The sequence below is a fragment of the Physeter macrocephalus genome, chromosome 20 (genome assembly GCF_002837175.3).
Source record: "Physeter macrocephalus isolate SW-GA chromosome 20, ASM283717v5, whole genome shotgun sequence".
Classification (NCBI taxonomy): Eukaryota; Metazoa; Chordata; class Mammalia; order Artiodactyla; family Physeteridae; genus Physeter; species Physeter macrocephalus.
Window position 1 is genome coordinate 69,370,313 of NC_041233.1, and position 72,089 is coordinate 69,442,401.

Genomic DNA, 72,089 nt, shown 5'->3' on the forward strand with positions numbered 1-72,089 from the left:
AATTTTAGAATAATTGGGATTTTTGGTCCTTTGTAATGTACGCCAATTGTAATGCTAAAAGTCTAACACTTAAAGAGTACTGATACTGTTCATCAAAAGGTAACTATTCTTGGGCTTCCCTGGCGGCGCAGTGGTTGAGAATCTGCCTGCTAATGCAGGGGACACATGTTCGAGCCCTGGTCTGGGAGGATCCCACATGCCGCAGAGCAGCTAGGCCCGTGAGCCACAACTGCTGAGCCTGCGCGTCTGGAGCCTGTGCTCCGCAACAAGAGAAGCCGCGATAGTAAGAGGCCCGCGCACCGCGATGAAGAGTGGCCCCCGCTTGCCACAACTAGAGAAAGCCCTCGCACAGAAACGAAGACCCAACACAGCAAAAATAAATAAATTAATTAATAAACTCCTACCCCCAACATCTAAAAAAACAGTAACTATTCTTGGGCTTCCCTGGTGACTCTGTGGTTAAGAATCCGCCTGACAATGCAGGGGAAATGGGTTCGAGCCCTGGTCCAGGAAGATCCCACATGCCGCGGCGCAACTAAGCCCGTGTGCCCCAACTACTGAGCCTGTGCCCTAGTGTGAGCCACAACTACTGAAGCCCACGCACCTAGAGGCCATGCTCCGCAACAAGAGAAGTCACCGCAATGAGAAGCCTGCGCACCGCAACGAAGAGTTGCCCCCGCTCGCCGCAACTAGAGAAAGCCCGTGCACAGCAACGAAGACCCAACGCAGCCAAAAAAAAAAAAAGGTAACTATCCTTTAATTTTTTTTTTTTTTTTTTTTTTTTTGGTATGCGGGCCTCTCGCTGTTGTGGCCTCTCCCGTTGCGGAGCACAGGCTCGGGACGCGCAGGCTCAGCGGCCATGGCTCACGGGCCCAGCCGCTCCGCGGCATGTGGGATCTTCCCGGACTGGGGCACGAACCCATGTCCCCTGCATCAGCAGGCAGACTCTCAACCGCTGCGCCACCAGGGAAGCCCACTATCCTTTAATTTTTCTAGAGCTGTAGAAATAGAAATCTGTGTCTGTGTTAATGCTTGATGATTCATTGTCTGATCGCAGGCTTGTCTTTTGCCCTTTAGAAAGAAAATGCTATTTAAGTAATGAGTGAGGTATCATGGAATTTCCTAAGTGTTCACTACTCAGGACAACAGTTGTAAATCACTGTGTTTTGTAAAACAGAAGTGTGACAGACATAAACCTTTATCTATCCAATAGCCGTTTTCCCCACTGCCTACCTCCTTTCTTCCTTGGTAGGGGAGCCCTGATCTTGTTCAGGTAATTACCTTCCCACACGCTCAGCCCCAGGAGGGAATCGCTGATTCATCACTTTAAACCAATTGTTGTAATTCCATTACTCTTGCTAATGATTGGTTTAAGCATGGACACATGACACCCCATGAGTCAGTTGGGCGGTTTCTACCCTGAAGGGACACAAATGAGAATTTACCCTTCCAATGTTTGGATGTTGTAATGTGAAGGCATGATGCAGCCATCTTTTGAAGAAAAAGAAAGATACTGTTGATATATTATGAATGGCATAGCAGAAAGATGGAAGGTACCTGGGCCTTGACAACATCCTTGAGCTTCTCAACCACCCTGACTTAGTTTGTAAAATTTACTGTTTAAGCCACTTATTGTTAGATATTTTGTTATTTGTAGCCACAAGCATAACTGTTAAATGACATAAGAGACTATGCTGTGGAAGAGAGACTGCTAGCTGCCTGTACGGTATCTGTTGTCCATTTTTTTCTTTTTCTTTTCTTTTTTTTTTTTTTTTTTTTTTTTTTCGGTATGCAGGCTTCTCACCGTCGTGGCCTCTCGCGTTGCGGAGCACAGGCTCCGGAGGCGCAGGCTCAGCGGCCATGGCTCACAGGCCCAGCTGCTCCGCGGCATGCGGGATCCTCCCGGACCGGCGCACGAACCCGTGTCCCCTGCATCGGCAGGCGGACTCTCAACCACCGCGCCACCAGGGAAGCCCCTCATTTTTTTTCTTATTAAAAGACCCCTGATTATTCTTAGTAACAACTGCACACATTTTCCAGCTTCTCTTGAGGGCTTAACTGAGAAGTCAAAAAAAATTGATGGGTGTGTCTTTTGGGCTTGCTCCCTAAACGGCACTAATTTGGCTAAAACGCTCTCTCTTTTCCCTTCCCTCTTTCTTCTCGTTACTTGCCTGGAATATAGATGTAAATCGTGGTACTCCAACGGCCATATTTGACTGTGAGTAGACTTTAAGGATGGAAGCCACTCACAAAGATGATAGAGCAGAAAGAAAGAAGGAGCTTCAGTCTCTGATTGACCATGGAACCCCCATGCTGGCCGTGGACTATCTACCCCTTGACTTTCTCTTGTTTAAACCACTATTATTTGGCATTACTGATGCATGCAACCAAACCTAATTCTGACTGTTGCAGCTGCCGAACGGCATTAAGTCATACTTTTTGGAAGAAATTAAGTTAGGAGCAGAAGCCTTATTTCTTAGGAGACAGATTCTTTTCAAATTTAAATATTGTCATTGAGTTATTCTGAAAGAGCAAGGAGCTACTCAAATTGTATTTAATAATTCTATTTTGTATTTTTTACACAATCATCCTAAACAATTATCTTTTGAAGCTGATTGAGAAAGCAAGGGATAGAAATCATTATAATTTGTTACTATCTTTCCGTGAATGCCAAGAAAGGAGTCCAAAATTGGGTGTCTGAATTCATTCATTCTGCACATATTTATTGAGAACATAGATATTAGAGGCAGTATATGTTAGGTGCTGTGTGTGTGTGCATGTGTGTGTGAGGAGTGGGGGGGGAATATCAGATATAGATCGTACATTGATCAAACAAAATGACTGTTTCCTGGCAGGAAACAATATGAAAAAAGATAAAGCCAATTTCATAAAAAGCAAAAATAGAAAAATACAAATAATTGCCTAAAGAATAGAAGGAAATAAGCTAAAATATTAAGTTTATATCTTTTGAATATCACTTTTTTCTCCTTTATATATTTTTCATGTTTCCTATAAAGAATATGCAGCTTTTAGTCAGAAAAAAAACTTTATTAAAAAATTTTATTGTTAAAAAAAAGATGTAGTTGTTACAGGCAAGGAATTTGGAGGCAAAGCCCTCCACTCATTATGTCCTGGGAATTCTTGGCTTTCTGCGGTTCACTTCCACAGCTGCTTAAAATTCTTCAGTTGATCATAGTGACTAGCTGCAGGTTTTCAACCTAATAAAGGGAAGGTCCAATGGAAGGCCAGTATTTCTTAATCAGGAATGCTTATGAGCTTTTACAAAATAAAAATTCCTGGCTCCCATTCCTAGTGATTCTGATTCTGATTCACTAAGCCTGGAGTAGAACCAAACCACGTGAAACTTTATTTCCCATGTGATTCTGATGGGCACTCTGGGTTGAGAACTATTGCTTTAGGTTGTTATCTGTTATTTGAACCTTAGTATAAATGAGAATCCAAAGAAAAGTTTGATAGGGAATGAGGGGGCATAAAAGGATAGTAGCGCCTAAAACTGAGCGGATGTGAGGCAGTCAGCATTGGGGAGAGTGCAAAAGCCTGCAACCTCACCATTCTCCCAGGACCCTGCATGCAGAGAATATAAAGGAACAAAATGTATGAAAATATACCCTCTATGGTATTTCAGCTTATTGGAACAATGAAACAGCCAGGCTCAGAGAGGTAGGATGCAATAAAGAGAAAGAGAGAAACAGTTTGGATCTTCTGATGAACAATATGAAATCATCTCGACTGTGTCTCAGTTTTGAAAGCTTAAATCAGGACCAAAGGTCAGGAGAGGGTCACTGGAGACACATCGAGAGGGAGGGTGTGATCTGAGTATCTCCAGATATCACTAAAAATTGGGAGATGATGTTTAACACAGGACACTGCTTCCTTAAGCTATTTAGGGGACCTAGCTGGGGTTCACCACAGTTTCAATACAGAGCCACATTCTGCTCCAAGATTTTCGTAAATGACTCTTGCCATGACTGGTGTGTATGCATGCCAGGATGGGTCCTGATCTTCATCTTTATTTATCACTGACAAAGGATGAAAACTATAGAAATAATTTCTCTCTCATATCTTGCCAGAACAAAAGAAGATCCATCATCGGCCCTAAATAACCAGTTGTTTATATTGATAATTTTTTGAAAGGTCTTAAAGCTCTATATTCCATTGTGTTACAGTAATTTCTTCCTCAACTCTTAATTAAAGTATTACTACTTGAAAAATGAGCATATCTTTATTGCAAATAGAATGATTATAAATCTTATAAATTTAAACCAGGAATGAATGCCTCCCCTGAGTTAGGAGGAAATCAAAGGACTGTAAAATATATTTCATTCATTTTTCCCTGAGTGGTCTGGTTCTTCCAATGTCAGGATCTGCCTGCTATCTTTTCATAATAGGCTGAACTATGCAGATATTCAAGATGAGATATTACATTGTACATTACTAATTATACTCATAGACCCTGATGCTCACAAATGTTTAATGCATTGAAGGGAAAAAGGCCTTTATTAAAGACCTTGCTGTTTATCAGCTTCTAGAGCTTATCATTTTGGATTTAGTTTGGAAGGATTTATCCAATTGAAGAATGATTTAAAAAAAAAATAAATTTAAAGGAAACTAAAGAACTTTGTAAACTCAATATAATGAAACTTAGAATTCCTTGTAGGAATGGAGACTGATTCCTTAGTGCCCTGGAAGGCCTACATATTTTCATCCCTAGATGAAATCCATACTCATCCCTAGAAATAAAAGAGAATTATTTCAGAAAAAAGCAGCCATTATCAATTCTATCAGAGAAGTAATTACCATACTAAATATTCTCACAGCATAGAGCATTGCAGTATTACTGATAGGTGAATATTTTACTTTAGCCTCAGTAAAAACTAAAATCTTTCTCTTACCAGAAGTACCAAGTTAAGTACTGAATCAGAGAAAAGCTTGTCTTGTATGTACAAGAAAAAGAACATTGTGTTATTTGAAATGTGTTATTGAAAATGGTGACTCTTTCTTTGGAGGAACAAAATGTAGTTTCTCCAAAGGCAACTCTTCCCTACAAAAGAAGAGCGAAGAAAATGCTGTAGTCTTAAAATGAATCATTGAACACTAATACCCAGTTGCAGGTTTTATTACTGTAATCGCGAAAGGCCAAAGGCCAATATCATTCCTATCACAGCTGAGGCCAGTTACAACCTTTTAGAAAAGACCACGTTCCAAGAACACACACCAAAATAATTGACGTCATCTGCAAAAAGAAGTAGTACTCTGCAGCTTCCATCAGCAGTGCTGAAATGGTGGCAGGTTATAAATAACCTCAGCCTACACTGCCACTTCTGTCTGTGAAGCAAACTCTGCTCCACTAGATCAACCTTCTGAATAATGATACCCAATTTCACTTACACATTAAAAACCACTGAGACTCTTTATTTGTTCATAAAAAACTGCTAAATATGTCTTTTTGGAGCCATGGACAATTTCTAATTTTCAAGATGATATCGAGTTATGTAATTGTCCCCCCACCCCCAATTAAATAGGTGTGTCCCAAGGTCATCCAACCTCATGCTCTGTATGCCTAGCAGAATGCTGGGTACCTTGCTCAATAAATACCACTGACTGATGGATTGTTCCATGACTGCATGTGGATTAGCCCAAGTGAGTGTCCAATGCCAGATTAAAAATAGTGACCCTACTTTGAACCCTTATTGGCAGCTAACCAAGGAATTTACGTCTCATCCATTCCAATTTCTGCAAATTATAAGGAAGCACTTTCTGAAGCTCACTAAAGGAAGAAAATCTTTGATTTACCACTACTAGCATTCCCTTCCTCCTTTGCTTTCTTGTTTCTTCCCTTCCTTCTTTCCCTTGAGCTCACTTTCCTTTCCTTTCCCTTTCTATTCACACCCAGAAGCATTTATTGCTGGCTACCGAGCTAGGAGCTGTGCTTTTTCCTCCAACCTGCTTCAAAGGAGCTCCCGGTTTCGTGAGCAACCATTTATAATAATGATAGCTTCGTTTATTGCACATTTGCTTCCTTCCAGATGCATTTTATCCATTGTTTTATTTAATCTTTACAACAATCTCTAGAGGAAGTCATTTGCCCACCCCATTTTACAGATAGAAAAGAAGCTTAGAACGGTTAATTAATTTGCCAAAGGTCACACAGCTAGTAAATGATAGATTTGGGATTCAAACCCAGACCTATTTGGGTCCAAAACCAATCTTTATTCCATAATAATATTCTGTTCCTAGAAAGGAAAAGATAAGCTCCACGTTGGAAGATATTTACCACTGCACTGAAGAGCGGTTTCTACTCTTCTGAGGTTTCTCTGAAAATGCTTACATCTCATCTGATTATAATTCATAAAGGCTCACACTTAACACACATAAGGATATTTAAAGCACAAAGGCTATGATTTAGGTCAGTGATACTTCAAGCCTGATTTACAGACCAGTGCAAGCAGGTGATGTAAATATTATCAGTCTGTGATGAGCTAAATACAGAAACTGAAACTAAGCATTTAGGAACTTTTATAGCAATTTGACAGAGTAATTATATAATATAATAATACACAATAACATATTATAATAAAAAATAATAAACCACATGGCATTATATTTCGGGGATTTTTTAAATTTAATTTTTCTAGTAGTTCATTTTTATTATATTTTGCAAAAATATCAGGCCACATGAATTGGACATTTAAAAAAACTAGTCCACAAATAGTTTGAGAAGCACTGGTTTAGGTCATTCTGAATATGTAAAATTTAAGTCATGTTAGCTGGCTATCAATATGATTTTTCTGGAAACACCACTAGGACACCCAGAAATAGATATTTTCTCCTTCCTGCACCGATAGACTGCTAACTGATTACTGGATCTGTTTCTGGGGGATATGGGAGCACTGGGCCACTCGAGGGAGCATATCTGCTCTGAGCTTCTCTGGCTTGGTGCCTGAACAAAGGGAGTTTCAGGAGGTGCTTGATGAATGTTAAATGGAACAATTAGTGACCAGTGACCCATGAGGTAAAGTTTCTTCTGAGTTTTAATTCATAGTGCTTGGTGAAAAAAGAATTAAGTGTGGATATATCAGTGAACCTTCCAGTAATTTTGATCACAGGACTTAGTGACAGATGTTGAAGATGCTTTTAAATGGTGCGATTTATAGACTGTGTTGATCGAGAGTGGTGCTCTTTACCCTACCTCGCTGGAGCGTTTCAGTGAATAATACAAGGCTGTGAGATAAGCTCAGGGCTCTTCTGTGGGCGGAAGATAGACATATAATTTGGTACTTGGAAGAAACATCCTGGACAATTTATGTACCCAGGAATCAGAATTGGCTTATTCATGACTTCCAAGGGAAGACATGCATTTAGGGAACTGGTTATTGCAACTGGTGATAAAATGCTGCTGGTGGCAGAAAATGTTATTTTACGAAAGCTTTTAAAAGGTATCTTTCCCCACACCCTGAATGATAATATGTTTAAGATTTCAACTGCATGTGTCATTTCCTTATTTTCAGAGCTGTGTCCTGGCCATGAAAACATCTTCTGCTTATAGTGACACCTTAACTGAAGTTGATAGGGTTGATTTTTTGCTGGTTGGTGACAAGCATGAATCCTTCATGGAAAAATCTAAGGAATCGAGCTCTGTGGCTGGCTCTGCCCCCAGAGACCTGCTGTGAGAGTGCAAGACTGCTCTTTTATCTGTGACTGCAGAAGCTAACAGGATGACTGGGAGGCCAGGGGAAAACATGCTCTAGGGATTTCTCCTTTCAGACCCTAAAACGGGAGGAAGATTAATGGCTGGCAAAGTCACACTGCAGATTATAATTCTCTTCAAGCAGGTTATAAAGGTGCACCGACAAACTCTGTGAGGTGGGGGAGATGAGAGAAGGGGGAGGCTCACAGCTGCTTGCAAAGCCATTTATCAGGAAAGAAAGTATCTCTCAGTAAAATGATACCATGTCTAAAAATTCTTGCCTGGCATCCCTATCTGTTATTCGTTGGAGTGTGAACGAAATATGCCTTCACAGGGACTTCCCTGGTGGTCCAGTGGTTAAGACTCCGCACTACCAAAGCAGGGGGTCCAGGTTCGATCCCTGGTGAGGGAACTAGATCCCACATGCATGCCGCAACTAAGAGTTTGCGTGCCACAACAAGGGGGACTGCGAGCCGCAACTAAGGAGCCCGCCTGCCGCAACTAAGATGCAGCACAACCAAATAAATAAGTAAACTAAAAAAAAGTCTTAAAAGAATATATTCCTTTATAGTAATAAGAAAATAGAATTTATGCACATGAAATACATAAATATTAGATACATATTTTAATAAAACAAGCTGGCTGGTTCTAAACTCTGAAATGAATGAAGATTAAAATTTCATATATGGGGTTGCTCATCTATTTGATGAATTACACAGACTGGCAGCTTTATGAATACCATAAGTGCCCCAGCTTTCTGATATAATATGGAATATTTATTTTCTAAGATAGATAGCAGGATCTCAATATTATTCTAAAAACTATATATATTAGAGAGAGAGAAAGAGAAAGATAGAGAGAGATGTTCCCCTGGAAGAGTTATTTATTTATTATCAAAGATAAATTTGTTGGGTGTAATGGGATTCAGGACATGCTACTCCAAAGTATGCCCCCTTGGTGTATTGAATATCTTAAGCTGAAGGAACTGGAGAAAACAGCAGAAGCAGGAAGGTCACTCTGACCTTCCTGCCTTGTTTTTCTTCCCTGAAAGCAGGAGATAAAACCTCCCAGGTGAAAGGTACCCTCCCTGTATCGGGAGGAAGGAAGACTTTCTTACGGCTAGAGCCTAGAATTTGGGGCCTAGAAATCTGTACAAAACAAACCTGGTTAAACTAACCCTTACTAGTTACCTCTTCACCATTTGCCACCCCAAGCCCAAATCCCTTTGTCTTGTCAATTCTTCATAAATTCATTGCTTCTTTGTCTAAAATGTACAGAAGCTTCCTGCTCTGGTCACTTCTTCAGGTCTTCACTCTCTTGTGAAGGCTCCCACATACATGTAAAAATTTAATAAAATTTGTACGCTTTTCTCCTGTTAATCTGTCTTTGTCAGTTTAATTTCCAGACCCATCCAGGGAACCTAAGAGAGTGAAGAAAAACTTTTTCCTCCCCTACAGGTGAGATATAACCTTTAGCAAGATAGGCTAAAATAAGTCCGTTCGACCATTACCTGAGATGTCAGGGTTAATTCACAAACCATATATAAACCTGAAGCTCCCATCCTATAGTTTAAGAAACAGATCAAGGCCCAGCAACATTGAGTTTGAGTATGATCTTCACTAAACTGAGAGAAAATTGTTTTCTTCCCTTTTGTTACTGACCCTCCAGAGTCAGCCTCCAGCAACGGTCCTGCTGGCCGGTGTCGTTCCGCTCAGAACAAGACCAAGTAGTATCAGAAGCAAAGGAAAGTTTTATTCTTTGATCAAAAAGTGGAGAGGTGCAAAAGCCCTAGTTCCAGAGCACACCCTCTCCGGGACAGGCCACGGGTGGGGCTGCGTTATGGGGATGTCACCTGTGGAGTGAGGGACAGGGCTCTTGTTGGTAGGTGCAGGTGTGTTGCTTAGGGCTCCGGATTGCACGCCAGGGGCAGCATCTCTGCACACCGGATGCTGTTGTCATGGTGAATTGAGGTGTCGGGTGCACTGTTGCTGCACACGGCCCACCAAATCACGTGCCACATGCAGCAGTTCTGTGCTGAGAAGGCTGATTCCATGTGTTATAGGTGCAAGGCCTCTGCACGTGGCCCCTGTAGGCAAGTGAAACTAAACTAGGCACAAAAGAAGAGGTTAGACCTTATCGTATAACCTAGATTCCCTCTGATTCTCCACCCCAGTGGGCTTTGCCAGTGACACTTTCAGAAACTCCGTGAAGTGGACATTAATCTTATTTCTGGGGAAAATGACCAGAGGTATTCATGGTGAATTAGTGTTTACTCAAAGTGGGAGAGTAGAATAGGAAATAGAGAAAAGGCAAAAAAATTATGCTCATTATGGACTTAGATGCATGTCGGAACTTATTTTTGAGAGCCCTATTATAAAGTCTGTAGGGTAATGTCAGTGAAAAATTAATCAGTCGATCTTGGAAAGAAAAGGAAAAAAATTTTTTAGAAGTGCAAATTTTTCCAGTTTTGTTGAGAAATAGTCGACTTACATCACTGTATAAGTTTAAGGCATACAGCATGATGGTTTGATTTATACATACTGTGAAATGGTTACCACATAGTTTCAGCTGCCATATATCCTCCCATATAGATACAATAACAAAAGAAGAAAAGAATAAAGAAAAAAATTTTCTCCTTGTGATGAGAGCTCTTAGGATTTACTTTCTTTTATTTATTTTTATTGAAGTATAGTTGATTTACAATGTTGTGTTAGTTTCAGTTGTACAGCTAAGTGATTCATATATATATATATATATATGAATATATATATACTTTTTCAGATTCTTTTCCCATATAGGTTATTACAAAATATTAAGTATACTTCCCTGTGTTTCGCAGTAGGTCCTTGTTGGTTGTCTATTTTATATGCAATAGTGTATATATGTTACTCCCAAATTCCTAATTTATCCCTCCCCCCCACCTTTTCCCTTTGGTAACCCTAAGTTTGTTTTCTATGTCTGTGAGTCTGTTTCTGTTCTGAAAATAAGTTCATGAAATGGAATATTTTATTTGAGCCAAATTGAGGACTATAACCCGGGAACAGCCTCTCAGAAAGTTCTGAGAACGTTTCCACCGGTTAGGGGCCAAGGCACAGTTATGTAAGTTTTCGAGACAGAGGGCTGTACATTAAATGATGTATTATTGACTGTTTACACAGTCTAGTGAGTAGTGGGTCATGGGTCATCGTGGGCCCTTACAAGATGAAGAAGGAATGTTATCTTTTAAGGAGTTCCCTTGTTGATGCTAGGAAAATATTTCTCTCTATGGTTGAGCAGGCATTTTTGCTGATTGGAAGGTTGGTCAATACATGATGCAGATACACAATGTACAATAGTGGGAAAAGAGGTCAAAAGGAAGAGAAAATTTTTTCATGTTTAAATTTTTCTTGTCTTGTCATAAAATATGAATTTTATTTCACAATAATAAATGTATAATATACTATATGTTATCCAATGTTAAGTAGTAAAAAGTAATTTTGGAATTTCATACTCAAGCTTTGCTTTTTCCAAAATAGCTTTTCATACTTAAGGCTAACCACAAGAATCGGAAAGTTTTGGAGCCAAGGTATATCTACATAATCAAGAAACTTATGCAGATGTGCCTTGGCTCCAAAATATGAGAACATACTTTTATTTTCTAACTTAGCCAAAACATTCAGATGTCTTTTAAATTGTGGAATAGATAGCAAATCACAGATTAGAATGAACACATCCAAACATTCTCCAGGCCAAAAAAGAAAAATCAATCGTACATTTAAAAACCTGTAAAATATTCAAAAGGAAGATCATAATTTTCTAAATTCAATTAAGTAGTAATAGAAAAGGTTGAAGTCTTCAGGAGTTCTGAGATAACTAATGACCAGGCAAAGCTTTCTTCTTCTGCTAGCCTCTAGGCATAGTCCATGCTAAGTAAGAAGCTTTTCCTTCAACCTGGTAATGGGAAACATCCATCATCTCTGTCTCTGAGTCCAGGCTTAAACCCTTCCTCAAGTGGAGAACATTATTAAACGTTTAAAGAAAACGGAAGTCGCAGAACGACATTTCCCCAGCTTATGATAGTATAGATTAATCAATGAAGACAATTTGTACATTATCTTTGGAATGTGAATATAGAACGGTTTTAAATATTCCAAATCCTCAGAGCCTACTTAAAAACAGATACTGATAACACTTTCTCCAGGCTGTTTATAAATGACTTGATTTGCAGCAGTGGTCAATATGAAAGTTATTTCACATGCCTATCACAGAGCATGTGCATAATAAATATTTGTTGTACAAATGAATGCTAAATAAAATAAAAACAATCAGATCTACTGTGTCGCTTTGGCAGCATTAAAGACAACATTTGACCAATCACAGAGTAATCTGTTCTTTTGTATTTGTAATTTACCTAATATATATAATCACGTATATTTAGTTTGTATTAAACTATCAATATTTATATTATTCATGCCCTTTAATACAAATTTAATGTTTATAATTGTGTATATTGATTTAATTTGGGAGTTTATTAAATGTCCTTAATGTATCTCGATAACATTGTGTACATTGTAGGGAATCAGTTGTGCTCTTTGAATAAACATTCTGAGAGCTCAGGAGTAATTACAGTCATCTCTTTATAGACCAAAAAACACAAAACGTCAAGCACTCTTATTTTATGCATTGTAAAACGTCTGTATCGTTCCAGGTCTTTCTGCATTGTATCTCCTCTTTTCCATCTCTTTGCCCCTTAAAACTTTTCACATTTGTTTAACCTGAGCTACTATATTGGGCAAGGGAGGGCATACTGCTCCTGTTTGCTTATTACCGTGAAAATGTGCTTTTTTTAATAGAGAGGTCATGTGAGCCAGCTAATGCATTGGCATGTGAACTAGCTTTTACTGCCAAATGAGTCAGCTGAGATGGGAACATTAATTTATTTGAATGGGTATGAGTTGACAATGCCGTAAAGAGATATTGGTACAGCTTAATGGAACAAACTGTCACGAAAGTGTAGGTTGGGTATGGTGTAATTCGGCAAGCATCTGAATGTTTCCATGTTCACAAGTATCTGCCTTTCCTGATCTGAAATGTCTCTTGTCTCTTGGATTCCTCCACTAAAATGGAAATACCCCTAGAGAAATGACACGTAAAATTATTGTCAGGTGTTAATATTAGATGGAAATTGCTGATATTCAAACATTTTGACCTACACAAGCAGTAGTTTTATTTGATTCAACATCATACCTTCATAGGGATAGTTTATCAGATTGTCTTGTTATTTTTTTTAATTAATTTATTTATTTTTGGCTGCAATGGGTCTTCGTTGCTGCGCGCAGGCTTTCTCTAGTTGTGGTGAGTGGGGGCTACTCTTGGTTGTGGTGCACGGGCTTCTCATTGCAGTGGCTCTCTTGTTGCGGAGCACGGGCTCTAGGCACGTGGGCTTCAGTAGTTGTGGCGCACAGGCTCAGTTGCACCCTGTCAGATTGCCTTGTTATTGAACTGAGGGAAGAGAGGGCAAGAGATCTTTGCGATAGGGAAAGATTTGGAGTATGAAATACTACCTAGAGTCAGCCATGTTATCAGAACCCAATAACACCTCCCTCATTCCAGACATAATAATTCTGTTATTGCTTCCAAGATTATATTAGTTGTTCTGGTGGCCATTTTCTATTCATATAAAGTTTATAATGCACTCACGTAAGGCTAGATATAGACTGAAATTCCTCCAATTTTTTCATTTAGGTTGATTCTAAATCATGTTTTCTATGACTTGTCCTTGAAAATTGGTTTTTAGCATCTATATTCTAGGACTTAATGTTCATCTCTTTAAAAGTTCATTTGAATTCAGCTTATCTATCTAGTCTATCCATTCTGATTAGTAGTCACTGAGAAGCGGTTACATTCTGGATTTTGGAGTCAGGCAAAACTGAATTCTAAATCTAACTGCCACTCATTAGTTGTTGGACCTTCAGCAATTTGCTTGATCTTTCTGAGCCTCAATTTCCTCATCTTTACATGCAATATTACTTCTCAGGGTTGTTTGATGAGTTACATGTGGGTCAGTTATAGTGCCAATTCTGCACATTCCAAAGTAAAGACTAGCCTTTGGCTACTGGGAGGTAACCTCTGAGCCCCTGGTATATCCTGCCTGATAAGGATGCTTCAGTGTGCCTGAGGCCTCGGGCTACACTGAATTAGTCTGCCCTCTGGAAGGCTGGAGACTGAGTAGTTAAGTGTCAGTCATACAGGCACTGTATGTCTGCATAGTTGATCCCCAATAAAAACCCTGGAACCGGGCTTCCCTGGTGGCGCAGTGGTTGCGCGTCCGCCTGCCGATGCAGGGGAACCGGGTTCGCGCCCCGGTCTGGGAGGATCCCACATGCCGCGGAGCGGCTGGGCCCGTGAGCCATGGCCGCTGAGCCTGCGCATCCGGAGCCTGTGCTCCGCAACGGGAGAGGCCACAACAGAGGGAGGCCCGCGTACCACCAAAAAAAAAACAAACAAAAAAAAACAAACCCTGGAACCAAGGCTCAGGTGAGCTTCCCTGATGGGCAACACTTGACACAGGTTGTCACATTTCATTGATGGGAGAATTAAGAGCTGTCCTTGAGACTGCACTAAGAGAGGATAGCTGAAAGCTTACACCTGGTTTCTCCTGGGGCCTTCATCCCATGTGCCTTTTCCTTTTGCTTATTTTAATCTGTATCTTTTTGCTATAATAAACCAAAACCATGAGTTATTATAGCTGTTCTGAATTCTGTTAGTCCTTCTAGCAAGTCCAGTCTAAGTTTGGTCTTGGGGACCCCTGAAACATCCACTTTATGTGAGCTATATACCCTCAATGAAATTATCTAACCTCACTTAGTTTCATTTTCCTCATCTGTAAACTAATAATAATAATAATAATACCTACCTTGCAGTGAAGTTCTGGCACCCAGCCTACACTTTATTTTCTCCACAAGCATAACTTGAGAGTTACTATAGAAATTCCAGGAAAATATAAAGTGCCAGAACATAACATATATATTCAACAAAAGTTGGTTCCCTTGAGTAATCTTGTTTGCAAGTTCTCATATCTTCACTCTCCCCCCACCCCTAGATGTAACTTCTGGACTAGGAGATCTAACTTCAACTAGTGCAGAGATGTCCTTTTCCCATCGTTTTGCCCCTCATGGACATCCTCCTCCTCCTATCAATTGTTTACTCTTTTCATTTTCATCCAAAAATCATTCTCCTTGATGGAGAAGACAGGAAAAGTAGAAGCTTGGCTTGACCTTTATCAGTTATTTGCCTCAAGCAGTAAATCTATCTCTTTCTTGGTCTTCTTTAACAGTTCCATTTTATTTTCTTGTCTCTGGTATTTTTTTCCTGTTCCAAATAAGACTTTTCTGGCCTTACTCTTACATACTTGTGATACTTTTTAGTATTTATCTTTTATTATCTGCAATTCCTCTAAAAAAATTCTTTGCCTAATTAAAAAAATATTTTATTGCTACCTGTTTTTCCTAATTACAAAAGAAATGTATGGTCAAAATTAAAACTTTAAAATATTTATTTCTTACAAAGTAAAACTTTCTTAGACGTTCACCTGTAAAGAAACCACAATATATTTCCTTTATATACTTCAGCTCAGAGTGCCTTGTGCAACCAACTACTGGTTTCTTTAATTATCTTACCATTTTCCTCCCTATTAGGATAATTCTCAATGGCATAAACAGAAGATTTTTTTTGAGAGTTTTCCAGCTCTTTCAAATTTCATACAATGAAACATACCCATCTTTTCTCTAAACTTTAAAAATCTATGCTTTTATCAAGTCCATGGTATAGATTTGGGCTTTCTCTTCTTGGGTATCAGGAGCACATTTTTTAAAAAATTATTTATTTATTTATTTATTTATTTATTTTGGCTGTGTTGGGTCTTCGTTTCTGTGCGAGGGCTTTCTCCAGTTGCGGCGAGCAGGGGCCACTCTTCATCGTCGTGCGCGGGCCTCTCACTGTCGCAGCCTCTCTTGTTGTGGAGCACAAGCTCCAGACGTGCAGGCTCAGTAGTTGTGGCTCACAGGCCTAGGTGCTCCGCGGCATGTGGGATCTTCCCAGACCAGGGCTCGAACCCGTGTCCCCTGCATTGGCAGGCAGATTCTCAACCACTGCGCCACCGGGAAAGCCCAGGACCACATTTTAAAATGACAGTGTCGGGCTATATGGTCTATAAGTCCGCATCAAGCACTATTTTTTAAAATAAATTTATTAATTTATTAATTACTTTTGGCTGCGTTGGGTCTTTGTTGCTGTGTGCAGGCCTTCTCATCGTGGTGGCTTCTCTTGTTGCAGAGCCCGAGCTCTAGGTGCCCGGACTTCAGTAGTTGTGGCTCGCAGGCTCTAGAGCGCAGGCTCAGTAGTTGTGGTGCATGGGCTTAGTTGCTCCGTGGCATGTGGGATCTTCCCAGACCAGGGCTCAAACCTGTGTCCCCTGCATTGGCAGGCAGATTCTCAACCACTGCGCCACCGGGAAAGCCCAGGACCACATTTTAAAATGACAGTGTCGGGCTATATGGTCTATAAGTCCGCATCAAGCACTATTTTTTAAAATAAATTTATTAATTACTTTTGGCTGCGTTGGGTCTTTGTTGCTGTGTGCAGGCTTCTCATTGGGGTGGCTTCTCTTGTTGCGGAGCCCGAGCTCTAGGTGCCCGGACTTCAGTAGTTGTGGCTCGCAGGCTCTAGAGCACAGGCTCAGTAGTTGTGGTGCATGGGCTTAGTTGCTCCGTGGCATGTGGGATCTTCCCAGACCAGGGCTCGAACCTGTGTCCCCTGCATTGGCAGGCGGATTCTTAACTACTGCGCCACCAGGGAAGTCCTCATCAAGCACTATTTTCTATGATTCTGTCATCTATAGAAAGTTGCACAGATGAGCAACAGTTGGAGAAGCCTTTGTAAAGAGCAGCTCTCCCAGGCACACATACCTATAGCAAGGACCAGAGAAGTGCCCCAGTGATACAACCATGGGGGAGCCAGTGACAGATATGGAATAAAACCTGAAAGTTTTATCAATTTTTGATTCCCATTAATTAACAATCTTTGGAGGCACATGGGTAGTTGAGGACAGCATGGAAGCTAGTCTAGAAAGCTGAAGTTTTACATAGCAGTAGGTAGTCTTATTTTTTCTTTGCTTCAGTTCCATACATATAAAATGGAGATACAAACATTTGAGGCCACATGAGATAAGCTACACTGGGCATATACATATTTTATGTGTCCAGCACTCTACTTTTCCGCGAACTGGCGCTAATTCCCCTCTATCTACATGGTTTCTGCTGGAGCTGCCATGTTTATTCATTCCTTTATTCAACTACTATTTATTGAGTGCTATATCTGACACTATTCCATGTCCTGGAGATATAGCAGCGACTAAAGCATACAAAAATTCCTCACAGAGCTTACATTCTGATGGAGGAAATAAGACATTAAACAAAATAAGTAAATATTTGGTATGTCAGATGAAACATGCTATGGAGAAAAATCAAGCAGGAAAATAATCAAGGAAAGTGCTGTGATTGAGGAATGAAATTAGTGAAGTGCTATGTTCATTAGGTGGCCAGGAGTGGCTTCATCCAGGATATTTTTGGAATTGGATCAAAACAAGATGGTCTAAACCAAGAATGTGGAGTAAGGAGTAGAAAAAAAAGCCTGTTAGAAGCAAATGAGAAGAACGAAAAAGACACAAGAGAGTAGCATGAAAGGAGGATGTGGGGAGAGAGGGATAAAAAGAGAGAACTTCCCAGGTTCTGCATAATATTCGAGTACACTTCTGATAAACCCTTTTTAAAAAGAATCCTGCTGATAAATTCTAAGCTGATATGAATCAGTTTCGGTCACTCCCAACCAAAGAATCCTAACTCACACATGTATTAAAATAACTTATAAATGCAAGCCTTGCCCAATGTGGGAGATGTTGATTACCTCAGAAAATCAGAACTTGATGCTTCTGATGCCAATAATACAGATTTGATAGCAGAGTTGAATTAATTTTGCTGTTCCCTAGCATCCAGGAAATAAAATGTAAAAGAAATACTTATTTCTTTGTTTTCTATTAATCAAATGAGATCTGATTCTGCACTGGGCTTGTGGAAAATTCAAATGAAAGCGTTATTTTTTCGCCCCTAGTTATGCCCTCCCTCCAGTCCCCCCATCAGAGTCACAGCAGAATTAGGGAAGCTTACTAATGTCTAGACAACTGGAGAGAGGCTCCCTAATTTCCAAGTCATCACTGTTCAAGCCTGCTTTAAACTTTCTCTGCCAAGGGAAGAGCACAGAAATCTTACCGAGGCTAAAGGACGCTTTGCTTCCTAGGGTGTAGCCATCCCCTCTGAAGCCGAGCCCCCTTCCTGGAGAAGGGAAAATCCTGAAGCAGGCTCAGGTATTCACTAATCATGGGACCTGTCAATCTTTCAGTTTCTCTCTCCTGATTCTCAAAACAATTCTCTTCTCTTCTGGCCTCCAAGGCATCCTGTACATAATGTTTTCAGTTAGCTTAGGTTTCTATAACAGACCACAAGAGTAAGTAAACTGCTCCTAGGAATTTCAGCTTTCCACCCTACAAAAACTCTCCCTCCCTTTCTCACTCCTCCACAGATGCTGGGTTTTTTGTTTTTTTGGTTTTTTTTTTCTTTCTTTTTGTGGTATATTATACGTCACATAAAATTTCCCATTTTAACCATTTTAAAGTGTACAGTTATGTGGCATTAAGTACATTTACGTTGTTGTGCACCCCAAAGATTTAATGAGTCCAGTGATCTGACTGAGGCAGGGAAGGGTGGAAATATAGGAAGAAATAATTATTGTATTTAAAACGTTTTTTCACTCTTCTTGAATGAATGGGGCAAGTTCAAATGGGATCCCATAATTGGTGATTGTGAGTAGCTAAGAGGCATCATTAGGGTAATAGATATTAATGTGAAAAAGGATGATGAGGTGAAAGGGTGGCTGTACGGAAATTTGTAGGAACAATGAAGACAAACTTTATCTGTCTCACAACACTTGTAATACCATTTAATATATCTGAAGCAGAAGTAAAATGAAGAATTCTTCTCCACTTTGCCTGTGCCAGGATCAGAAGTGTTCCTGAATTTTGTTGGGGAGTGAATAACTTCTAGATAGGTCTCAAATCTAAAGTAAAGTTTAATTTTATGAACTGCAATAATGCCTAAGCAATGTGTTACTAAAGGATGCAATCCACAGAAGAGTTAGTATTAAATATCTTAGAATTCTTAAGAATTACATGTGAGTTGTGGGGTTTGGGGGGTGGAAAGGAGTGCATGAAGGGCATCAAAATAAGCCTACGTGATTTAGCACTGGCTTGGCCTATAGGTTTCTTTCAGGAATTTGAAGAACTCGTATCCGTATCCATTTATCTGTTCCCAAATATTTAAGTGCCTGCTATGTGTGAGGCACTGGAATACAGCAGTAAACAAGGTAAACATGTTCTTTGCTCTAATAGAGATTACATTCAGGTGTATTTTAATTCTGAACCATGAATCCAAGAGCACAATAAATTGAATAAAGCAGTGAACCACGTGAGCCGTGGTACTTCACAAGCTGCAGCGGAAGTCAGCATTTTAAGTTTTCTATTCTTGGTTGCTGACTTCTGCTTAATTCTTGAAGGGGGCGGGGCGAGAGATGTGAAGAGATTTCTCGCCGAAAATATACACAGACTTGGTGTTTGGGTTCGGCAACCCCAAATTACACCTGCGGCACCGAACTAGCCCCACCTAAGAAGCAGGCAGTATTACACGAGAAAAACTACTCCATCAGAGCCCTCGGAAGACTCAGCGACTCTCGGCCCGCACGGGAAAGCCACGGACTACAATTCCCACAAGCCCTTGCGATCCCACCCCGCCCGGGCAGCTTCGAAGCAAGGGAAAAGACTAGGGGTTGTCGGGCGCACTCCTTGTTGCGTCATTAGCGTGCGACTCCACGAAACAAAACAGGTCTGGGCTACAGAAGTATGGCAGCTGCTGAGGCGGCGGTGGTATCGTCGTCATCCTTGAAACCAGACACAGCCCCAGTCCCCGAAAGTGCAGGAATGGCTGCAGCCACGGCCGCCACATCCTCAGCGATGGCTGCAGCCGCGGCGGTTGCGGCCAGGACCGGATCCGAAGCCAGGGTCTCCAAGCCCGCGTTGGCTACTAAGCTGCTGTCCCTGAGCGGCGTGTTCGCCGTGCACAAGCCCAAAGGGCCCACTTCAGCCGAGCTGCTGAATCGGCTGAAGGAGAAGCTGCTGGCAGGTACTGCAGCCGGGTGGGGACCAGGCCGAGGCGAGGCGGTCGCCGTGAGAGCGGAAGCCGCACAGAGCACACTGGGCTTTTCGCGCTCTCGTGGCTCAAGAGATAAGAGGAAGGGAAAGGGAGAACGGCCACGGTGTAAGCTCTGGACAGAAATCTGGGGCATCTCCAGCTTGGACTTGTCCTGACGTGAACTCCTGTAGCCTAGTTGGCAGTTGTCGTTCTCAAGGGGAAAAAAAACAAAAACAAAAAGCAAAACCCACACATCCACAAATAAACCTCTGCTCTTGGGCCTGCAAGACGAGTTTTCTACAATCTGATCCCTCAGAAGCCTTTTGTTTGGCTCACGTAGATGAACTCTACCCAACGGAATCACTGGCTCTCTACACCCCAAAGTTGCATTCTTAAAAATATGTTGGAAGTGCGGGTGTTACTTAGTTAACCAAGACTCAACACAGTGGTTTTCATATAGTGGGCATAAGAATTATTAGAGTCCCTTGTACAAATGCAGATTCCTAAATCCTTGCCCCCGCTCAGAGACTCTGATTCTGAGGATATGGGGTATTTTTAGGAAACTGCATGTTTAAACTGTTGCTCCGGGTGATTCTGGTGTAAGTAGTCAATGGACCACATTTTGACGAACACTAAATATAACTTGGTCATTTCTTAGAGCTTTCTTTTTGTTTGCTTGTTTGTTTCCTCATATACACTGGGAGAATATTAGAAAAACCTGAAGGATCTCTTAGTTCATCAGTCCAGTAGATCATTTCAGACAGTCCAGTAGATCATTTCAGACAATGGAATCAAGGAACCTTGGATTTTTTTGGACTCTTGCAATAAGCCAGACCTGTGCTAGCCTATGGAGAGGTGAGGGTGAAAGACACTGTGTCTTGCTAAGCTCATAGCAGTAATTTCTGCAAACTTTGGTGATAAAACTATTTAACTGGGTTTTCAAGGCCCTCCAGAGTTTGTCCCTGGCTTATTTTTCCATGAAATCAGTACAGGAAATTTCTTCTTTGTTTAGTGTCCCCTGGCAAATGTTACCGCCTCCCCCGCCCTTTTTACTGCAAAAGCAAATATTCTGGTAGGAATTTGTTAATTAAAACTGACACAATACAGATTCAAATGTTTATTGGCAAAGGTACATTCCTGAAGATGTTTAATGTTTAATACCTGTGTTATATCTGCTTATTCTATTGTTATACTTTCATTATGCTTTGTTACCTGTAAGGATAGGTCATGTACGGGATGCTGAAGGAAGGAGTTACATCAAGGGCAAGCTTTGTGGTGTCACCATGGAGTTGTTTCCTTCATAGAATTGCTTTCATTTGGCCTGATTTGTTAGCTAAGATAAGGCTTTTTTGATCCTCAAGGTAATGATTATCATTCTTTCTTTCAGACAAGTTTCTGATAGGATTAAAGCCATATCCTGGCCTTCTGGTTAATCTGCCTATCAAGAACTGAAATTCCTCTTAAACCTTAGTTAAAATTGATTGTTTCAAGGCTGTTGCTGGACCATCTTCTGGAAGCCACTCACTCAGAAGTAGACATTCTCATTACTCTCCATTTCTATATTGCTTGTGATTGGCCTATTCTATATTTATGTTAGCCAGACCAGGGCTTCCCAAATGCCATTCTAACTGGCTGTCAGAATTGTCTGGGAAGGTTCTCTTAAAGATACAGATTCCAGGGCAAGACATTCTAATGCCAGCCAGGTTTGACAACCGCTGATTTAGGCCACGGTCAATCGTCATGCTCTCTACTAACATTCCTTGCCTTTCCTTACATTGATTCATGTCGTACTAAAATCTCTGCTCTTCCGTCTTTTTGAATCCTTCAAGGACTAAAACATATCAGAATTTTATAGCTAGAAAAGATCTTAATAAATATTCATCCATGAATGGTACCAGTGGGGTGAACCAAATTCCAATATAGTAGAGGCAGTGTGTCTTCAAACTTGAAAGAGGTAAATTTGGGCACAAAGGGAAGACAGTAAATTTTAGGGCCTCCACACTCCAAGGACCGTCAAGTTAAAAATACAAAGAGTTCCCCAAAATATTTCTATGAATACAGTACAAGAGATCCATAATGGGTTGCAAGTGGAAGTGAAGGGTTTGAAGCCTAGGCCTGGCCTTACAGATTTATGTTAAAGCATATGGTCATGTCCTTCCAAGCAGGGTGATGTAATCAGAGAGTGACAATAGGGCTGTGTTCCAGACTGAGTTCTGACTCAGTAAGGTGGTAATTACAACCCAACTTATCCTTTGGGCCATTTAACCTGGCTTCTTCACTGTTACTCTTCCTTCCCTCCTTTCCCATCTCTGTCCTCTCTTTTCATTTTCTTTTACTCTATTTTCCATCTTCTCTGTGTCAGTGGTAATAAGGAAGGTTTGATGGGTTTGGAGGGGTACAGATCAATAGAGCTCTTCCTTCTGTTCTCTCCTTTCTCATTTGAATCCTAGTAGCCAATATTCTCAATATAATGTTATATGCCATGATGATGAGGAGGATGATAATAACAGCATATTGTTATAGTGCTTTGAGTTTCCAAAGCACATTCAGATAGCATTATTTCATTTTGTTTTTTACAATAGGAATACGAGATAGGCCAGGTTGGCTTTTTTTTTTTTCTTTCTTTTTTAATATCTAAATGCTTTGGAGTATAAGTGGCAACTTAAACTTGTTACCCTCTTCCCACATAACCTTCTGTTGAGATTAGCTTCTTTAAGGAATTGAGAGTTTTGATTAGGAGAGGAGGACAGACCTACAGATAGTTTGGGAACTTAGTGTTCTCAGAAGTAACCCTGTATGAGATGTACTCCCAACATTTAGGTAGCTAGAGAGACCAGCAAAGAACACCAGGGAACAAAAGAGATTTTAGAAATGAAATTGAGGACTTTAAAAACTAGCTGCCTATGTAAAAGCTATCTTCTTTTCATCATTCTCTATCTACCAGCCCACTACTACCAGGAATTTACTAGATCTTTGCGGGTTCGTGTGGATATTTACCCACTTTAAAAAAAGATTTTTTTTTTCCCTTGGAAAATGAATTCTAGTTTCTAGACAACTAATTTGGGAATACTATTTCTTTGTAATTTAGGGAGCGTCTGTACATTTTAAAGTCTGTTCTTTGTTAGTAATATCATCATAATCTTAATATATTAAGTGCGTACAGTAGTTTTTATTTGTTTTGAGTACTCCATCCACACTGCCTCATCCCGTATTTATGGAGATTCTACTTCATTTGTTTCAGTAATCACCTTTTTTTCATCCCAATTACTCTTATAGAAGCTGGAATGCCTTCTCCAGAATGGACCAAGAGGAAAAAGCAGACTTTGAAAATTGGGCATGGCGGGACTCTAGACAGTGCAGCCCGAGGAGTCCTGGGTAAGAGACACGAATGGAAGTTTGACGTAACTGCCACTTAGAAAGAAGTATTGATTAAGAACAGATTAAATTAACTAAGGCCATGCCATTTTCAGTCTACTTTGGAATATTTCAGGTCTACCGGATTTATAGTGCCATCTTCTCAAGAAGCCCTTGTATCATTTGGCACAAGGTATAGAAGGCTGTTAGAAATAGCCACTTTTATGTCTGGATGGACTTTGAGAAAGGGTTTATATCTGTGCAGAAAAGAGTTAACACAGCAGGCCTGAAATCACGATCTTTAGAAAGGCCTGCTTGCATCTGGGGACTTGGACTTGGTTGTGTTCCCACCCTTCGCCATCCGATAAGGATGGGTTTACTGTGCCTTGACTATTTGTGTGAACAGTGTGGTTTATGCTAAACGCCTGCTTTCCATCTTGGAATCTGGGATTTTGTCCCGCCATGCAGGCAGAGGGTGTCTGGGTGACCATTCCTCTCATCCCCTCCAATGAAAACTTTGGGTGCTGAGTTTCTAATGGGCTCCCTTGAGCAGGAACATTGTACACATGTTATTCCTTGTTGGATTGTTGGAGGAAGGAGTGTGCTCAAGTGTCCCCCCTCATAAGAGGGAGAGAGAATAAGGAACCTGAGCATGGATTTTCTCCAGTGTCTTTACCCTTAGCATACAGCTCTGTAACCTTAGGATGTCACTGTAGGTAAATCTTAGCCATGGATGAATCTTCCAGGGTGGGATAGTCTTGGGGACTCCTGACAAGGTATATGGCTCTTTGTTCTGCCTATATCGAATCTAACTCTGACATTAGCTCTCTTGAGAAGGCGAACCTTATAGTTCTTCAGAGGAAGTCACTTTGTCTTGGGGACATTAGTTAAGTGTCTTATTGCATGTGGAGGAAAATTGATAGAATTGATTGAGGGGAGAAGAGTCATTTATCCATTTTTCTTCCATCCTTTTTTTTTTTTGCATCTAGTAGAGGTTCTGAAGTCTATCTTTATAGACTGTTAAAGTGTTTATCCACAGGACAGGGTATGTTCTTAGAAACTTTTTTGTAACTGTATCCACAGTCACAGAAATACATATGTTGGGATTCTCCCTATCTCCCCCTTCCCCACATACTAGAACAAAACTTATGGAACAATACTTACCTTTTTACATGCCCTGGTGTTTTATATTTTATTGTATTCCATTTTTTAAAATGTTGATCATAATCCAGTAAATTGACTTCATGCTGCCCTAATGGATTGTGACTCATGCTTTAAAAAATACTGTGCTACATGATCCAATCCATTTTATTAGAGCTAAAATTAGATACAAATAAAAACAAACCTGATCTAAGCTAGCCAAAGGAAATGAATGCTTACTTAGAAGAAAAGGATAAAATTGGTGAATAAAATTGTATTTTTCAAGAAAATCAGGGGCTTCCCTGGTGGCGCAGTGGTTGAGAGTCCGCCTGCCGATGCAGGGGACATGGGTTCGTGCCCTGGTCCGGGAAGATCCCACATGCCGCGGAATGGCTGGGCCCGTGAGCCATGGCCGCTGAGCCTGCGTGTCCGGAGCCTGTGCTCCGCAACGGGAGAGGCCACAACAGTGAGAGGCCCACGTACCGCAAAAAAAAAAAAAAAAAAAAAAAAAGAAAAAGAAAATCGGAAGCAGTTTATGATTTTGCATTTTCTGAAATTACAGATTTTATTTGATGCATGTTGACCAAAACATCTTTACCTGAGGTTAAAATAGAAAAAAAACACATGGAAATTCATTTTCCCGAATTAGAGAACTTGAATAGGCAAATTCTGACCCCTTAATTACTGTTTTTTACCATAACTAATAATAATCATTTATTGAGCACTTATTGTATGTGCGGTCCGTCCCATAGTTAGTGGCAAGGTCAGGAGCTGAACCTGGACCTGCTCAGTTTTAAAGTCTCTTTCCTAACCTGGGATGGCAAATACCTGGCACTCCTGCCTTTGTTCCCTGCTCCCCATGTCCATAGCAGAAATTACCAATCCATCACAGCATTCTTTGCCATTGGTTCTAGAAGTGGCTTCAGGATTCTTATCAGTTCAGCTCTATTTATTATAACCTTCTGTTTTCTAAGGCACAGCACCATAAATCCAAGAAGAAAGAGGATAAAATGTGCTGCTCTGATAGGCAGAATAATGGCCCCCCTAAAGATGTCCATGTCCTAATCTCCAGAACCTATGAGTATGTTAGGTTACGTAACGAGGGGGCATTAAAGTTGCACATGGAATTAATGTTGTTCATTAGTTGACTTTAAGAGATATCCTGGAGTATCCTAGTGGATCCAGCGTAATCAGAAGGGTCTTTAAAAGTGGAAGAGGAGGCAGAGGAGTGTCAAAAAAGATGTGGCAATGGAAGCAGAGTTTGTAGTGATGAGATTGCTGGCCTTGATGAGGAAAGGGGTCATGAACCAAGGAAGGTGAACAGCTTCTAGAAGCTGGAAAAGGCAAGAAAGCTCCTCTAAGAAGGCTCCAGAGAAAGATTCTCCCCTAGGGCCTCCAGAAAAGAATGCAGTTGTGCTGACACCTTGATTTTTACCGTAATAAAACCCACCTCAGACTCCTGACCTCTAGAACGGTAGGATAATAAGTTTGTTTTGTTTTAAACCACTATGTTGGTAATTTATTACAGAAGCCATAGGAAACTAATATACCCATCTATTATAAATCACTTAAAATGGAAACTGAGTTTTTATACACCATTTTAGAAGTTATTTTTTAACTTTAGAGGTTAGAAAATTACAGTGAAAAAATTTAGCAAATACAAAAAAAATAAAGTTGAAAATAAAACTTATACATTTTCTACCTTCCAGCAATAATCACTGTTAACGTTTTTGTTATATTTCTTCCTAGCTTTTTGTCTATGCAGAATTTTTAAGTTGAGCTGTTTTACTGTATGTATGTACATTGTATCCTTTTTTTACTTAACATCATAACATAGCATTTTTTCATGTTAATTAAAAATATTTGTAAACATGATTTTTTCTTTTTTTAGACTTTATTGAGGAATACTTGACCAATATAATTGTGTATGTTTAAAGTGTTGAAATCATATCAAGTATCTTCTCCAACCACAATGGTATGAAACTAGAAATCAATTACAGGAGGAAAACGATATTAAATAACACACTTCTGAATAATCAGTGGGTCAAGGAAGAAATCAAAAGGGAAATCAAAAAATATCTTGAGACAAATGAAATGCAAATACAACATATTAAAACTTATGGGATGCGGCAAAAGCAGTTCTAAGAGGGAAATAAACATTATTTTTAATGGCAACATCATGTGATATCATATTGATTTAACCATTTCCTTATTTGAGGTCATTGGAGGTTATTACCAGTTTTGTTAGTAGGACTGATTTTGTAAGGATCATCTTTATGAATAAAACTTCCTCTTTGTTTTGGATTATTAAGATAGATTCCTGGAAGTGGAAAGATACTGGTCTTTTAAAGTGATTGCAAGGGTCTTGGAGAGTTAGATAAATGGCAGTAGAAACTTCCAACTGCAAAATGCGTTGGAATTACATGTGTAATAGACTTGCCGGCCCTAAAGTGACTCTCATCATAAATAAGTTCAATGATTTGAGAATAGAGTATTAGGACATTTGTATAGGTTTGGAGATAGTGGCTTTATTTTTTTATAGAGAAACATCTGAGCACAGAAAATTTGGGAGATAGAGTAGTAATTGTGAGACAGTACTTGGAAAATCCTGGTTTTCATTCATTCTTCTAATTCTGCACACTTTTTCAAACTGTTGTGTATTTGCTTATGCTTTTCCTCTCAGATAAACTGCTCATCTCTGTCTTCTTTAGTTGTAGAAATCCTACTAACCTTTCCTGATTTGGTTAAAATGCCGTCTCCTACATGTGAAGCCTGCTCACTTGCTTTTTTAAATTGCCAATGTAAAACTTCACTGTATTCTTTGTTTTTGTTAACTCACTGAGGGCTAAAACCAAGTCTTGTTTATTTCTGTACCTACACAATAAAATTTTGAATGGTTGAGTGGGAAGAAGCTGAATAAAAATTCTGTCCCATAAACTGTCCCTTGAATGAAAAGCTGCTGGTTGGCTAGGTCTCAACTCCAGTTAATTTTTCTATATACCACTTCTGTATTAGTCTTCCTAAAATTCTGCTTTCACTAATCACCTAACTTCAATGGGCCTTGGTCTTCTTGGATATAAAATGAGAGCGTTAAGCTGGGTAACTCCAAGATGGCTTCTTGTTTCATTCTGGATCACTGAACTAGCAGAGAAATCATCATCAATCCAGCATTTAAACCATGATAGAATCAAACACATCAGACTGCTCTTAAGACACCCTGCACTCTGGTTGAGAAACCCACTGTGCTCATCCTTGTATCTGAGAATTTGTCAGTTTGTTCCTTCTTTAGAACATGCTTCTCTCTTGTCTGCATCTTCAAATCCTGTACATCCTTTAAGCCCTAAATCACGCTAAATGCTTGAATGAAGCATTCTTTGGCCTCTGTAGCCCTTTCGAGTGCTCCTTCCTTTGACCTCCTACAGCAGTTATTCTCTCTGTGTTCATTTTGACACAATCATACACTGTTGTATTGTTATTTAGAGTTATTCGCTCATTAATTCAGGCAACATTTTTTTGAGCACTTGCCGTTTCCCTTATCTGTATTGTATTTTTCCCACGAGATTATAAGCTCTTTCAAAGTCAGGAAATGTGCTGTTCCATTAAAAGTGTTCTTCTTGGGATTGAGTGCCTGGTAGCTCCTTGCAAAATATTGATTGGGGATTCTTGAATGGAATAAAATTGAATTGAATCTTTTATTATTGTACAAAGTTTTTGCCACAGCAGCAGCTGCTATTATTTGAAGAGTGCTGTGCTCAACAGAGGCTCCTGAAGGCAGACAGTTTTTATGTTGGTCCTTGAACCAATATGCCTGTTAGAGAAGCCGAGAGGGGTGGGGGTTTGGGATGGACTTTATGAAGGAGTTGGGATGTGAGCTGTGTTTCAAAGGATGGACTTTGAATACTTTACTAAGGAGTTGGTACTGTAGGCATTGGGGCCCTATTGAGGATTGTTTGGGGGCTTTGTGCAGTATAGGTTTTCAGAAATGGTATGAATTAGAAGAGGAAGGGATAAGATGTAGAATAGCTAGGTTTACAGTATATAGGCAGATTTAGGCTGCTGGCAGTGGGAAGAATGCCTAGAGGAGTAAGGTGGCAGAGAGGATGAGAGGAAGGGGGTCTGCTGTTAGTCTGGTTTGAACTTTAACGCCACCATTTACTAGTCGTGAGATGCTGGGCAAAGTTCTTAGTCTCTCTATGCCTCAGTTTCCTCACCTATCAAATAGGGATAATTGTATTATCTTTCAGGGTTGTTATAAGGATTAAATGAGCTAATGAATGGAAAACATCTAGAGTAGAATTTGATTCATAGTAAACTCAGTGAATCTGCTATAAATATTCATGATAATTCTTTTAGCCTGCCAGTCGTTTCTCCCTGTTGCTTATAATTCTGAATTGTGGTGGTTATATTGTGTTCTTTTACAAAATTGTATCCATTAATGAGAAGTACTTCAATTCTTACAAAAATTTGCTTGCTATTAGGTGAAGGAATGATTATTCAGTTCTCACAAAAATTTGCGTGCTATTAGGTGAAGAAATGATGATGTCCTCTCATCCTCGGTTGGTGAAATGTGTTGTCATAAGGATAATGTTTGAAATTGAGGAGACATGTGAGCCGTTGTACTTTGTGTACGGCCTACATGAACATACACTCTCCAGGCTCTCATTTTACCCTGTATTCTTTTTGGTGTTGGGTTGATTTGTTGTTTTTGTTTTCTTGATTGTATACTGCTGGGGCACTAATCATCTTTAAATGGTTCATTAGTTATGATGATGGCTTTTGCTTTGTTTAATAATGAACTCTGTCAAATATTTTATCATACCAAGATTAATTGTACCATGTATTTTCACTGATGCCCAGATAAAATTCCAGTGAGTCCTTTGAGGTTTTTCCAAAACTTTTTGTTATCTAATTGTCTGGATTGAGGTTTCTATTATGTTTCACACTTCGGAAAAGGAAAAAAATTCTCCCACCCCCACTTCAGAATTTCTTACTTGCAGGACAAGTTCAACCGATTGGAGTAATAGGAGCCCTCACATTATGCTAAATAAATGGTTTTCCAACTTTACATTACATCTGCCAGGAAATTATGACCAATGTATGTCATAAAACATTTTTAAAACCTAGTTTTTACAATAGAGTGTCATGATATTTCTTTCTTTGATTTGTAGTGGTTGGAATTGGAAGGGGAACAAAACTGTTGACCAGTATGTTGTCAGGGTCCAAGGTAAGAATACTGGAATGGTTCTGTTTTTCTTCAGTGTTTTCTTAATGACCTATGTGTTGGATTTTATCAATTAAAAAATAAGCTGTATAAATTGCATGAATGAGTGTCAACACTGAGTATTAACACAATGTCTATAATCATGATATCTGAGATTCAGAATATTGAGACTGTAAATTCATGATTGAAAAACAAATTTGACTCATAGAAGCAAAACTTCTGTGATGCCCATAATTTAAACATATATGTATTTAGGGTTTTTTGGGTTTTTTTGTGTTGTATAATCGTATTTCTTAAATGAAAGGGAACTTACAGATCATCAATTCTACTAGAAGATTTTTTTAAACCTTGCAATTTTTGTAGAAGCAATACCATTTTGTAAACCATGCAATTTCCAACAAAAGATATGCTTTGTTCAATGGTTATGAAGTGTTTACTAAATAAAAGAATGGGGCCTCTTTAAGATGATGTTACATCATTCCTTGACTAAATCCGAAAGCATCGTTCGAGGTATTTGCTAGGAGAGGGTGGAGGGGTTAAGCAGAGGCAGGAGAGGCTCTAAACCTGTTGAGTGAGAACCCTCATCGAAATAGCAGGGGAGCCCTAAGACAAGTCTAGATGTCAGTGTTTGACCTCTCCGGGCCTCTCAGTTTTTCCTTAGGAAAAATGGTTTTGATTCTCTCAAGGGTCTCTTCTAGCTTTAAAAGAGATAATAATATCTGTATTCTAATTAGCAACTAGGTGCTGGTTATGATAGCTGGGGCTAGGCGCCAGTGAAAATGCCTGTGGAAGGAAGATTAATTTGCCACTAGTTAGGGAAGAATTTCAGCAATTTCCTGGACTAAACTTTTTATTTGTTTTAAAACCCTTGCTCCAAGCAGGATATAAATAGTTTGGATAAAGTGGTTTTGTCTAAATTGTTTCTTAAAAAAAAAAAAAAAAAAAAATGTGGTCAAAGACCATTTAAAAAACTTCCCATTTCATTGCAGACTGATTGATGACTTTTATAAAATACAATTAAAATGTTATGGCAATGTCAAATTGCTAAAGAAGTTTCTAAGCACCTTCATTTTCTGAACTTATCTCATGGTGGATACTGGCCCTTGGGCCATACTCTGAGTGCCAGGGGTCTAAGTAAGCTTTTCTTAAAATAAAAAGCCCTGGAGAGCCTGTTGCCTTTGACATCCTATTTTAGTTATTAACTGGCATAAAAAGCTGTGTCTTTCAGTTGGGAAGGATCTTAATACCTTAGATAAATGGAAAAATTTCCATGCAGCTTGCTCTGCAGTCTTCAAAATATTGGTGTTGAAAAATCACAGAATATAAAAATTGTGTTAGAGTGGAGGAGTTTGACAGTTTTACAGTAAATTTGAACATTGTACTTAAATACTGACCCATGGAGTTTAGAATCTGTTTCTGTTACAGGATTTGCCAGTTGCTTGATATATGTTTCTTAATTCTAAAGTATGAACAATGGTTACCTTGATACAGGATTATGGATGATTGTATTTTCTTGTTTCACATTATTTGGTATTCTCCAAAATCTTTACAATGAAAAGTCACTTTTCTAATAATAGCAAAAAGATATATTTACATTAAGGAATGTGTTTGTTTTCTTTTTCCCCCCAAGATAAAATACGTGAAGTTCACTGGAATATTCATTATCCAGCCCTCCCCTCCAAAACCACAAGTACATGTAACACACTATATGTTGTTGAAAGGTTTTACATGTAAATTCCAGGCATATTTCCAGAAATATGATGACTGGAAATATAAATACATCATTGGCTCTGGCTTAAGTTTATTTATCACAAACCATTTTGGTATTCAGCTAGGAAAGCTGAATATCATACAGTGAAATCACTGATCCTCAGGTGCCTGTAAAGTAAATAGAAAATCCCAGGTGCATCTTATTATAGAGACCTAGTTCTTGGGTGTTTCATGTTTCAAAAATAAGCGTTATTATCTTGTTAGTTATTTGTGTTTCTTATACTTTTAATTATAGATTATGTACCTGTTGAAAAAATTAAATCTTTTAAATTTTACCTTTAAGTATGTTGGACATTACACTTTTATCAAAAGTAGTTAAAAGCTGTTAATGAATTTTTTAAAAATTTATTTATTTAATTTATTTATTTTTGGCTGTGTTGGGTCTTTGTTGCTGCGCTCGGGCTTTCTCTCGTTGCAGCGAGCGGGCGCTGCTCTTCGTTCCAGTGCGCGGCCTTCTCACTGCGGTGGCTTCTCTTGTTGCGGAGCACGGGCTCTAGGCGCTCGGGCTTCAGTTGAATATCATACAGTGAAATCACTGATCCTCAGGTGCCTGTAAAGTAAATAGAAAATCCCAGGTGCATCTTATTATAGAGACCTAGTTCTTGGGTGTTTCATGTTTCAAAAATAAGCGTTATTATCTTGTTAGTTATTTGTGTTTCTTATACTTTTAATTATAGATTATGTACCTGTTGAAAAAATTAAATCTTTTAAATTTTACCTTTAAGTATGTTGGACATTACACTTTTATCAAAAGTAGTTAAAAGCTGTTAATGAATTTTTTAAAAATTTATTTATTTAATTTATTTATTTTTGGCTGTGTTGGGTCTTTGTTGCTGCGCTCGGGCTTTCTCTCGTTGCAGCGAGCGGGCGCTGCTCTTCGTTCCAGTGCGCGGCCTTCTCACTGCGGTGGCTTCTCTTGTTGCGGAGCACGGGCTCTAGGCGCTCGGGCTTCAGTAGTTACAGCACGTGGGCTCAGTAGTTGTGGCTCACGAACTCTAGAGTGCAGGCTCAGTAGTTGTGGCACACGGGCTGAGTTGCTCCGCATGTGGGATCTTCCCGGACCAGGGATCGAACCTGTGTCCACTGCATTGGCTGGCGGATTCCCAACCACTGTGCCACCAGGGGAGCCCTGTTAATGAATTTTTAAAAACAGATTTTGTTTTTAGCACTGGCTGGAATCTTGGAGATCTTCTTATGCAGTGACTTTCAAAAATTTTTTGACGAAGACCCATAATAAGAATTTCATTTTGCACCATGACTCTATATATCCATTCATGTATAAGAACCAAAAATTTTATCAAACAACTTTAACCCTATGTACAGTGTACTCTTGATGTCTTTCTTTCATTTAAAAAATTGTCTGCAGCCTTCTAATGAGGCACAGACCTGCTGTTTGACCTAATGTTTACTTTTTCCACTTTTACAGATGAATTTTTATTTGCATCACAGTGCTACTAGAAAAATGAGACTTTTAGTATGTGTAGAGTGGGGTTACTTCAGGAGTAGAAATATTTAGTTCTAGGATGGCAGATATTCGCTGTTCATGTTATAGCCATGTCGTAATACACCGTTGCCTCACCATCCAGTCCTAAGAAGAGACATTGCTGATTGAATGTGGCCTAACACTCTTTCCTGCTGAACCAAGAAATATCCTTAGAATCCTGTTCAATGTAATAAATACCAGTTCATACAACACTATCAATTAATGGGTGGAGTGCTGACCTTTACCTAAAATCTTTAGGCCATCAGATTAATTTGCCTCCATTTTGTGAAGACCACAGATTATTTAGACCACCCCACTTCTTTCATGCATTCCTTCCCAATCAGATTGGAGTAAGATCTAAGAAAAGAGCCCTTCCTTGTCTTCGTCATTAGCTTTCTCTCTTGTCGTATGGTAAGCCTTGCTCTGCCAATGATCAACTTCCTCTTGAGTCATTTTTTTCTCACTGCATTCTCTTTTGGGATTATGAGTAAAACGTGTACATAAAGCATATAGGTTTTCTGTACAGTGCCTGTTATACAAAAGTTGCTCAGTAAATACTGTTACTACTATTCTCAAGTGTTTCACTATCCCCAAATCTCTCTCTCCTGAGTTTCAGGCCTCTTGGGTCTCTGGCTACGTGTTCCATAGACATTAATTTTATGCAAGCAGTTTCTATTGGAAATCTTGAATACAGTTAATTTCGTTGCTTTTATTTCTATCTATGATTTTTGGTGGCCTAGGCAAAAATATGACATTCATTAGAAAGAGAAAGCATGCCAGTTTTTTAAGGAAGAGACTTTACTCTGGGCATTATAGTCAGAAAGAAGTTTCTTACAGCAAGGGATATTGAGTGACAGATAGTGGTTCTCAAAATAGTTTACAACAGGTGAAGAAGTGGATCTGCATGAAATATATAACTTTGGTGAAAGGATTCTAAGGGGGTTAGGCTAATACATCCCTTTGACCTAACTTGATCTAATTATGGAATATAGATTACCTAGAAGAAGGCAATAGATGCATAGTCCCTTTACTCTCGTCCCTAAATTATACTTTCTTTGAGCCAGTCATTCAGCAGAATCTGGATGGCAGATGTACTTTGAAGTAACAGACTTTGATGAGGTTTTGGAGTATTATCTTTATTAGCTTTCTATATTGCTGATTAAAAGTTGGTTACTTATATGTGCTTTTGAAACCAGTGAGTGATGGAAGGGTTGATGTTCTATTAGGAAATCATTGATGCCATATAAAGACTCTTAACTAGCATTTTCCAGGTATATATATATATATGCAGAGATAAACCATAATAGTACCTGTAGGCAAAGCCGGCATTTCATCAGAAAGCAGCTTTGTATCCCCCTCCAACCCTTGAACAAGTGTTATCATTGGGATATACAAACTTTTCCCCCGGGATATGTTCAGAGGGCAGTAATTTCCCCCAGGTATACAGTAGCATTTTTAGGTTAACCAGTCAATGTCAACTCTGAAGTGTGACTTGAATAATGTTCCTCTGAAACTTAACAACTCTCGGAGATTAGAGCATCTCTAATCTACTTTCTCCAGAGGTAGTCTAATTTGTACCTTTTCTTTACACTCTATTAATATTCATACATTTCATAAGTACTATATTGAAAATTTTGAAGGACTTACGTTTATGAACTGTATAGAGCTATTGCTTTTTAATGAAGATATTCAAAACCACATGTTTTCAGTGTGGTAGCATAATAAGCTTATCATTAATAAACATAATTCTTCAAAGTTCTCCAGCTTAAATTGCTCAGCGTAACTACAGAGTCTCTTCAGTGGGAATTATATTCCTTGCATTTTTCTCACTACTTCATGTGAACCTCCAAATAAAATTTGAATTTGATCAAAAGAGAGGAATACAAAGAATATGTAGTATAAGTGTGGCCTGAGATGGGAAGCAGAACAGTCCTCAGTTAACTCAGTGATCTACTTCTTCACTTGTGAATAATGAGCAGTTCTGAGAAGTGACTTTTATTCTTTCAGAGAGCTTAAGAAGTAGCAATTTCTCTTTATTAAGAAACACATATGTACATTACTTATGCTATACTAGTTTTGCCTTATTTTCTACATATTTAGCTTTTGTTTAAATGCATAAACAAGTTACTAAGATTACTCTTGGTATTTCATGTAAGAAGTAATAAATTGATTAATTAAAAATTAATTTTACTTTTAAGTATGGTAAAATCATTGAATCTTGAGATGACTAGGTAGGGGATTATTGTACCATTCTCTCTACTCATAGGTATATTTGCAAATTTTCCTTCAAAATCAAAACTGCCCAGTAGAAAACTGGTTAAAAAAATTTTTTTTTACAGTAACAGTATATTTATAAGCCATGATTATCAATAAAATCAGGCTTTTCCTTGTCATATTGGCTGGTGTGGGAAGTTTCTGAATGTTCCTCAATCTGTACAGTACTTCCCACATATCAAAAACTAACAGAGCGGGGCTTCCCTGGTGGCGCAGTGGTTAAGAACCCGCCAGCCAACGCAGGAGACACGGGTTTGAGCCCTGGTCCGGGAACATCCCACATGCCGCGGAGCAACTAACCCCGTGCGCCACAACTACTGAGCCTGCGCTCCAGAGCCCACGAGCCACAACTGCTGAGCCCGTGTGCCACAACTACTGAAGCCCGCCCGCCTAGAGCCCGTGCTCCCAACAAAAGAATCCACCACAATGAGAAGCCCACGCACTGCAACTAGAGAAAAAAGCACGTACGAAGACCCAATGCAGCCAAAAATAAATAGATAAATAAATAAATTTATAAAAAAGCTAACAAAGCAATTACAGTCTATTGATTTTTGCCTTTATTTTGTATCACGTAGTATTAGTAAGGTTCTGTATAAACTTTAAGACATGCATAACAGTTCTTCTTTACCTTATGGCCTATTTCTCTCCCTTGTTTCTCTTCCTCTAGAGGTATATTGCCACTGGCGAACTGGGGAAAGCTACTGACACGCTAGATTCTACAGGGAAAGTAACAGAAGAAAAACCTTACGGTATGAAGTTCATCTTAGGTAGTCCTTGTTTTTAATATTTAGAGAAAGTTTCTCTGAATTCAGAATTTAAAATAAATCTCATATTCCCAGTGATTTTAATTGTCAGTACATTTCTTTGGGTTAAGAAGGTTGGAAATGGTTTATCACATATTTGCTTATTTGGTATGTCTGTTAATAAAGATTTATAATAATTACCTCTTTTCTTATAATCAGTTTTTCTTTAATGTGCAGAAGTCTTCCAAATAACTCCCTTGCCAGAAAACCATTTATAGCTAGGATTTAGGACATTTTTCCTAGTGAATGTGAAACAAAGCAGAGAAACTCTCTTGCTAGATTTTACCTGCATCTTGCCATTGTTGTTGTTTTGGTTTTCTTTTCTATAATTATCTCTTAGCTGTTGAAATAAATGTACTAGGTTTAGTACTTTAAAATTGATCATATTCCTGTGCTTTTGGAGTATGTAAAAAGATAAGACAAAAGGAAAGCTGTTTCTCTAGCAATAAAACAGAACTCATTGGGGCCCACCTTAATTTTTCTACCATTCCTTCTAGCACTACTTTAAGAAAGGATAGATAAATGAAATGGTTTCCTAGCAATTCTCATAGTGCTTATGCTATTTATAATGCAGCAGTTGTGGTTTTTGTAGAGTCAGTTCACCTACATTATTTTGTCATCAATTGTGAATTATTTGTAAGCTTCCTGGGTTTCTTTTCTGCCTGGGCTTAATGTTATTTTTTTTTAATGTACCTATAGGCAGTCTAGCATCTGCCTCCCTATGTTTTTGTGTTGAGTGGTCTTAATATATATTACATGTTACCCCGGTAGTGAGACCAACCTTCTTCTTGTTCATAATAGCTTCACTTGTCCTGTTAACATTTATATGTGGCTTAGTATCTTACATGATTAATCAAGCACCAAAATGAAAAGAAAAATCACTGATTTATTTGGAGTCTTTAAAAAAATAGATGTTGAATTAGCCTTGAAATTATTATTATTATGGAATAATAGCAGATGCTCACTTAATGGAAACCCAACTGCAATCTACAGCCAGAATGCTTTTAAGATTAAAGCTGCCTAGGAGGATGTCAGCGATTTCCAGAGTATCCTACAGTATATGTCAGTACACATATAATGAGAAGAATGGTGAGGAAGTAAAATTGGTGAGACTTGATTGGATGGGGTAATGACAGAGAGGAGGTTGTTAACCACGACCTAGGTTTCTGGGTTGTAAAACTGGTTACATGATGGTGCAGTTCATTGAGTAGGTGATATTAGAAGAGGACCAGGGTGATGAAACTACTTAAACATACTCTTCCTTCCTGCCCTTAAGCATTTTGGAATTTTGTAAAACTCTACTTTGTATTGTATCATTTATAACCTTATTTACTTACCTTAAAGAAAGCATATTAGTTTGTTAAAATCGTCTCATTATAATCTTGAAAAGCAACTTTCTTTAGACCCTGAAAAGGAGAGCTCCCTATAGTTTATTGAATAGTATTTGTGGCCCCAGAAAATGAGAGCTCAGAGAATTTTGCTGATTGACATGATTTTTCTGTATGATTCCTGTAAATCAGTAAATGTTTGTCATCTGTTTAAGCTGTACAGCAGGGTACCAGGGGGAAGATAAATATAAGACCTACCCTGTTTCCTTAAGGAACTTCTGTCATATAGAGAACTAGGACCTATGTTCTCAACCCTCTGTGAACTAATACTAAGACCTATAACCTATATTTTCTAATGGCTTCTTTATAATCCTGAAATAAAAGTCAGAGGTATTCTCCGCTACCTACACGTTAAAAAAAAAAAATCAATGTAATACAGTAAATGGACTATAAAGAAGAAATAAAGGTAATTTATAGTAAGATAGACACATCATTATGTAAATACACAGATATTACTACATGGAAAGTCTTCATGAAGTAGTGATGTATATATTATATATAACAGATACTTATACATAAATCACTGTGAATGCCACAAGTCAAATGCGGACTGACAGGAATGTTGTATTGATGACTCAGTACTGGAAAGTTCAGTATATGTAAGACTGTACAAAAAATTCTGCGTTTAAATGGGAAATGGAGTTATGTTCTAGCCTAAGGTAACTATAAACAGACTTCCACCCACATGAACATCTGGCAGACCTCCAGAAGTCATGCAAGGGCATAGGACAGTTCTTCACTGTGCTGTACCACTGCACATTGCAGGAAATCTAGCATCCCTGGTCCTCGCCTATTAAGTGCTGCTGATGTCGCCACCCTACCCAATCATTATAACAATCAAAAATACGGTTCTTAATTAACCTGTTGAGAACAACTGACATCTGGATAAAGTAAGGCAGTATGCAGTAAATGGCAGTGATCTTAGGTCATTTTATCCTACCTAGACAAATGATATTTTTAGCCATAGAAAATGAGTCAGTAGCTCAGTAGACGCAACGTTCAAACCATATTAATAGGGCCCTTTCTTTTATTCTCTATCCTGACACCTTCTGTTATTTCTAAATAGTGTTTTTCACCATTTATTAAATATATATTTACATGTTAATTCCTAAACCGGGGCTGAGACCATGTCTCTTTTGGTTCTTGGTGTTTAGAACAATGTGTGGTATACAGAATAAAACATTTAGTGTCTGAATAAACAAGGCTGGTGATAGAGGCGTTTGCAAAGATGACTGCGGGGAAGTCGCAGGAAAAGCAAAGCATCTTCCTACCTTCTGCTGCTCTTTTCTCGTCCCCACCGAGGTATTAAGTCTCAGGTACGGTTGCCGGTGTCTCTGAGGACATGTGGCTTCAGTGTGCTCATCTGTTCTGCAGGGAGCTCAGGACACTAAGGTTGTGGCTTCCCAGGCTGTCTTGGATGTGGGCCAAGCTTCTGGAAAGCCCTAACCGCTCCTGTGATGGGAATCGTTTTTTTCTATACCTCCTGTGGCTTTTCTTTTGGGAGGCAAGAAATGTAAAATGAAAGTGGTATCTCTTGCCAATCCTCTGTTCTAAGCACGACCACCTCTTAGTCCCAAAATAGAAAGCGGCCAAGTCTTCTGGAATGGGTGCAGCTAATGTTGTATCTTAATGGGAGTGGCTCCTCTTGGATTGTGGTTCGGCTGCCCACGTTTTCTAGAGGAAGCTGAAAAGTTAAATTGGGTCTCAAATTGTCATTTAAACAAATAAGGCACACACTATAGTAGGGCTAGTGAGTATCTGGGTATCAGTCATCCCATGGTGCCTTTTGTTTTTATTTAAACTTTTTTATTATAAAGTATTTTTACAAATAAAGTTAAGTGAAGAAAATATAAATTTATAGCTTAATGAACTATCACAAAGCAAATATCCATGTAGCTACCAATCTAGTCAAGAAATAGAAAATTCCTAGAAACCCCCCTCATGCCCCATCCCAGTCACTATAACATCTCTCTTTTCCAAAGATAACTATTATTCTAACATCGAACACTATGCTGATAATTCTAGAGCTATAGTATAGTTTTGCCTATTTTGGACTTTTTTATTGCTGTGTAGTATGCCACTGTGAAAAAAAATATGTGCGCGTATATGTATACATAGACACACTCTTCTGTCGTTAGATATTTGTGTTGACTCCAGTTTGGGGCTTTATGAATAAAGCTGCTCTGTGTATTTTATACCTGTCTTTTGGTAGACATGTGCCATAATTTCTCTTGGATATATACCCAAGTGGAATTGCTGGGTCATAGAGTAAGTGAATATTTTACTGTACTAGAAATTGTCAGACAGTTGGAAGTGGTTGTATAACTTTGCATTTCTACCAGCAACGTGTAAGAGTCCCACTTGCTCCACATCCTTGGCAACACAGGGCAATTAGTAATGTTTTTAATTTTGGCCATTCTGGTAAGTGTGTCGTGGTATTTTATCGTGGTTTTGATTTCATTCCTAATGAGATTCAGCACTTTATCATATGGTTTTTGGGTACCAAGCCATCTTTGTGTATTGTCCAGGTCTCTTGCCCATTTCTTTGTTTTGTTTGTTCTTTTCCTATTGAGTCACCTTTTTTTTCTTTTTAAAGATTGATTTGTATGGGTTTTTCATATGCTCTGGATATGTGCTCTTCTTTTTGGCCGTATGTGTTTACAGATATTGTGTCCTTCTCTGTGGCTTGTCTTTCACCTCTCTTAGTTGTGTCTTTTGGAAAACAGAAGTTCTTGGTTTTAGTCTAATTTATCAAGTCTTTTCATGGTTAATTTTTTAGTGTTCTGTTTAAGAAAACTTTTCCTACCCCAAAAGCATTAAGATATTTTTCTATATTGTAACAGCTTTATTGCTTTGCCTTTCACATTATGTCTACAATGCACCATTTTTTTCTATATGGATATCCAGTTGGCCTAGCACTTTTCCCCACTACCTTGTTTCCTGGATTACAAATCAAGTATCTTATAAGCATGGATTTGTTTGGAATCCATTTTGTTGCATTGGTTTGTTTGTCCTTGTGCTAATACCAAACTATCTTAATTGCTATAGTTTTAGAATAAGTCTTGTTATCTGAAAGAGCAAGTTTTCCTACCTTTTCTATTTATTTATTTATTTTTGGCTGCATTGGGTCTTCGTTGCTGCGTGCGGGCTTTCTCTAGTTGTGGTGAGTGGGGGCTGCTCTTCGTTGCGGCGCGCGGGCTTCTCATTGCGGTGGCTTCTCTTGTTGTGGAGCACGAGCTCTAGGTACTTGGGCTTCAGTAGTTGTGGGACACGGGCTCAGTAGCTGTGGCTCGCGGGCTCCAGAGCGCAGGCTCAATAGTTGTGGCGTATGGGCTTAGTTGCTCTGCAGCATGCGGGATCTTCCCAGTCCAGAGCTCGAACCCGTGTCCCCTGCATTGGCAGGTGTATTCTTAACCACTGCTCCCCAGGGAGGCCCTGCTACCTTACTTTTATAGATTTTCTTTTATAGGTTTTTTTTATAGCTTTCTTATCAAAGTAAGGAAATTGTTTTCTATTCCTAATTTGCCATTTGTTTTTTTAATCATGAGCAGCCATTGAATTTTATCAAATTTTTTTTGTATCTGTTGATTGTCCTCCTTAGTCAAATATTAAACTAACTTTACATTTCCAGAATAATCCCAACCTGATCATAATATGCTATCCTTTACATAAATTGTTGGATTTAGTTTGCTAATATTTAGTTTAGAATTTTTGCATTTTTGTCTGTGAGTGAGATTACCCTGTATTTTTCCTTTCTCTTAATGTCCTTGACTGGTTTTGATATCAAGGTTATACCAACCTCATAAAATGGGATGGGGAGTATTCTCTCTCTCTTTTTTTTATTCTCTGGAAGAATTTATGTGAGATTGGCATTATTTCTTTTTCTACTGTTTGGTAGAATTTACTGGTAGACATCTGATTCTGGAGTTTTCTTTATTAGGAAGGCTTTTAATCATGGATTAGATTCCTTTACTCACTCTCAAACTTAATATTTTTTATTTCTTGTGTCATTCTAGATAATTTTTCCCCTAGGAATTTGTCCATTGCATCTCAAATTTCCAAGTTATTGGTATAAAGTTGTTCATAGTATTCCTTTAAGATTTTTCTTTTTATTTTGAAATAATATCAAACTTAGAGAAAAGTTGCAAAAATAAAGGCATATTTTTATAGATTTCAATGTACAGATCTTTCACTTCTTTTGTATATGAAATCCCTAAGTACTTCGTTTTCTTAACGCTACTGTAAATTGGATTTTTTAAATATCAATTTCTGATAGTTCATTACTAGATGTACCTAGATGGAGATGACTTTTGTGTATTAATCTTATGACTTTCAGCCTTGCTAAACTCACTTATTAATTCTAGTCTCTTTTGTATAGATTCCTTGTTAGGATGGGTCTAACGTAGACTTTTTTTTCAGGTCTGCATTAACCCTACTCCAAAGTCATGGCTTTTCTTGGGTGTCTATCGAGTGCTGGGGTATTCAGCAAAGTTTCTTCATTCTGAGGGGTTGGAATTTGGACATCTTCCAGCCTTGTAAGAGGTTTGGTAGTAGCTCTTTTTTTTAACTTTGTGAAGACTCACTATATATATGCGCAGCTTGGAATTTAGCCAGTTTCAAGTGGACCCCTGTAGACATCACTTTCTCTGTGTAATGCTCTCAAATTCCAGCTGCTGCCGCTTCCCCAAATTCTGATCTTTGCTCAGTGCTTTGTTTGTTATTCCCCTCCCTGCAGTACAGTTCAGAAAGTACCCCCAAGCAAAAGCAAGTGGTTGTGGGCCTTACCTTGTTTTTTTTCCCTTCTCTCAGGGATGATAGTCCTTGCTATGTGTTGTCTAATGTTTGAAAACAGTTGTTTGTTGTATTTTTTCCAGTTTAACAGCTGCTTTTGGTGACAAGGCTTGTCCAGTAACCATTTAACTCTATCCTGGTTGAACTTTTTTTTTTTAAGTCTTTATTGAATTTGTTTACAGTATTGCTTCTGTTGTTTATGTTCTGGTTTTTTGGTCATGAGGTATGTGGGATCTCAGTTCCCCGACCGGGGATCGAACCCACACCCCCTGCATTGTGAGGCAAAGTCTCAACCACTGGACTGCCAGGGGAGTCCCTGAATATTGTATTTAAATCCATCATCCTGCTTTTAACTCCATAGTTCAGTTAAGTACCAACTTTCATGTTGGAAGTTCACTGGAAGAGCCAATAAATTTTAGGCAAATAATAACATGTAACATGGTCTTGTATATATTAATTTTATGGGAGTGACTTTTTAAAAAATTAATTTCAAATGAATACTATCACATTGATGATTTGTTAATTTGCTAAACAAAGAATAATTACTCAAGTTCTATGGTACTTCTGTCGTACCTATCATCTTCTACCAAAGGTCCTTCTTTTGGCCAGTTATTGGATATACTTGCTTTAGAGATTTTACTCTTATTTCTTTTTAAATCCTTTGGAGGTAGAGTCTTTATTCTTATAGGGACAATTATTATTATTTGGATCAGACTAGTATCATGTTTCAGATATAGCCAGCATGCTTCACTACATATTAAAAATATCTAAAATATTATATTTGCTTTTATTGTAAAATAACTTGCTGCATAGGCTTTCTGTCTGGTGATTCGAACATCAAATGAATGATTCCTTGGTGACTTTTAAATGTTCTTTTAACCTTGAGATTCTATTATTCATCAGCAAATTAAATTCAACAAGAATGTCTTTGGTACCATCTTAATTGTGTGCATTGTGTAAGAGGAAAAGCTATCTTTGCTTTTAAGGAGATAAGAATTCCATTGGTGAGGTAATACCTACATATATATAGTAGGTAACAGTTAAAAATTGTGAATGATTAATTTCAGAATGAACAGCAAAACCATAAATGCCTAGGATGCATGGCAGAAGTAGAATGAGAAAGAGTACATCTTGTCACCTTGTGTGAGGGAATATCAGTAAAAGAGAGCCACTGAAGCAGGACAAAGGAGCACGCATTGGCAGGAATGTCAGTAAAGAGACCAATTTGGCGGAAGTAGAAAGCTGTTTGGTCTTATTTTGAAAATGTGTGGCAGACTAGATTGTGAACTATAGCAATTTTATCAACAGTGGCATTTCTTTCAGCAATTGCCAGCATGGTGGTAATGTTGGCTGTCTAGATTTGGAAATTTTGCATAACTAAGGTGCCACCAGTAATTATGTTTTAATGTTTCAGTAGAGTAAAAAAATTTTCATGGAAAAATCCATTCATATCATGAGATACATCTGTTTGAAAAGCAGTTTGAACAGAATAGGCTTTTCAGATCTGCCTTTTTGGAGCTAGGTGTTAGAGAAATTCTTTTGAGTTCTGTAGCTCTCCTCTGAGTCTAGTAGATTCTGGTCTTTTGTTCATGTTTAGCTTGTAAGGATCAAGGTCACACTGAGGTTAAGACTCTCTTGCTGCATTGATATTGAAATCTGGACATTCTCCATGCTGTCTTTTAATTTTTATTCTGGTGTTCGAACAGTAATTCAAAGCACATTAGTTAGTTTTTGTTTAATATTGTTCAAATAAAATCAAATGTAACATGTATACACCAGAATAAAAGGTTTAAATAAATTTCCTACAAAGTGAAAAAGACTAATTTCTTTCCATTGCTATAACCTAAACAAGTTATAGAATATTTCTGTAACTTAGTTTATTACTGAATATGAAATATGGATAGTCATCTATCTATATGTGAAAATCCCAAATATTGAATTTCAGTGTGTTACAGTTTTCAGTTGTTAAAATTATAGAAGAGTACTTTAATATTGCATCATTTTGTTTGAAAGAGTATCAAATACAAGCCGAAAAGCTTTATCTGACTAAGACAGATAAAATCTTTGCTATGTATATTCTCTTTTTGCACTGGCTTATTTTTGAGGCAAAAGTCAGACTTCTGACTGCAATTCCAAGAGCAGTGAAGGGAGGGAAGGAGACATAAATGCAACTTTACTTGGGGACAAAGTTAATGTGAGTGTGGAAAATGTATACCATACCATACAACAGTTTTGAAGTCTTATCAGGTAAAATTTTAAATGTGGTTAGTACTTGATAATCTTCAATAACTTATTCGGTTATTTATAATATTTGATGCCTGGTAAACCTTAGAAATGAACTTTACGGGTGTTTTTCTACTTTCTGATCACTGCATTTTTGTTTTTGGTCCCTGCAGGACCATTCCTATAGCTTTATGCAACATTTTTCTCAGGTCTTCTGAAGGCCATAGTAAGTATGTAGTAAATGCATATAAGATGATTGGATCATTTTTAATGGAGAAAAAAATGAAGCAAAGGAAATTAAATTTAGTCTTAATATTGGACAATATAAGACTTTCCCCCTTTTTTCTAATTAGCATGTATTTTATCCATCTCAACAAGGTAGAATTTGACCTGCAAAACGTACATTGTAATAAATGCTTTGTTGGAAATTTTTTTTTAATTTTCAGAGTTGTCAGAGCTGTAAAAATAGCACATGTACTTCTGTGGTTTTTTTAGTGTCACTTTTTTGGTTCATTTTTGGCAGATAAAATAACACAGGAAGATATTGAAGGCATTCTACAGAAATTTACTGGGAATATAATGCAAGTACCTCCCCTGTAAGTTCAATTAATGAATTTGAATAAATGTTTAATTTTATTTTCCAGTGGCTAACATCACTTTAATGAAAAAAAAAAAAAAAGAAGAGGGGCTTCCTTTTACTCTATGGTGAGGCAGGTTTTAAATCTGACAAATGATCAAGTAAGGTGAACCTGATTCAGACAGGATGCGGAGCTTCTGACACTCTCTAAGAGGTAGTGACATGTAGTCTCCTCTGTCTCTGGATATTGCCACAGCCTGACGTCTGTGCTCTTCCAGGATTTATTGGTTCTTCTGATTCCATCTGTAGACATCAGGGCAGTTCTGGAGACCAGAGATGTCACTTTTCCCAGAATTGCTGTGAAGGGACCGGTGCAGTCTGGTACAGACATCAGAGCTGTGATTCAGAGACCAATTGGCACTTCCTGTCAGGTGTTGGGCCCGTTCCTTTTGGGCCCAGAATCTTATACTTCACAATTCTCTGCAATAAATGAAACAGATGAGAATTATAACTTGTTAAAAGTATAATGATATTGATTTACCATAGGGCCATATTTTTGTGCATGTTACCATTTCAAGCAAATTGCTTCTTCTTTTTTTTTTAATGGCTTATAGGATGTGTCAGGATATGTTACTAACAGTTCTTTTAGAATTTAGAATATATTTTGTGTTTTTAAAAAATCTTACGTTTTTTCAAGAACACTGAAATATCTATGGAGAAATGTTTCTTCATAATTTTGCCTCAGATGTGAAGACTTAAAAATTGTAGCAGGATCTGAATAAACGTTATTTTGGATCATTATTGTTAAGATATAGTAAACATTTATATTTATAAGAATCGTTTTAGAATTTTCTTCTCTGTGATTGTTCCAAGGATTTTGTGGTCTAGTAAAATTTAATCACACAAAGATAAGATCTGTTATTTGCTTATTTGCTCTTTGGAAACATTTTGGTAACTTATATGTGAAAATGAATATTATTATAATGGAAATATATTGTTTCAAGGAAATATAGCTGAGATCATTGTGACCGGAGACCCTTAACCCAGAATGAGGACTAGTGAAGACATGAATAGACCATCTCCAGGAAGATGGTTAAAGAGAAATAGTGACAACATTGCTCACTGAGTGCCAGAATGAGCTGTATTAGCCTCAAAGATATTTAGGAACTCTATCTGTGACACCATTGTGAAGTAGCTTAGAAGAAAAAATTAGTTCATTTTTAGAAGGATTTTCAGTTTAAAGGGCTGCTAATCATCCTTTCTTTCCATGCTGTAATCTGGAATTATTCTCTTTCTTTCTTTCTCAATCTCTCTCTATTCTTCCTCCCTCCTTCTCTTCCTGTCTCCCTCTTGTACCTTGCAAGCTATTCTGCATTAAAGAAAGATGGACAGAGACTTTCAACTTTGATGAAGAGAGGTGAAGTAGTAGAAGCAAAACCTGCCAGGCCAGTTACCGTGTACAGTCTTTCCCTTCAAAAATTCCAGCCACCATTTTTCACATTAGGTAAGATGGAGAAATTTGAAAACATTTGTATTTACATGTGCCTTTATTTTATATTTGGCTACTTTTGTGTAATTTTAATGGATCCCTAGGATATTGGAGATTTTTAAAAATTTGAATTTAAAGAAGGTTAGAATTTGTTAATACCTTTTTGACAGCACAAGTAATGAGAATACCTATAGCTATATGGAGGTTCAGAAATGTCCTAAATAGTCTGAGTTTTTCATATATTATATTATCTTACTATGAAGTTGGAAGTAACATACTTTGGATCTCTATGGGGAAGAATAGGTAAGGAGTACATATTTTTAAAATTTTGTATTTTGTGTTTTATTATCTTATGGATACTTGTTCTCCATTTTGGCTAGTACCTGATAGTTTACACTCAGTCTTTTATTGACATTAATTTGTCCTTTTAAAACGATGCATTTTCAGTTTTTGGACAAGAAATTCTAAGAGTGGAGTGGCCGCCCCCCCTTCTTTGTCACCAATAAATTACTGCTAAAGATCATGAAAATATAGGAGTAATGGGTAAGGCAGAAGTGTATTCCTAGACATGTGGTAAATTTTAACTCAAGTTATCAATTTGAATTTATCTATAATCCTTATTTGAAATAAATTTAAAACCCAAAAAGTTTTTTTGCTATTGTTTGGAAATTTTATGATCTCCTAGCTAAAGCCCTGACCGTATAAGAGCTATGGAGAATCAAAAGCTGTAGTTCTTAGTAATCCTCAGGCTCCCTGAACTTGACCCTGCTCCTGATTTCATGGTGCACACTGACTGGGATTCCTTTTAGACATAACTTCCCAAAACCTTTTTTCCTAAACTTCATTGCTTTTTTTCCCATTGACATTATTATTGAGTGTGTATTAAGCTCCTGTAGATTGTGGGTTTTGTACAATTTTCTTAAAAAGTCACTCCTTAAGTTTCCTGATTCTAAAATATTAGGCAAACAATGAAACAAACATACTAAGAAATGTTTCACTCCATTCCGTGAAAATGCGGCCGCTGTGTGGGCACAATAGATATTACCTATGAACGTAAAAAAACCTCAGATTTTTCCAGTCGCATTTGTTCACTGGAATTTGTAGCAGTCCAAACGTGACTCTTTTCACCGAAGTCAGATGTAGCGCCGAATGCGGGGCACCTGCATTTGGTCCCAGTGCTCTCAGCGGTGCCTCCCAGCCTGGAGCTGCTGGGGAGAGAAATTAAAATCCCCAGGTGGGGAACTTTGATTAATTCCCGCAAATAGGTTTATTTGTGTGCTAAGCTAGACACAGAAAGCAGTCCTTTTGTGTGAAAATACAGTTCTTTTCAGGATGTCTTGTGGATGAATAAAAATAATCCAGAGCCCTGCTCGTAACCGATAAACTTGTATTATACTGCGTTAAGAAGATGTTTAGTTATGCACTCAATTCTGGTACATTGTGTAATTTTAAGTTATTTCATGATTTTTTCAGGAATATTGCCAAGAGAACATTTAAATATGCTGAGTTCTCCATGTAGTATATTACCCCAAACATAATTCCTGTCACTGAAAAGGGTTTTTTTGTTTGTTGTATTTTTTGAGCGTACAAATCTGAAAATATTTTAAAAAATCTACAACTCATGATAGCAAGGCCGAGATGTCTAACCATTTAAAGCCTATTAAATGAAAAAGATGTACAAATCTGAAAATCGTTTTTTTAATCTGCAGCTCATAATAGCGAAGCTGAGATTTCTAACTATTTAAAACCTATTACATGAACCAGGCTGAAGTATTAAAGTGGTATGACTTGCCATGTAATTTAAAATGTGTTCAAGAGTTTCTGCTGTTTGCTTTCTCCACACTCTGACTTTTCAGTCTCACAAACACATATGCTGCTGGATGAATAATTTATATTTTAGCACATAAATGTTTTATCACTCGATTGTTTGCATAGTGCATTTTTACATTTGTTTAGGGGCATCATTTCTATGTAAAGTGGATTTCATAGGTGGTTAGCAATTTACCATGTCACTGTTAACATTCCAGATGTTGAATGTGGAGGAGGTTTTTATATCAGAAGCTTGGTCAGTGACATTGGCAAAGGTAAGCATAAAGATGAGTTACGAATTATTTAGAGAATAATATTCCTTTTTGCTGGGAAGAAGGAGTTTTCCGTTCCCCATGTCTCTGAGTACTGGCCTCAGGAACTGCATTCTCGCTGCCCTTCCACCTTCGAAGCGTTACAGGTTTATGGAAGACAGTTATCAGCGTAAGCAGCTGCAGTGAAATGCTTGCAATGGGAGAGAGGAGAAAAAGAGGAATAGAAAATGAAGATGTGAATAATGAATCCAAGGACCAACATTTTTTTTCAAGTATAAAATATTTTAACTCCAAGTAGGGATAAGAAGAAAAGATGGACCCTTCTAAAAGTTATTTTTATCGCTACAAGTCAAATTTTAAAAAAAAACTGGGAGCAGTAGTCTTACAAACAGCCAGGAAGTTGCGGTTCTGGCCCTGCCATTTTCTGGCAGTTGTGACACTGGACAGGTCACATTACCTCATCTGCAAAGTGAGACTAATAGTTACCTCGTGGGTTTTTTTCATGGCTTAAATGAGAAGAGTGTGTGCAACTTCCTTGTAGACTTTAAAGCAGTTTATTAGGTGAGTTATTAAATGTTATTTTGCTCCTCAATCATTTCTTAATCTCAAGGCTCTTGGCTGTTACATTGGATAATTTCAGTTTTACATTTGAGGTGGTTTTGAGAGGTCTGAATCCAGTTCTGTCATTTGCAAAATTATAGCCGATGAAATACTGAATTACTGGATCATTTATGTTGCTTCAGTATTTGAATGAAATACTGGATCATTTATCCTGTGTTTTCTTTTCACCTTTTGTTGCCATAGAACTGTCTTCCTGTGCCAATGTGCTAGAGCTGACCCGCACCAAACAGGGACCCTTTACACTGGAGGAGCACGCCCTTCCCGAAGACAAATGGACGATTGATGACATTGCACAGTCTCTCGAGCAGTGCTCATCCCTTCTGCCAGCAGAGATGGCACTTAAAAAATCAAAACCTGAGGAGTGTAATGAGCAAGTTTTGAGCTGTGAGTACATAACTCTAAATGAGATAAAGGGAGAAGATGATGTGATTAAGACATTTTAAGTTGGGCTTGGGATTGTCTTCATTTCCTGGTTGACATTTGAATCCTGTGTGCAGAATGACAAGCTGTGTGCCAAGACAAACGATTCTTTTTTTTTTTTTTTGCATGAGGAAAAATGTCCATCGTTTATGGTTTCTACGGTGCACAGTTTATCTGCTGTACATTATAAATAGCCTTGCAGTTGTTCAGTTCTCGCTGTACTATAGAATGTTCTTCTAGGATGTTATTATGTTGTTAGATTGGATTCAGGAAAATCAACTTTCTGATTTTGATCTCTCATCAAAGTCTTTTCCTGTGAAAAAGTTGACCACATTTTCTAATCAGAGGAAAAAAAAACTAGCTAAATGTTTCTTTGGTGTGACAAAGTGAATGTATATTAGTTTCTTTGACTTTATTTTGGCTTCCTCGTGACTCTGGTTATTGAAATTCCTTAACTATGTTTGAAAAAGCCATTATTTAACTCATGTTTTGGAGAGTTTACGATTATTAAGAACATTTCTTTGATAAGGCTGCACTTATCTTGGTAATAGCTGTGTTTGTTTAGATCTTAGAAGCTAATAAACTTCTATTGTAAATATTTGTAGATGAACCAGATTTTTGCTGCTACCACTAATGGAATGTAAATAGAAGACTAAATGTTTAATTAAATTCACCTCTACTCTCCCATTAGCACAGGACAGCTCCTATGGCTTATGTTTTGGCAGCTATGAGATAGTTTCCCGGTAATTTAATCAATACAGTCGACCACCCTGTACCAAGTTACTAAATAACCTAATTTAAAAAAATTAAGCTATAGAATGCCTTCAATGAAAAACTTCTTCTCTTTATTCTTTAGTACTTATTTATACATCTTTATAGGGTATTAATCCCCATGATACTTTGCTTTCGGTTTGCTCTTTCAAGTGATGTTTATAGATGCTGAGATTGCTGCCCTGCATTTCCAGTTAATCCCTTCTGCTCTAAATGTTTAAAAACAGTTATTCTCAAACGTTTTCATTCAGGTAGCCTACTGAAAGTTCCCTGTCCCTCTTTACCATAGTTTTGAAAACAGTCACATTCTGAAATAGTAAATTTCATATGTAATGAGTGCTTCATATTTTTGTTATAGGAAAGCAATGTATAATGCAGCATCTGTAGACATTTTCAAATCCCACTGCATTTATCCAAATAAATAGTTTCAAAAGGAAGACTTGTTAAATTTTTCATCATATAAGAGTTTTTACATTTTTATGGATTGTCTTTCTTTTAAAGGTGGTTGCTTTTGCAACCTCTAACTTATAAATTTTAAATATGTAAACAAATGTGATCTTATTTGTGGTTAACCTAATATAAACTCAGTATAAAAAGTTATATGCTTCAATAGAGCACTTTCAGTGTATTGGCAACATTTTTCAAGTGGAAATGGAAATATTAAAACATTCTTATGGTTTCCCTGGTGGCGCAGTGGTTGAGAGTCTGCCTGCCGATGCAGGGGACACGGGTTCGTGCCCCGGTCCGGGAAGATCCCACGTGCCGCGGAGCGGCTGGGCCCGTGAGCCATGGCCGCTGAGCCTGCGCGTCCGGAGCCTGTGCTCCGCAGCGGGAGAGGCCACAACAGTGAGAGGCCTGCGTACCGCAAAAAACAAACAAACAGACAAACAAAACACATTCTTAGTATGACACAGAAAATTATAAGGAAGAGTTAATTATCATAATGCCTTAAATAAAACACCAAACACACAAAGTTGTAAATTGAAGCTTTTACAGTTTTACATATTCATATCTAGTGCCCTGCAGTTTGTATAACCAAAGGTGGCAGTGGCTGCCTCTTTCTGTTGGAATGGCACAGGTTACAGTATGTCTTCATACACTGCCAGCTAAGGTCCAAATAGAGGAATATAAAACAGCTAGGGTCTCTCTGCTCTATTTCTCGACTTAAAATTTAACATGTATAATTTACTAATGGAGAAGAGTATAAATTTTTTGAAAAGACAGGTGACTTTTTAAAATGTTAACCAATCTTTTTCTTTTATTGAAAACATTGAAGAAAATGTTGCCAAATGGAAAAATTAGCAAATCCTCACCATCCTGATACAGGGACCTCAGAACTTTAATTTCGTATTATTCTTTTCCCTTCTTTTGTTCACATAACTACAGTCTGAAGACACCTATACGTTTTTATTGACTATTTTTTTATTTGATATTCTTTTACTATTTGTATTTAGTTTTGACAATGATTATTTTAATCATATTACTTCAGTTTGTTTAAACCATTTCTCTATTGCTGAATACTTAGGTTATTTTCAATTTTATTAGGGTAAGTTCCTGGGAGTGGGATTATTAAATGGAATAATATGAACAATTTAATTTTCCTTAATGAGTTTGCCTTATTGCTTTCCCAGAGAGTTGTAACATTTTACAGTATCATCATTTGAGTATGTCAGTTCACTAAAAGTCTACAGCTTTGGGTGGGGGATTTATATGTCGTTGCTCATTTAGTAAGTTATACGGGTTCAGAGTTGCTCTGATTTGCCTTTGTGTGACTTTTTCACATACTTTGTTCACTTATGTAAATAAATGTCTTAATGGTTTCTTTATACATTTGTGTGAGTTATTTGTGCAGTAAATACTTGTAGAAGCATTTTCATGGCCTGTTGTCTTTTTTATTTTAGTTTCATTTTCCATTTTTACTAACCACATTTGCTAACTAATATTAAGAATTCTTCCCCTTTTACAGTCACCAGATTTATGAGTATGAATAGTTAATATTTATTGAAAACTAAAGGTATTATTCTTAACTTTCATAAGCAGCTGTAACTGATCAAGAGCCTCTAAAAAGTTTAAGACTCATCCATAAGCAAATTAGTTTTCTCTTGATTCTGGTATTTGAATACCAACTGCTTTGTTTTTTTCATTTTTATCAAAATATTAAAGAAATATCTGTGCCTTATGTATTCCTAGGCCTAATTCTTCATGTAATAATAAAGTTGTTTTACTCGTAAGAAAAGATGTGTTAGAAATTTCTGAAAATGTTTCAACCTGGAACATACAAATAACTTCATTTTGACACTTAGTTTTTTATATTTCTGGAAAATATTGTCTTAAAAGTCATCAAAAGTGGTCATAGAATTATTTTATTTACAGTTTTAAGATCCATGAGCATTAAAATAATACAATTTTTTTCTTTGCTAATTCAAAATTATAAAATTTGAATAAGGGCTAAACTCACATTTTCCTATACTGACTAGGTCTTTTCTTCCTAAATACTTGAATTGATACAAGCTACTGATCCATCATCAGAAATGATTCATTGTACTACATAAGAAAACAATGCTTCAGTACGTTAAAAGGTCTTCAGTACATTTTACGCCTCTCTGATCAGTTTGAAATTTGTATCAGACTTACAGTGAACATTTAGAGGTTTAATTAGTTCTATTTCAAAAGAAGAAAGTAATTTACCTCATATCATGATGTATATAATAGAAAAATTATAATTCAAAAAGCACTCTAAAATATTGAAACATTTAAATAGAGGAATATGAGAAATATAAGCTTTATGGCTTGAAATGATTGTAATCGTCTTGTAATTAAATTGAAATAGAAGACTTGTCTTGAAACTATTTCTTTAAGGTACGTGTGGGCAGCTGTAGCCTGGCCTAATCATTTATTAAATGTCACTTGTCAAACACTTATTACATGGCACTTGAATCAGTAGTGCCTTCATAGTTTCAACTTGAGTTAAAATTCTCTCTTTGAACAGGAATAGTGCTGTTCATATTGCTGTTCATACTCATATTGCTGTTTTACATAATCATACCAGTAGGAAAGTTGAAGTCAGAAACTATATTTTGCTCCTCTTATTCGTAACTCTTAAAATATAACATATTAAGATTATTTCCGTCTCTACTAACAGTCAGTTTTTTGATCCAGGCAAATCACTTAATCTTTTTAGGCCTCAGCTTTCTGATCTTTAAAAACAAAGGAGACAGACTAGTCTATCTCTAAGAACTTTTGCAGAACTAAAATAGGCTGCTGAGTGTAGGTGATTTGTATTTATTCTGTTCAGAGCTCATTCTTTTTGAGCCTGAATTTTCATGTTGTTCATCAGTTTTGGAAAATTCTCATCCCTTATCTCTTTGAATATCACATCTTTTCCATCTAGTACTCCTGTTAGATTTATGTCTTCTCATTTTATTGTGTCTAATTACTCTTTCATATTTCCCAGTGCTTTATCTCAGGGCTTCTTCTTGGGGAATTTCCTTGAACCTTTTTCCCAGGTAGGAATTCATTCTTCTGCTATTTTAATTTACTGTTTACGCATGTATTTGTTTCAACGATTACTGTGGTTTTTTAAAGTTTATAGAACATCAACTTTTTTTTCAAAATCCTTTTTGTGTGTGTTGTCTTTCATCAGGGCTTTAGTTTAAATATATATCATATATATATTTATATAAGTATCAATAAAAGTTTTATATGTGTGTGTATATGATTTTTACTGATATTTAATATCTATACAGAAAATTGCACATATCATAAATGTATCATCTGATAAATTTTTACAAAGCAAACATGTGCAACCAACAACCAAATAAAAAAAAATACAGAACATTGCTAGTCCACTAGAGGCCCTCTAGAGGTTCCTCTCCAGTCACTAGCTCCCAACCCCACCCCACTGCCACGGGTAACCATATCTAACATTATAGATTGTTAATTTTGTCTGCTTTTGTGCTTTATATAAATAAAGCATACAGTATATACTCTTTCATGTTTGGCTTCTTTTGCTCAAAATTATGCTAGTGAGGTTCTTCCATGTTGTTGCACACATTCATAGGCCATTCATTCTCATTATTGTTTAGTATTCCATTGTGTGAATATACCTACATTTGTCCATTTTACTGAATGGTGGGCACTTGATTAGCTTTCAATTTTGAGTATTTTTAGCATTCTATTACATCTTACTCATTATTTCTCACTATTGGCTTGTTAATGTTACCTCTTTAAAATTTTTTCTTACTGTTTTCTGTAGAATTTATGATACATGTCTTTAACTTATCACAGATTACCTTCAAATAGTACTGTATCACCTCATGTATATTGTAGAAATCTTACAAGAGTATATTTCCATATCTTCTATCGCTTGTGCTGTTTTTATACTTTTTTACTTTTACATATATTGTAAACTCTATAATATATTGGGTTTTTTCTGTTGTTGATGATCTTTATTTTTACTTTATTGCTTTAGACCAGGGGTCAGCAGACTTTTTCAATGTTTCGTGAAAGTAGCCCTTGAGAATACACATAAATGAGTGGATGTGGTTATGTTCCAATAAAACTGTATTTACCTTCATGTTGTAGCTTGCTGACCCCTGTCAGTTATCTTCTAAAAAGATTTCTAAAAATTTTATATTTATGTACATTCAGCTGTTCTTCATTTTTTAATGTAGATCCAAATTTCTATCTGGTATCATGCTCCTTTCTGAATAATTTCCTTTAACATTTCTTATAACACAAGTCTGAGAGCAATGAATTTTCTCAGCTTTTGTTTGTCTGAAAAGTGTTTTTTTTTTTACCTTCGTTTTTTGAAAGATGTTTTTGCTGGATATATAAATCTGGATTGGTTAACTTTTTTTTTTTTTTTTTTTTTTTCCGTTCAGCACTTTAATGTTGTTAATTATCTTCTGGCTTGTTTAGTTTCTCTAGCTACCTTCAAGGTTTCATCTTTGGTTCAAGGTTTTTATCTGTGGTTTTTGGCTGTTTGACTCTGATGTGTCTAGGTGTGTTTTCCTTTGTATTTATCCCTGTGAGGGCTTCTCAGTTTCTTGCATTTTCAGTTTATTTTCATCAATTTTGAAAAATTCTCAGCCGTTATCTTTTCAAATATTTATTCTACTCCTTGCTCTCTCTTTTCTCCTGAGACTCAAATTATTATGTTCAACCTTTCGATATTGGTGCATACCTCTTAGATGCTCTGCTCTTTTTAAAAAAACTTGTATTTGTTTGGACAATTTCTGTTGACCTGTCTTCAAGTTCACTGATTCTTTTCTCAGCCATATCTAGTGTGCTGATAACACTTGCTAAAAAATTCTTCATCTCTGATATCATGGTTTTTTTTTTTTTGCTGTACGTGGGCCTCTCACTGTTGTGGCCTCTCCCGTTGCGGAGCACAGGCTCCAGACGCGCAGGCTCAGCGGCCTTGGCTCACGGGCCTAGCCGCTCTGCAGCATGTGGGATCTTCCCGGACCGGGGCACGAACCTGTGTCCCCTGCATCGGCAAGCGGACTCTCAACCACTGCACCACCAGGGAAGCCCTGATATCATGTTTTTTAATTCAGTGTTTTTTTCTGGTTTCCATCTCTCTACTGAAATTCCCTATTTCTTCATGCATGTTGTTTACCTTTTCCACTATATAGGTCCATTATATTAATCAAAGTTATTTTAAAGTCTTTGATATTTCTGACACCTGGGTCATGCCTATTTCTGTTGATTGCTTTGTCACATACAGTCTTTTTTATTACCTATGCGTATGTTTCATATTTCTTGATTGAATGCCAAATATTGTGTATAAATATACATTGAAATAAATAAATTCAGAAATAGGCACACATCTTCTGTCGGGCCATTAGTGTGGGGATTGGGGCAGTCTAGTCAGTAGTTGAAAAAGGTTTGGGTTTATTGTTGTTATATTTACTGTCAGTGTACCAGACTTCAATCACTGTAGGAGTGGTCTGCTGCTACGTACGTTGTGTTTAGTGGGAGTCTGGATTGTGGAAGGATTTTTCTCAGTGTTCCTCTCCATGCTCAGATTTCAGCAAGTCCATCATACCTATGGAACGGAAGGAATCTGACCCATGCTTTTTCACCTCGCCCGGTGGTAAACTGCTATTGCTTGTTACATAGTGAGGTTCAAGGGGGTGTTTCTCAGTTCTCTCACTCCAGCCTCAGTCTTAGGCCCTGCAGCCCTGGACTTCAGGGGTGGAGTCTCTGAGCAATTCTGCTCCTTCCCCAGTGGTAGCAGATCACTGTATCAGTGCAGGATCCTGAGCTGAACTTATTTTCTCCCCTTCCTCCAGTAGTGGGCAGTTTTTTCTTCTACCCTTTCACCAGAGGCAGTGCATCTTTGCTTGGATCTCTCCTCTCCCCCAGCCCTTATAGCTTTTGCTTCATATAAGAGAAAGGTTCATGTAGCAGGTGGGTTTCATGACTTGGTGCCACCTACAGGGTCTTTCTCAGGTCTCCTGTCCTGCCTCTAATCTTTCTTACGAGCAACTAGTGGAAACCCTTGGAAAAGAACTAGGAAGTGACTTCTTTTATGTGTGGGGCTCCCAACGTTTCTAAACTGTCACTCTTGGCCTTTAAGAATTCATTTCACATTTCAGCTGTTTTCGTCTTACCTGCTTTTATGATGACTGGCTCTTCCTTCTGTACTATGCCCTAAGTGAAACAGTTCGTTTCCCATCTCTCCTCTGAGGGGTGTGTCACCCGTTTGAACTTGTTTTACCTCCCAGCCTTGGCTCCCTGGTGGGCTCAAGAAGTTACGCAGTTTTTTCTTGCTGTTAGGGTGTGACTGACATTCTCTTAAAGCTTTTTATGTCTAAGTGAAAGCAGAACCTTAAAAATTGCTTATATATAATTTCCCCAGGATTTATAGTTGTGAGGATTTTGAGGTTATTTTATCTATTGTTTTTGCTAGAAATGAAACTCTCCATATCCAAAGAGCGATTAAGACAGATAAAGTTAATGACTTGCAACACCATTACATTGTAGTTAATTTTATATCCTTAGAAAATAATCTGTCAAGCCCTTGACTAATGGCAAAGCATTTAATAAGTTAGCATTCATCTATTCAGGGTGCTTTGAAATTATTTGACTTTTAATTCTTCTATTATAGGTGAAAAAATTAGGACATAGAAAAGTAACTTTTCCCAACTCCAGATTAATGCATTAGTAAGGATAGGACTTAGAAGCCAGATATCTTAAGTCATGACTATTCTTTCGGCTTGTAGAATTGACTATATTATCTAAAGGTGTTGACTAGGTGATTTTATTCCATATTATTTAAATATGTCAATAGTCAAATATTCACCAGTGCCTTTGCATGGGGAAACAATGTATGGCATACAAAAGAAGTCTTGAAGACATGGTTCAGGCCTTTAAGAAGCTTTCACTTTACTACAGATAGGAACTCAAGAAATGTGCATATAAAAATGTAAGTAGCGCCATAAGACAATGCATTAAGTATCAGTGAGTGATATTGCCAAAAAATGCTGTTGATGTTTAATGGAGCAATAATTTCTGCAAACATTTGTTGAGCGCCTACTGAGAACAGAGGAAGGAGAACATGGATGTTCAGTGATCAGTACAGCTACACTGAGAAGGAAGACCTGAGTTGAGCCTTGAACAATCGATACTATTCAAAGAGAAAAGTCGGACAGAGGGGAGAATAGTTCCAGCAAAGACGGCAGTGTACAAGGCATATTCAGTCAGGAAAGAGGAGAATAGTCTGGGTGGAGAGGAGGATTTATGTTGATATGTGGTTGGAAAAGCAGATTGGCATTACATCGTTCGGAGCCTTGAAAGGCAGAATTGAGTAAAGCTTCAGAGGAGGGACTAGTTCATATGGAAGCTTTGTTTTAAGGAGGTTAATCTGGCAGTGATGCATGGCAAGAACTAAAGAGGTGGGAACAGGAGGCAGAAAGTCCAGTTGGAACTGAGTCTGGTACAGTAATCCAGGACTGAGGTAATAAAAAAAACTCTGAACTAGAGTATTCTCAGATAATAAATCTTTGAATGGACAGTTTAAAGGAAAATAGATGATATTCAGTGATTTTTTTAGATAATTGACAGCCAGGGAATTGGAGGAAAAATGATTAGCAATAGTCATCAAATAGTTTTTCTTAAAAGAAACAAATCTGAGTTTTTGCATAGGAGTAAGCATTTTCTTAGGCATCGGGTAGTTGGTACAGCTGCCTATGATAACGGTGACCACTTGCTTATTCCTTTTTTAATAGCCACGTGTTCCGTGACCAAACAGTGAGCCTCCTGAAAAGAACTATGCCTTTTCACTTCTCCTTTAAGTGTCTGGCGTATAGTAGGTTTGTTGAATTTAATCTGTAGTTAGGGGTTCCTAATTATTATTTGAAATATTATATAAATCATGCCCGTGGTTGAAAGCATGGGCTCTGGAGTTGCTAGGTTTTCCAAGTTCTACTGCTTACTCAGCTATTAACCTTAAGAAAGTTAATTAACTTTCTTGAGCCCCAGTTTCCTCATGTGTAAATTGGGGATATTAACAGCGACTACTTCATGAAATTATGAAGTCTAAATTAGGTCATTCAGGTAAAGTGGATAGCATACTTCTTAGACCTCAGGAAATAGTAAACAGAAGCAAATGCCATATACCTGATTTACATTTAAGTGAAGGATAAATCTGAAATTCTCATGGCTTATGGATTCCAGGTATATATGTCTAAGAGGCTTTATAAGATACTGTTTTGGTGGGAAGAACTGAGCTGAAATAAAGAATTTCCTGACAGCAAGGGTTATTAAATGGTACAATAGGCTATTGATGCAAGTAGAAAAATCTTTAGAGAACGTAGATGTTCACGTTTTGTATATTTAGTGTACTAATGTAGATATATACAGACACACATATAAACATACATGCCATTAAAGTTAGTGAACCTTTTTCATTTCCATCACCTCATTTGACCCTGCAACAATCCTGTGAAGTAGGAAGAATTAGTCTTTATCTGTTATTTAGGTGAAGGACTCGAAGTGATTCTGAGTACTAGGTGACTCGCAGGGTCACATCGCCAGCGTGGCAGAGCTGGGTGCCTGTACTCTTTTGATTCCCAAATGCTGTCATAGTACATCTGGAGAAGAGTGATCTGAAGCACAGATATTTAGTGGGAAGAATGAAACACATGCTGTAATGCCAAAAACTAACTGGGAATAAAAGCAGAAAACAAGACAGTTGTTTCTGTTATAATGTGACAGAAAGCGAGGCTCTTGTGGTTTGGGATCGAGCATTCAGAGGAGAAATGGGGAGCAGTTGAATTTGGGTGCGACTACTCTTGGAACACTGCATCTGGGTCTGGCCTACTCATCGCTGGGCTTATGGAAACCATCTGGACAAGGTTCAAAACAAAGCACCAAAATGATGAGGAGCTGAGGGCACTGATGAGTAAGGGAAGATCAAAAGAATTAAATGTGTATAGTTCAGTTAGGTACAGACCACAGAAAGAGACGCTAACTGTGTACATATATCTGAAATGTGTAGACATTAAAAAGGTAGATTAATTATTTAGCGTGATACATGGGGGGTGTAATATGCAGTAATAGGATGTAAATTTAAGCTGAACGTAAGGAGAAATTTCCTGATAATCTAGGAAAGCGCTCTGTGGCATAGTCTTTCCCTAGAGAAGCAATAGAGATTGCAAGCCTTGTGACTTCTAAAACTTTCCTGTGAACTAGGTATTAGACGATGTTAGAGACTTATTAATAATAACATGGTCAGGTGTGATAGTGATACTGTGTTTATATAAGAAAATCATTTTTTAGCGTTACTCTGATATCTAGGGGTAGAACAACATGATGTAAAAGATTTGCTTAAAAATACTACTACACGAAAGGAGGGAGGAAGGAAGGAGAGAAAGAAAGGAAGGGAGGGAAAGAAAGAAAGAAAAAAGGAAAGGTAAAGAAGGAAGAGAGGGAGGGAGAAAGAAAAAGGATGAAAGGAAGGGACAGATGAAGCATGAGTGATAGAATGTTGATAATGTTGAATCTGAAGGAAGGTCATATGTGAGTTCGTTTTACTCTTCTCTTACTTTTATGTCTATTTGAAAACTTTCATAATAAAAAATCTAAATTTTCCTGAACAAAACTCAGTAGTGTCTTATTACTCGCTGGCCTCCCTGAATAGAAAAGCCTTGCGGCCCCACACGCAGACTTCTGGTTGACCCGGGCCTCTGCTCACCGCCTTGCTCTGGGAGATAAATGGGGCTGCGTTGAAGGACTCTTTCTAAAACTGTAGGGGGCGATCCAAGGAAATTCTTAGAATTGTAGGCCTCTAGTGGTAGCTTCTGGAGGTTGAATGTCTAGTGAAAGAGCGGAGAGCAGGGTTGTTGAACCATTAACTGACCTCTCCTGCTCTCCTGTCCCTTGTTCATGGAAAGTACTGGCCGTTGAGCAGAGAACCAGGTGCCTTCAGAATGGCCATATCCTATTCTCTTGAATGAAGAAACATTGCCCCCTTGTTTGTAGAGTTTGTAAAGCAAGAAGTGGGGTAACTCACGAGGTGAATGATTTCAAAACCCAGCAAACATCTATGAAGCTGAAGCTTTTAAAAACTTCTTACAAAACCATCGTCCCTCCTTTAGCCTCTCAGGGCAGATCTCACCTTACCTTGCAGATGAATGTTTAGGGCAAGAGATTTAGGGAACATTTGAAATGTGTATCCCGACTCTGCTCTTTTGTTTGTTAGAGGAATATAAATATTTTATCTGAATTTCACTAATGGCAATCAAGCATGAATACAGACCCAGCATTTGAGGACCTGTCATGTCTGAATTTCTCCAGAGTGCACCACTAGGCCAGCACATGTGAGGCGGATTCCAGCTCAGTGTAAGAATGGATCCGGTAGCCACTGGAGCTGTCTGGAAATGTCGCAGAGGCTGAATGGTGGACAAGTTTGTCTGAGTCTCTCTCGTGTCCAGACATCCTTCCTCCAGCCCCAACATCACTCGATTAGCTCAGGCCCTTATCATCTCTCACCTGGGCTATTGCAGTCGCCGTAATCAGACTTCCTCACCGCTGGCCTCTTCCCTCTGCCGTTATCCTCCACTTTGCCTCCAGCGTGGCTGTTCTGCAACACGGCTGATCATGTCATGCCTCTGTTTAAACTCTTAGCACCTATACCCAGCGATTTTTCAAGACTCCAAGTGTATAGTAATGAACTCTTTCATCATGGCTCAGTCAGAATCAATCCATCCTCATCTCAGTTGCCATGGTACCTCATATACACGTTCATTACCATAGCATACTTAGCACCCCATTTTAATCATATCTTCCCCACCAGACTGAGGGCTCTTTGAGGGCAATTACTGTGTTTTCATCTTATTTCCCCAGTGCCTGGCACGTTCTAGGCACTCCGTATCATCAGATAAGCCTTAGGAGCCGTAATATGCCAAGTATAGGAAGACAGTGGACACTCAACAATTTTAAGGGCGTGAATAAAGTATAAAATAAATATTTATTTTATAAATAAAATACATTTTATTTTTTATACTTTAAAATAAATATAAAATATATTTTATTTTTTATATTTAATAAAATAAATATTAAAAAATACATTTTTATAAATAAAAATGTCCTGAATAAAGGACATTCATTCAGCCCTTATTTATTGACCAGAGATCTAGCTGATCTCTCAGTTAACCTTTAGCCTATCAGTGGTCCTTGAAGGAGGAAGCATTTCCCCCCATTTCCAGCGTAGTTGGGACAGGAATATGAGTAATGCAGTGAATGATACAGTCTAGAAATAGTTATTCCTCTACACTAAGCTGTCTTTCAACTTTCAGATTCTGTGAAAGAAGCAAGATGATATATAGCTTATTCTAATTTGTGGTAGCATTGTTTATTTGTTTCCTTTTAAAAAATATTTATTTGTTTTTGGCTGCGACGGGTCTTTGTTGCTGCGTGCGGGCTTTCTCTAGTTGCGGCGAGCGGGGGCTACTCTCGGTTGCGGTGTGTGGGCTTCTCATTGCGGTGGCTTCTCTTGTTGCAGAGCATGGGCTCTAGGCGCGCGGGCTTCAGTAGTTACAGCGCATGGGCTCAGTAGTTGTGGCGCACGGGCTTAGTTGCTCCGTGGCATGTGGGATCTTCCCGGATCAAGGCTTGAACCTGTGTCCCCTGCACTGGCAGGCCGATTCTTAACCGCTGTGCCACCAGCGAAGTCCCTATTTGTTTCCTTTTTAAGGAGGAGGTGGAATTGGATTGTTTGTTTGGTTTCTTCTTCAGTAAGAAAGCATCTTAATTTAACTAGTCTGGACATCTGTCCCATTTTCAAAAATTACAAGTTTCAATCACTGCTAAACTGTACAGATCCCAATCTGTCTGCTCTGCATATATTTGCATTTATAAAAGCAGAAGCAGCCTAAAAGTTTTTCTAATGCATTCCCCTAAATGCATGAAGTATTAGATTGCTTTCCCCCATTGGTTCATGCATTGCTAAGGGCTTAAAAGGATCATTGATTTGAATTATTTAATGTGTACAGCAAGTTGAGTTTCTTTTTTTTTTTTTTAAGGACCTTTGGGACATTGCCTAAGTTTTTTTTGTTTTAAGTTAAATCTCATTTTTCTCTGAAAATAAGAAGTTAAAGCTGTATTCACATAAGCTCCCAAAGTGCCAGATTTTCATTGTGTTTTTAAACCGTATAGGAAATGTTTGATTCTGATGTAACATTGCTGCTGAAAATTGGGCTGAAATTTCTAGGCTGAAAATATAGTTATAACTACATGTTATTCTAGTGTTATTTTATTTTCCCTTTCTTTTTTAAAAAATTTATTTATTTATTTATTTATTTATTTTTGGCTGCGTCGGGTCTTCGCTGCTGCACGCGGGTTTTCTCTAGTTGCAGCGAGTGGGGGCTACTCTTTGTTGTCGTGGGCGGGCTTCTCATTGCGGTGGCTTCTCTTGTGGAGCACCAGCTCTAGGAGCACGGACTTCAGTAGTTGTGGCACGTGGGCTTCAGTAGTTGTGGCTTGCGGGCTCTAGAGCGCAGGCTCAGTAGTTGTGGTGCACGGGCTTCATCGCTCCGCGGCATGTGGGATCTTGCCGGTCCAGGGCTCGAACCCGAGTCCCCTACATTGGCAGGCGGGTTCTTAACCGCTGCGCCATCAGGGAAGCCCTATTTTTTCTTTCTTGAAGTTGATGCAGAAGAAATAAAAGAGAGAGGGAGAGAGCCTATCTATAATAAAAAGCCATCCTCGATTTTTGTTGTCTTGAAATTTAAGCTCGTTTTGACTTAAATTCAGTAAACACAGTCCTGGACTTTAAAGGTTGAACATTTTTATTGTGTAATTCAAGTTTTAGTTCCTGTTGTTTTTTGATGGTTTACTCTTTCCCTGTGGAAAGGCAGTTGTGCCTTGTCAGCACAATTTGTGATGGTAACATCTGGGTGAATGGATTTATCTCAGTTTGTGTTCTGTTCAGAAAGCTTGCCAAAAATAGAGACTTGTTTGTGATGTCTAGTATGGCTTCCTAAAACAAAGCAAAGAGTCTTACTTAATTCATTTGTCAGGACACTACACAGATAAAAAAATGGAAGTCTCATTCACATAAGGCAGTCATGTGATGTAAAAAGTTTAGGTAAGGGGATTGATAGGGTGACCATATAATTTAGTATCTCAACCCCGATGCTTGTGAGAGTGAAATGGGAGTCCTAAAATAATTGAGACATTATTGATCTACAGCAGGTCTAAACTGGGGTTATCCAGGGCAACCAGATGCCGTTGTCACCCTAACTACTTGCAACTACTATTTAAAGTCTCATTTACCGTGGTATATAGCAAGGGAATTCTCATAGGTCGTTGATGCAGCTGTGTCAAGGAGTGATGTGGTAGGAATTCTAATATATCAGGCAGTATAACACTTTCCTGGATTTCTAGTAGGTAAAAGGCGTGTTAGGGCAGAAGACAGAGTAACTGGGACTTGACAAAGGCTTTAACACTGCCTAATGATAAACGTGCTATAGCTGATAGTTAATTGTTATTGGCTAAGCATCTTTCTTAGTAAATCAGATATATTTAGCATTTGTAGGAGGGCACAGAAATTGATAGCCTACAGGGGAAAGTTGAGATTTGGGTTGCCTGTAGCTTTGATTCCAGAATCAGAAATATATATATTTTTAACATCTTTATTGGAGTATAATTGCTTTACAATGGTGTGTTAGTTTCTGCTTTATAACAAAGTGAATCAGTTATACATATACATATGTTCCCATATCTCTTCCCTCTTGCGTCTCCCTCCCTCCCACCCTTCCTATCCCACCCCTCTCGTGGTCACAAAGCACAGAGGTGATCTCCCTGTGCTATGCGGCAGCTTCCCACTAGCTATCTAATTTACATTTGGTAGTGCATATATGTCCCTGCCACTCTCTCACTTCGTCACAGCTTACCCTTCCCCCTCCCCATGTCCTCAAGTCCATGCTCTAGTAGGTCTGTGTTTTATTCCTGTCCTACCACTAATCTCTTCATGACATTTTTTTTTCTTAGATTCCATATATATGTGTTAGCATACGGTATTTGTTTTTCTCCTTCTGACTTACTTCACTCTGTATGACAGACTCCAGGTCTATCCACCTCATTACAAATAACTCAGTTTCATTTCTTTTTATGGCTGAGTAATATTCCATTGTATATATGTGCCACATCTTCTTTATCCATTCATCTGTTGATGGACACTTAGGTTGCTTCCATGTCCTGGCTATTGTAAATAGAGCTGAAATGAACATTTTGGTATATGACTCTTTTTGAATTCTGGTTTTCTCAGGGTATATGCCCAGTAGTGGGATTGCTGGGTCGTATGGTAGTTCTATTTGTAGTTTTTTAAGGAACCTCCATACTGTTCTCCATAGTGGCTCTATCAGTTTACGCAGAATCAGAAATATTAGCCAAGGATGTCAGCAAATGAAATACGTTTTCTTTGTTACATGTCATGAGATGCAGCCACTGCCCTATTTTCACTTACAGTCTTCCTTCTGAATTAATATACCTTAAAAATAGCTGCGGATTCTCAAATCTGTAAGAATTGTATATGTTGCTTGCCACAATTTCTTTTTTCCTGAAGATCTCTTCAAGGTCTTTCAAGAATGCAGTTTAACTTAGCAAGTATTAGGGGACCTACTCTGTGTGTTAGATGCCTCTGAGATACAAAGAGGAGGGTGAGTCCCAGCTCTCAAGGCATTTTCTATAATACAAGAAAATAAAGTGAATGCATAGCAATACAATACTACAGAGGCAGGTGCCATTAAAAAGATACATACGTTACAGCGGGGTGGTGGGTATAAGGATATTTATAACACAAGTCTATAATTTTCTGCATGTTTGAAATACCATTTAAAAAAATTTTAAAGCTGATATCGCTATATCTATATAGTACCAGGAGAATTCAGGGAACTGGGCAATTACATCTGGTTATGAGGATCTGTGTTGGGTTTATCTACCCTTTTCTGCAACATTCCATTTCCTTTAATTGTCACTTAGCTTCCCTAAAAACTCTCTCATGAAAAGAGTCTTCTTTCTCCCACACCTATTCAGTGGTAGGCAGCACAACACACATTCTTTCGGGTGCCCGGAACATCCCCCGTGGTCTGCTGCGAAGAGTCTTTGATGTGAGGTTCACTCTGTCTTTCTCTCTTAACCTTGCCCATCTCACACACACTGCGTGTTGGCACCTGCCCCCAAGGCTGCCTCTCTCCTCACCCCATCCCTTGCCAAGGCAATCTGCTATATGCCCACTACTCACCTTCCCCAGAGCACAACTCCAATCCAAGCCACACACAGCTCTTGACAGGACTCTGCAGTGGGTTCCTTTCTCTCCCTGCACAGGTCTTGTTCTCTGAGCACCTGAAGGAGGTGAGACTGGGGGAGAAGCAGGTGTGGAAATCCAGAGGATATTGAGAAGTGCCTGTGCTGGTTTGAGAAGTGTTATATTCAGGAGTTGCAGTTGGGTTGGTCTCCAAGGGGAGATGGCGGCTGAAGAGCTGAGATTCTTCAACGTGTGACGGATGTTCGTGGGCTAGGATCAGGTCATCCTTCTAGGGAGAGTGTAGATGGAGAAGCTGAATGACTTCTGAGTCCTTAGTCATCCCAAATCAGGCCGATGTGGTAGGAGGAAGCCTGGGGAGAATGAAGGGGGTACTGGTCAGTGCTCATGAGGGAACTGGTCAGGTCAGAACCAGCGATCACCGAACCTGGAGAACTTGAGTTTGGTGGTAATCTTGAAAAGAGTAGGTTCAGAGACCATTTGAAATTATTTGTAATTGCATTATTCTGGGCCAAAGGACCAGAAAAACAACCAATACTTACTGAGCAGTTCCTGCATGCCCCGCTCTGTATTATCCCCGCTGAGGTCTCCCAGCAGCCCTCTAAGATAAGTACCATATCCCCATCTTACAGATGACAACACTGAGGCACAGAGAAATTAAGTACTTTGCCTAAGGTTACGCCAGCTGATTAGTGCAGAGCGAAGATTTGAACCCAGGTACTGTGACCCCAGAGCCCATCATGCTCTTAATTTCTAGGCTGATGCTCATGGAAGATTGTGGGGGGGTGGGTAGGGGGAGAAGGGGAGGGGAGGGAGCACCTCTGGACTAGAGAATTAGGAGTTGTTTACACAGAAGTAAAAATTAAAGCTGTAGTTGTAAATGAGATCAGTGAGGAGAGTGAAATTAAGTGTGTGGAAGAGAGAGAGACCCAGCAATCACAGGGACAGTGACCTGATCACTGGCTGAGGATTAGACCCTTGAAAATATCTACCGATAGACCCAGGTTTCTTAGACTCTGAAAAACTCACATCGCCTTTGATGGACACAAGAACTTCATATCCTCCTGTAATGTTATTTATAATGCAAGTCACATTAAATACTGTGAAGGAAATCAAAGCAATGGACAAAATGCCACTTTGTTTTCGAACTCAACCCTTACTCCCAGATTCTGATATGTGTCTATACAGGGGCTGACAACACACACACACACACACACACACACACACACACACACACACACACACACACACACACACACACACACACGAGCAGCCCTGACTTGGCAGGTGGGAGGAGAAAGTTGAACGGAATGAGCCATTTGAGAGAGGGTCAGTCAGAGGCCAAGAGAGGAGACTGGGACAGGTTTTCGTGGTGAAGCCCAGGGGATGAGACCTCTTGTCTAAGAAGAGAATGGCAGCGCTGCTGGATGCGCAGGACAGGGTTCCTTTGGGGGCTGCTGAGATCTGTTTACCTTGGTAATAACACTGGTGCATATGCAGTAGTGTAAGGAAATGGATATTGTGTTTACAAGCAGACGTGGGAAAACATATTTTCAGACCTATAATGGATAATAGAACAACAAGCTGAAACCCTCCAATCCATTTTCTTGCTTTCCTGAGAGAACCGATCGTTAGAATTGCGGGTAACCTTGAGGAAGGAAGAAAAAAAGCTCCACTGAAGCTGGGCTCATTTTCAGCTGTCAGCGGAAAAATACAATCCCGTACCAGCCTCCAGCAAAGCTCTCAGTCTTGGCCGACCAGTACTTGTTTTCCAACTTCTCTCTGTTACCTTTAAAATCCAAACATTTTTCCATCCGTTCTTTTCTGCTGTGCCAGCACTGATCAAGCTAAGTGCGAGCGTTTGCAACATCAAGACACCAAGATTACTCACTATGTCACTGGACATGCAGATGCGGACGGCCCACCTCCTGCAGCTGCTGGATCAGGCTGTGCTTTTTTTTTTTTTTTTTGGTAGAAGTTCTTTGCATATTTGCATTGTTAACCCCTTGTCAAATATATGGTTTGCAATTATTTTCTCCCATTCCATAGGCTGTCTTTTCTTTTATTAAAAAAAATTGTTTTATTGAATTAATTCAACATGTAACATTGTGTAAGCTTAAGGTATACGGTATGTTACTTTGATACATTTATGTATTGTAATATTGTAGTATGATGTTTTAGCGATATTTATCACATTACATAATTATAGTACAATATTATTGTCTGTATTCATTATACTGTGCATTAGATCTCTATGGCTTATTTACTACTTGTTACAAATTTGTACCCTTAAACACCATAAATCTTATCCACACCCCATCTCCCTAGTCACCAGCATTTTTACTCTCTACTTTTTACAGGTTTGACTTTTTTAGATTCCACGTATAAGTGATATACAGTACTTGTCTTTGTCTGACTTATCTTGCTTAGCATAATATACTCAAAGTCCATCCATGTTGTCACAAATGGCAGGATATCCTCCCTTCTCATGACTAAATAATATTCTGTTATGTATATGTACCATGTGTTTTTTTTTCCATTCATCTGTTGATGAGCATTTGAGTTGTTTCCGTATTTTGGCTAATGTGAGTATGCACTCCCATATTTACTGAAGCATTATTCACAGGCTGTGCTTTTGAAGGGATATGGTAACAGCCACGTTCAGTCAATCTTGCCTTGAACTAATGGACGAAAAGAGGCAGCTGACCCTCCACTGTAAGGGATAGCAACACTATAAGAAATCTTTTTTTTTTTTCTGTGTCAGTTTCCTACCTTTCCCTAATTCCATAGATGAAATCACATGTGTAGAACCAACTTTGCAATTTAGCTCTGAAGTCCAGAATGGCTACATGGGAGTGCCGTGCCTTTTCAGATACTTATTCCCTTATGTGTTAAATCACCCAGAAAGCTGGAGGAAGATGCTTTCCTGCTTGAGCAGGTGCGAGAAGGGTGTTATCTGAAGAATATTCCGACATTTTACAGTTGAAAGGATGTGGAAGGTCTGGGAGTATTAATAATAACTTATCTTTTTATTTTTTTAAATAAATTTATTTATTTTTATTTATTTATTTTTGGCTACATTGGGTCTTCGTTGCTGCGCGCGGGCTTTCTCTAATTGCAGCGAGCGGGGGCTACTCGGCATTTTGGTGAGCAGGCTTCTCATTGCAGTGGCTTCTCTAGTTGCGGAGCATGCGCTCTAGGCACGCGGGCTTCAGTAGTTGTGGCTCACGGGCTCTAGGCACGCGGGCTTCAGTAGTTGTGGCTCACGGGCTCTAGGCACGCGGGCTTCAGTAGTTGTGGCTCGCGGGCTTAGTTGCTCTGCGGCATGTGGGATCCTCCCGGACCAGGGCTCGAACCTGTGTCCCCTGCATTGGCAGGCGGATTCTTAACCACCGTGCCACCAGAGAAGTCCCTATCTTTTTATTTTTAACCTCAGAGGCGGGGAATGGAGTCAATTATACTGCTCAGTTCATGGCACACTTTTATTGCCATGCCTTCCAATGCCTGCTCTTCTTTCATGTATTTATTCCCCATTCCTGTTCTCTCACTGACCACTCTCCTTTACCCCCATAGGTGATTGCTCTGATGTGTTTACTGTGTATTTGTTTATTTGTGTGCATTCTTACAAATTGTGTACTATCAGTCTACATAATGCTACTTACTGTGTTATGTATCTTTCTCTTTCTTTTTTCATTCAGCTAGGTTTTTAAGATTTATCCTTATTGCTATGTGCATATCAAGTCTATTGATTCTAATTGCCACAGAATATTCCACAATTCTTATCTCTTCATTGGGTGCTTAGTATATGCTAGGTTCTATATTAAAGTGCTTTAGATGCGTGATCTCATTTGATCTTACCGACAACCCAGGAGCAGGGTACTGTAATTTTGGCCAGATTCCCAAACCGAGTGAAACAAATCAAAATCATGATAGGGGATTCAATAGAGTGAAACCAGTGTGCCAGGAGCCAGGTAGTATTTGCTCAGCATAACTCAGGGGCTGCTCTGGCAGCCCCTTCCTTCTTCATTTCTTCTCTTGGTCTCTAAATACTGCTGATTTCAACTCATGAGTTCAGCAGATGATTCTTGGGAATCACCTAATACCCAAAGACAAAGGAGCTACAACAAGCATTGGGATCCATGTAAATTCTCTTGAAAGAATAATTTTATAGAAGCTAAGGTGGCCTTAGTACCCCTTGAACATAGTGTGCTCAGCCCAGACTCAAGCCTAGTGGTTCCAATAGGAAATTACAGAAATTTGGGGCTTCAGAGCAGGATCTCCATCTTCAGTGGCACAACCAGTTGGGTGAAGAGACAATTGCCTGTGATCTCAGTTGCCTCCTTTTCTCCGGTGGAATGGAGAGACGGTGGGATGTGTCACTTGAGTGTTGCCTCACAATCTCATACAAGAGGCTGGAAACTGTGACTGCAGATCATAAGTATGTAAAAATTAATAGACTCTTTATGCAGAATATGAACTCTTGTATGGATATAGTTAAAGGGTTGTCCTTTATGTCTTGAGTCCCACCTGAATCTGGTAGAATAGTATATACCCCTTAAAAACTTTTTGTCAACAATTGCACTATATCCAGTGTAACTCCCAAATCAAACTCCATGAAAATGCTTCAAAACCCAATATAGGGAGATTTTTAACCATGTGTGACAAAAGAGAGTTTACTTCAGTGTTGAAATTCTTCAGAGAAGTATTTAATTATGTTCTCTCAGATCTTATATTTTGTTTCTCAAGCCTTCATTTCTATCTTATTCATTTTGGATGTAATGCATTTAAGTAAAAGTTTCAATGATCGAGTATCTTTGGAAAATTCTCTGGTTCCTTTCATATTTCTGTAAAAAATAATGCTGATATTATATTTCTTTCAAATTGTTTATTTCTCTAAGGATTTAAAGCATATGTCTAATTTGTATTGACTAGTTTTCACTTCTGGTCATCAAGCTTCTGTTCTCTTATTACCCTGTAAATCCAACTGGCTAATAAAGAGCTTCTAACAGATTCTTTTTTCCAGTATGTCTTATCTTTTGACTGAATGCCAGTAACAAACTTAACTGTTAGGATTCTTTGCAATATTTCGCAGAGCACTCTGGCTACTTCCCTCTTCTGAGAGTAATGCCAAAGTATGATGCAATAAGATAAAGTGAACCCAGCATGGACATAGCAAAAATTGGAAGGAAAGGGACCTCTTTGGGCTTGAGCCATAGGTGATAGGCTCACTGAATCTAGGCTCCGAAAGGTCCCGAGGTGAAACAGACATAGTCTGTGCCCATGAAGTACAGAGGAGGGATGGAAGAGACATGCCTGATGAAGCTTGATACACACCAGGGAGGAACTCAGAGCTGCCCTGTGCAGCCCAGGGGTCAGGGAGGGCCTCCCGTAGGGAGCAGCCTCGGAGCTGCCAGGTGATGGGGAAACTCTAGGTCAGCTCTTCTGACTTCCCAGAGCTGCTTTTTCACATCCACTCATTGGCATTGGAGTGTGACCACCTTCAGGGACCCACAAGTCTGCTGGGTCCTCTTCTCTGCAGAGTAGTAACACTAACATGGAACCAGGCCCTAGGAAAGGGCTGTCACCATATCCTACTCAGAAACTAGTTCACTGGAAGGACCTATGGGCCACTCACTTTCTGATTGCAGAAGCCCATGGACATTTCCATTGCTAGGTCTCCTTTTCTCCTTCTCTTCCTTAGAATCAGAATTTAGAGAACACAATGTGCCAGAAAGTCATCCCTTCCTTGCAGGGCAAGAGCTAAGGGCCTTTCGCCGCAGGAATAAGAGTAGATGGAAGTTTCCTCTTCTTCCTGTGGTGGATAGGCTCTCTGACAGCCCAGAAAATTTTAATTACTTGGTTTTTTCTTTGGCCACACCCCAGGGCTTTCGGGACCTTAGTTCCCCGATCAGGGAGTGAACCTGG

The 72,089-nt window shown here is 38.5% G+C and overlaps 1 protein-coding gene across 3 annotated transcripts; it reads left to right on the forward strand.

Moving 5' to 3' along the window:
- The first annotated feature begins 19,651 nt into the window (after nt 1-19,651).
- TRUB1 (TruB pseudouridine synthase family member 1) lies at nt 19,652-52,230 on the forward strand. 3 transcript variants are annotated; one of them, XM_007111981.4, is made up of 8 exons: nt 19,652-19,974; nt 23,260-23,358; nt 29,646-29,701; nt 35,893-35,974; nt 44,954-45,026; nt 46,372-46,511; nt 48,524-48,580; nt 49,382-52,229. In XM_007111981.4, the coding sequence occupies exons 1-8, from the start codon at nt 19,695-19,697 to the stop codon at nt 49,639-49,641; spliced, it is 1,047 nt and encodes a 348-aa protein (XP_007112043.2). In that variant the 5' UTR covers nt 19,652-19,694; the 3' UTR covers nt 49,642-52,229. The 3 variants fall into 3 exon arrangements, with proteins under 3 accessions (XP_007112043.2, XP_028337332.1, XP_054937095.1); XM_028481531.2 differs by lacking the exon at nt 23,260-23,358 and having other exon boundaries at nt 49,382-52,230; XM_055081120.1 differs by lacking the exon at nt 48,524-48,580.
- Nucleotides 52,231-72,089: the final 19,859 nt, after the last annotated feature.

Bases quoted from the DNA above. Each gene is read 5' to 3' on its own strand.
- TRUB1 (XM_007111981.4), top strand. From the start codon at position 19,695: ATGGCAGCTGCTGAGGCGGCGGTGGTATCGTCGTCATCCTTGAAACCA. The intron at 19,975-23,259 runs GTACTGCAGCCG...TTACTCTTATAG, and splicing joins GAAGGAGAAGCTGCTGGCAG to AAGCTGGAATGCCTTCTCCA. The intron at 48,581-49,381 runs GTAAGCATAAAG...TTGTTGCCATAG, and splicing joins GGTCAGTGACATTGGCAAAG to AACTGTCTTCCTGTGCCAAT.